Source organism: Oncorhynchus gorbuscha, linkage group LG08, assembly GCF_021184085.1.
Source record: "Oncorhynchus gorbuscha isolate QuinsamMale2020 ecotype Even-year linkage group LG08, OgorEven_v1.0, whole genome shotgun sequence".
NCBI classification, from domain to species: Eukaryota; Metazoa; Chordata; class Actinopteri; order Salmoniformes; family Salmonidae; genus Oncorhynchus; species Oncorhynchus gorbuscha.
In genome coordinates this window covers 73652114-73721470 of record NC_060180.1, presented here as the reverse complement: position 1 = coordinate 73721470, position 69357 = coordinate 73652114, and the positions used below count along the sequence as shown (strand labels likewise).

General features: G+C 43.3%; 1 protein-coding gene across 2 annotated transcripts; it reads right to left on the bottom strand.

Annotated features, from left to right (window-relative positions):
• Nucleotides 1-17850: 17850 nt before the first annotated feature.
• LOC124042175 (alpha-amylase-like) lies at nt 17851-51702 on the bottom strand. 2 transcript variants are annotated; one of them, XM_046360574.1, is made up of 10 exons: nt 51684-51702; nt 46704-46882; nt 29321-29467; nt 27199-27396; nt 24246-24476; nt 23498-23631; nt 22664-22786; nt 21323-21523; nt 19255-19380; nt 17851-18092 (listed from the first exon to the last, which is right to left on the bottom strand). In XM_046360574.1, exons 2-10 carry the CDS (start codon nt 46872-46874, stop codon nt 17903-17905), a joined length of 1521 nt encoding a protein of 506 aa, XP_046216530.1. In that variant the 5' UTR covers nt 46875-46882; nt 51684-51702; the 3' UTR covers nt 17851-17902. The 2 variants fall into 2 exon arrangements, with proteins under 2 accessions (XP_046216530.1, XP_046216528.1); XM_046360572.1 differs by lacking the exon at nt 51684-51702 and having other exon boundaries at nt 46704-46990.
• Nucleotides 51703-69357: the final 17655 nt, after the last annotated feature.

Below are 69357 nucleotides of genomic sequence, written 5' to 3'. Positions count from 1 at the left end.
CACGAACCGGCTCAAAGCCCGTAACAAAGGGAGACAACGTGGAGATAAGGAGTAGCAAAATCTATATTTATTAAATAAGAATCTAAGTGTAATATACAATGGTGTGTGTAATCAGTAATCAGTAGTGTAAGTGAGTGTTTTGCATGCATGAATGTGATAATGCAGGGTGATGAAAGGTGCCAAAGCAAACAAACAAACAGCCACCAAGAACCACAACACAATCTACAACGGGTGTCTGCATGGAGAGAGTCTCCTCCATGAATGTGGAAGAGGTCTATTTATCCTGGGAGACACCTGGCCCAGGTGTTTCCCATGTAGCTGACGACCCTCTCAACTCCGCCCACCGGCATCCTAATAAGGAAACAAGAACAACGACAGAATACGGCAGACAGAGTGGGAGGGTCGTCACATTCCCCCCCATAAAACCGGGGACCAACAAGGACCCCGGAACAACATACCAGTCTCCCGCGTCCCAAATTGACACAGGCCTCTGCGTCCCAAATTGACACAGGCCTCTGCGTCCCAAATTGACACAGGCCTCTGCGTCCCAAATTGACACAGGCCTCTGCGTCCCAAATTGACACAGGCCTCTGCGTCCCAAATTGACACAGGCCTCTGCGTCCCAAATTGACACAGGCCTCTGCGTCCCAAATTGACACAGCCTCTGTGCCCCAAATTGATGAGGGTTTACGTGTTCACACTTACAATTTGCCCCAGCCAACCTCCTCCCCAGACCTCAGCAACCTTCGCACAGGAAGCAACATTTAAGAGGAAAGAAACAAGACCAGGAGGGAGCAGACAGGACAGAGAGAACATGACAATACGAAACAATGGTCAGTCACGTAAACATTAGGAACAGGGCGCACGAGAGAGCGCATCAGCAATCACGTTTTCAGTCCCCCGGATGTGCCTCACATCGAGATGGAATGATTGTAAAAATAAACACCATCGCATTATCCTCTGGTTTGGACACATCATGGACCTCAAAAAAGTGAGGGGGTTATGGTCGGTGTAGACCACAATAGGTACTACCCTGCAATATACAATCGTCAGGACCAGGAACATCTTCCTCCTCATGCACAGGTCTAGCACGACAAGAACCCAAGGAAACAACGGTATCAGCCAAAAGAACAGGTTTACCGTCCTCTGTAGAATCCCACTGTTCAGTCTCAGAGGAACGTGCATAATAGGGTTTTAACAGATTTACATGGCACAGCTGGTGTGCTTTCCTCCGTTCTGGAGTGGCAACTAGATAATTTTGCTCAGTGTACTGGCGCACCACTGTATATGGACCTTGAAATTTGGCTTGAAAAGGAGAACCAACAATTGGCAGCAGAGCAAGAACCTGGTCACCTGGACTAAAGTGACGAGGCTCAGTTCGGCGATCAAATATGCCCTTCATCCTCTCCTGTGAAGATGATAACTTCTCTTTAGCCATTTCACCAGCGGCATACAGCCGTCGCCGGAAATCACACACATACGAACACAGGGACTGAGGAGGCTCGGGAGACTTCCAGTCATCCTGGAGAACAGATAAAAGTCCACGCACCCTATGTCCAAACACAAGGTCATTTGGACTGAAACCTGTGCTCTCCTGTGAAACTTCCCTAGCGGCTAACAGTAACCAAGGCAACCCCTCCTCCCAATCCTTATCCATCTCAGTACAATAAGCTCTCAACAAAGACTTAAGTGTTTGATGGAAACGTTCCAGTGCTCCTTGACTTTGCGCGTGATAGGCGCTAGACACATTGTGTTTAATATGGAGCTGTTGAAGAACCTGACCAAACAGATTAGAGGTAAAATTAGATCCTTGATCACTCTGAATGACCTTAGGGATTCCAAACAATGAGAGAAACTGAGTCAAAGCTTTTAACACCGATTTAGTCGTGATAGATCGGAGAGGATAGGCAGCAGGAAACCTAGTGGTCTGACACATCACAGTGAACAGGTAACTGCTACCCTTTTTAGAACGAGGCAGAGGACCCACACAGTCAATAATCAGATACTCAAAAGGTTGGCTGAGTACAGGAATAGGAAACAATGGTACTGGTTTAATAGCTTGATTAGGCTTACCAGTTAATTGACAGGTGTGACAAGTTTTGATAAAATCAGAAACATCCCTCTTTAATCTAGGCCAAAAGAAATGTCTTAATATGCGATTGTAGGTTTTCCTCACCCCCATATGTCCAGCAACGTCGCTGTGAGAAGTTTCCAACACCAACTCACGAAGCTTAACTGGTACAACAACTTGACTAATTGCCTCCCCAGAAAAACACTATCATGAGACACCCACTTTCTCATCAGGACATCCTCTTGGAGGAAATAGCCATGGGCGACATCTCCCAACTGTTCTATAGGCACAATTTGATCACGCAACTCTTCCAACGTGGGGTCATCCCGTTGAGCATTGATTAGATCTGAGCGGTTTACAGATAACGGGATAACAGGGAAGACAGTGACATACTTTGTATTATTATCATTAGTCGGCGCAGTGACTAGTTCGCCACGGCTCATAGAACGTGTCACTGCACACGCAGAGAACACCTCTGGGAAACTCTGTACACTCTCATCAGGAATCCCAACAAATGACGGCTTAGTGGAAACCACTAGAGATGGAAACACGACTGGCCTTACACGCTCACCTGCCAAGTTATTCCCAAGGATAACGTCGATACCCTCAATAGGCAACGAAGGACGCACCCCCACAACAACTTCACCCTTCACCAGCCCACAATCCAACATCAGTTTATGCAATGGAACTGACAGAGTGTTCAAACCTATTCCCTAATTAGAACACTATTCCCTGAATCAGTCTCAGCAGAAAAGGGTAACACAGACTCCAACACAAATGATTCAGAGGCACCTGTGTCTCTCAGGATCTTCACTGGCACTAAGTCTTTACTTCCTAACATAGACACAAAACCTTCTGTAATGAAAGGTAAATAGTCTGGATCAATATGGACTTTCACATTCTCCTGGGCCTGAGGAAATGAGTCAAGAATGAACTGATGTGGAACAGGTGCAGCTAACGCAGCAGACTTAGATTTAGCGTAAGCACCCTTTGACCTGAGAAGTGGACATTCGTTTTTCCAATGACCTGAACCTTGACAGTAGTGACACTCCTGCCCAAAGTCAGCCTTACCATGGGAGTCAGGTTCAACCCTAGTTGAATAGAACTCTGCCCGAGAACCAAAGTATCTCGGTGAGCGAAGCCCAAATCTATCCGAATGCCCCCACTCTTTCCGAATACGGGGTTTTGCAAAGACACTTTTGTGAGTCAACACATACTCGTCCGCCAAAACCGCAGCTTCAGCAACATTCTTTACTTTCTGTTCATTAATATAAGTGGCAATACGATCAGGAATTGTGTCCTTAAATTGCTCTAACATAATCAGATCACACAGCCCTTGGAAAGTCACAACTGCAGAGGCGGAACACCAGCGATTAAACTGTAAAGATAACTGTCGCGCAAACTCAACATGAGTCTGGTTATCGTCCCTTTTTAAAGTTCTAAATCGTTGGCGGTAAGCCTCAGGGACCAATTCATAAATCTGTAACACAGCTGTTTTAACTTTATCATAACTGGCACTGTCGTGTACACTAAGAGCTGAATATGCTTCCTGCGCTTTACCAGTCAGCACACACTGCAACATTAAAGTGCGGTCAGAATCAGGCCAACTCCTAGCGTCAGCAACCCGCTCAAACAACGAAAAGAATGTCTCGGGGTCCCTTTCATTAAACCGAGGCAATAACCGCAAGTTCCCAACAATATCAAATGTCTCTGGGGCATGACCAAAAGCGGAACTACCCCTAGGTAAATCTGGGTCACCTTCCCAAAACAAACTCTCCCCTGAGATCTTTCCTTCCCTAACCAACTCTATACGTTCTTGTTGCAACTTGATTTTAGCACGCTCCATATCTTGTTTAAATGCCAATTCCTTTTCATATTTCACACGATCATGCTCTAGCTTCTCACGATCATGCTCTAGCTTCTCACGATCATGCTCTAGCTGTAACAAAAGCAGTTCTTTCTGCTGTTCAAAAAGAAGGCTACTAGGACTAACCGATGGAATGGCCATTGTAACGTTATGGGGAGACAACAAATCCTCAGCAGAGGCTGGCCCGGTGGTAACTTCAAGAATACCACTCTCCATCAGATTGGCTTTCAATATCAACCTAATAGAATTCTTTAGACGTTTATCACTAATCTCAACCTTGTAGTGTTCCGCGACCTTCAACAGCTGTTCTTTAGTACCTAAATCTAACAATTCCTCTGATGGAGAGCGAATGAACTTATCTACATAAGACGCCATAATCACACAAATTTTTTTTTATCGCTTTTCCCTTCTGCTGAGCACACCAGAACACAACCCGAGAATTGACAATCACCCTGAGCACCACAGAAGAGAGATGAGATATGGAGCTTCCCAAAACCTACAATAACTCAACCCTAGTCTTCGTGCAGATTTGCGGTGGGAATTTACGCACTGTAGCCCGCTGGCAAGGAAATAGAACTCCCCAGCATGCTGGCAAATTCCACCAAGCCACGGATGTGCCCCCGAGACAACTGCTCAGTCCACAGACACCACACAAAAATAACAAACATTAACCATGCCCAACATATTCCAAAAAATGAAACACGTCGCTAAACCTATCAGGGGAAAAAGGCTATAGCTCCGGGTAGCAAGTTCCACTACCCTACCCAAATCTCCCACCGAGGTACACAGCAGATTACTCACTTCAGACTGACGTCCCAACAGAAAGTAAAACAAGAGTTCAGGCTAGGCAGGGCCTGGAAACTAACCATTATACTCTCTCCAACACAGCACACAAACCAAACAACAAAGGCAACCAATACTGGGCCGATCACACTCAAACACAATATTCAATCCAAACACGTACCTCCACGGTCTCCCAAACCAATAGTTCAAAGATCCCGGATGAGCCCCCACTTGTCACGAACCGGCTCAAAGCCCGTAACAAAGGGAGACAACGTGGAGATAAGGAGTAGCAAAATCTATATTTATTAAATAAGAATCTAAGTGTAATATACAATGGTGTGTGTAATCAGTAATCAGTAGTGTAAGTGAGTGTTTTGCATGCATGAATGTGATAATGCAGGGTGATGAAAGGTGCCAAAGCAAACAAACAAACAGCCACCAAGAACCACAACACAATCTACAACGGGTGTCTGCATGGAGAGAGTCTCCTCCATGAATGTGGAAGAGGTCTATTTATCCTGGGAGACACCTGGCCCAGGTGTTTCCCATGTAGCTGACGACCCTCTCAACTCCGCCCACCGGCATCCTAATAAGGAAACAAGAACAACGACAGAATACGGCAGACAGAGTGGGAGGGTCGTCACAGAGGTGAGTGATCTCTGTTCTGATATCCAGAAGGTCTTTGTCTAATCCGAGGTGAGTGATCGCTGTCCTGATATCCAGAAGCTCTTTGTCTAATCCGAGGTGAGTGATCTCTGTCCTGAAATCCAGAAGCTATTTTCTACCATAAGATACGGTTGCAGAAACATTATGTACAAAATAAGTTACAAATAACATGAAAAAAACCCCACATAATAGCACAATTGGTTGGGCGCCATTTCTTCCGGCGCTATTTTAGGTCTAGCAATCAAACCAACTATCCTGGCTTTATAAGATGCTCTACCAACTAAGCCCCAGAGGAAGTTCACACGCTGATCAAACCAACTATCCTGGCTTTATAAGATGCTCTACCAACTAAGCCCCAGAGGAAGTTCACACGCTGATCAAACCAACTATCCTGGCTTTATAAGATGCTCTACCAACTAAGCCCGAGAGGAAGTTCACACGCTGATCAAACCAACTATCCTGGCTTTATAAGATGCTCTACCAACTAAGCCCCAGAGGAAGTTCACACGCTGATCAAACCAACTATCATGGCTTTATAAGATGCTCTACCAACTAAGCCCCAGAGGAAGTTCACACGCTGATCAAACCAACTATCCTGGCTTTATAAGATGCTCTACCAACTAAGCCCCAGAGGAAGTTCACATGCTGATCAAACCAACTATCATGGCTTTATAAGATGCTCTACCAACTAAGCCCCAGAGGAAGTTCACACGCTGATCAAACCAACTATCCTGGCTTTATAAGATGCTCTACCAACTAAGCCCCAGAGGAAGTTCACATGCTGATCAAACCAACTATCATGGCTTTATAAGATGCTCTACCAACTAAGCCCCAGAGGAAGTTCACACGCTGATCAAACCAACTGAAAGTCATTGCACCTAAATTCAGATTAATCAAAAAAAATAATGTCTACATTTTGATAAAAAGAAAAATATTTCATCTTATTGACTTAATCAAGGACCTTCACTCTAACTGTAGTGTTTCTTTTATAGAAGAGAGTGAAGAGAGAGAGAAGAGAGTGAAGAGAGAGAGAAGAGAGTGAAGAAGAGAGAGAATAGAGTGAAGAGAGAGTGAAGAGAGAGAGAAGAGAGTGAAGAAGAGAGAGAATAGAGTGAAGAGAGAGAAGAGAGTGAAGAGAGAGAGAAGAGAGTGAAGAGAGAGTGAAGAGAGAGAAGAGAGAGAGAGATTTACCATAAAGCAAAGCTCTCCCTATCCTGCTGACTACTGTGAAAGAGGATCATCAAATTGACTCCGTGGGTAAATGTACTGTTAACTTTCCAGCCGCTAAAAGCAATGTGGCATTCTTTATGTACTGCTAAGTCATTTTAACCCATTCAGTACAAAGCAACCACAGTATATTATATTACTGTACAGTAAGTATCCATGTCTCTATTTTTTACATTTTAAAGGTTAAATCAAATTGCGAATCTCACTGAAAAAATTGGCTGGACTTTTCCTTGGTTATTTTGAGCAGAAATATTCTCTATTCCCACCTCAACAGAAATCTCACCCTAACCCAGTGGAACTCCCTTCTACTACTCACCCTAACCCAGTGGAACTCCCTTCTACTACTCACCCTAACCCAGTGGAACTCCCTTCTACTACTCACCCTAACCCAGTGGAACTCCCTTCTACTCCTCACCCTAACCCAGTGGAACTCCCTTCTACTACTCACCCTAACCCAGTGGAATTCCCTTCTACTACTCACCCTAACCCAGTGGAACTCCCTTCTACTCCTCACCCTAACCCAGTGGAACTCCCTTCTACTACTCACCCTAACCCAGTGGAACTCCCTTCTACTACTCACCCTAACCCAGTGGAACTCCCTTCTACTACTCACCCTAACCCAGTGGAACTCCCTTCTACTCCTCACCCTAACCCAGTGGAACTCCCTTCTACTACTCACCTTAACCCAATGGAACTCCCTTCTACTACTCACCCTAACCCAATGGAACTCCCTTCTACTCCTCACCCTAACCCAGTGGAACACTCCCATCAACTCCTCACCCTAACCCAGTGGAACTCCCTTCTACTCCTCACCTAACCCAGTGGAACTCCCTTATACTCACCCTAACCCAGGGGAACTCCCTTATACTCCTCACCCTAACCCAGTGGAACTCCCTTCTACTACTCACCCTAACCCAGTGGAACTCCCTTCTACTCCTCACCCTAACCCAGTGGAACTCCCTTCTACTCCTCACCCTAACCCAGTGGAACTCCCTTCTACTACCCACCCTAACCCAGTGGAACTCCCTTCTACTACTCACCCTAACCCAGTGGAACTCCCTTCTACTACTCACCCTAACCCAGTGGAACTCCCTTCTACTACTCACCCTAACCCAGTGGAACTCCCTTCTACTCCTCACCCTAACCCAGTGGAACTCCCTTCTACTCCTCACCCTAACCCAGTGGAACTCCCTTCTACTACTCACCCTAACCCAGTGGAACTCCTTTCTACTACTCACCCTAACCCAGTGGAACTCCCTTCTACTACTCACCCTAACCCAGTGGAATTCCCTTCTACTCCTCACCCTAACCCAGTGGAACTCCCTTCTACTACTCACCCTAACCCAGTGGAACTCCCTTCTACTACTCACCCTAACCCAGTGGAACTCCCTTCTACTACTCACCCTAACCCAGTGGAACTCCCTTCTACTCCTCACCCTAACCCAGTGGAACTCCCTTCTACTACTCACCCTAACCCAGTGGAACTCCCTTCTACTACTCACCCTAACCCAGTGGAACTCCCTTCTACTACTCACCCTAACCCAGTGGAACTCCCTTCTACTACTCACCCTAACCCAGTGGAACTCCCTTCTACTACTCACCCTAACCCAGTGGAACTCCCTTCTACTACTCACCCTAACCCAGTGGAACTCCCTTCTACTACTCACCCTAACCCAGTGGAACTCCCTTCTACTCCTCACCCTAACCCAGTGGAACTCCCTTCTACTACTCACCCTAACCCAGTGGAACTCCCTTCTACTACTCACCCTAACCCAGTGGAACTCCCTTCTACTACTCACCCTAACCCAGTGGAACTCCCTTCTACTACTCACCCTAACCCAGTGGAACTCCCTTCTACTACTCACCCTAACCCAGTGGAACTCCCTTCTACTACTCACCCTAACCCAGTGGAACTCCCTTCTACTACTCACCCTAACCCAGTGGAACTCCCTTCTACTACTCACCCTAACCCAGTGGAACTCCCTTCTACTCCTCACCCTAACCCAGTGGAACTCCCTTCTACTACTCACCCTAACCCAGTGGAACTCCCTTCTACTACTCACCCTAACCCAGTGGAACTCCCTTATACTCACCCTAACCCAGTGGAACTCCCTTCTACTCCTCACCCTAACCCAGTGGAACTCCCTTATACTCACCCTAACCCAGTGGAACTCCGTTCTACTCCTCACCCTAACCCAGTGGAACTCCCTTATACTCACCCTAACACAGTGGAACTCCGTTCTACTCCTCACCCTAACCCAGTGGAACTCCGTTCTACTCCTCACCCTAACCCAGTGGAACTCCCTTCTACTACTCACCCTAACCCAGTGGAACTCCCTTCTACTACTCACCCTAACCCAGTGGAACTCCCTTATACTCACCCTAACCCAGTGGAACTCCGTTCTACTCGATCCTGGTCCCTCCCCCCTCCTCTCTGCATGGGTTGGGGTTGTGTGTGTTGTGCTTCATATTATTTCTACATGTGTGTTTGGAAATGTCTGAATGTGAGCATGTGTCTGTGAGCATGTGTCTGTGAGCATGTGTCTGTGAGCATGTGTCTGTGAGCATGTGTCTGTGAGCATGTGTCTGTGAGCATATGTCTGTGAGCATGTGTCTGTGAGCATATGTCTGTGAGCATGTGTCTGTGAGCATATGTCTGTGAGCATGTGTCTGTGAGCATGTGTCTGTGAGCATGTGTCTGTGAGCATATGTCTGTGAGCATGTGTCTGTGAGCATATGTCTGTGAGCATGTGTCTGTGAGCATATGTCTGTGAGCATGTGTCTGTGAGTATGTGTCTGTGAGCATGTGTCTGTGAGCATATTTTTGTGAGCATGTGTCTGTGATAATATGTCTGTGAGCATGTGTCTGTGAGTATGTGAGTGTGTGTGTGAGTGATTAAGTGAATGTGTCGCTGTGTGGGCTTTGAGAGTGACAGAGAGAGAAGGAGAGAAAGAATGAGATGAAGGGAGAGGGAAATAGAAACTGGGTGCAGCAAGTCTGTCTTTCTGCCATTGAGGTTGAGACTGTGTGTATGCATGTTTTAAGAATGTATATGTCTCTGACTGTCTTTCCGCCTGTGAGTGTGCACGGTACATGCACACGTGTGACTGAGTGTGACTGAGTGAGTGTGTGAGTGTGAGTGAGTTTTTGTGTGTGAGTGTGAGTGTGAGTGAGTGTTCGAGTGGGTGTGTTTGTGTGTTTGAGTGTGTGTGTGTGAGTGAGTGAGTGAGTGTGAGTGAGTGAGTGAGTGTGTGTGAGTGAGTGAGTGAGTGAGTGAGTGAGTGAGTGAGTGAGTGAGTTTGTGTTGGTGTGTCAGAGTGTGTGTGTCAGAGTGTATGTGTGTGTGTCAGTGTGTGTGTGTGTGTGTGTCAGAGAGTGTCTGTGTGTGTGTGTCAGAGTATGTGTGTGTGTGTGTGTGTGTGTGTGTGTGTGTGTGTGTGTGTGTGTGTGTGTGTGTGTGTGTGTGTGTGTGTGTGTGTGTGTGTGTGTGTGTGTGTGTGTGTGTGTGTGTGTGTGTGTGTGTGTGTGTGTGTGTGTGTGAGAGAGAGAGTGTGTGTGTGTGTGTGTGTGTGTGTCAGACTGTGTGTGTGTGTCAGAGAGTGTGTGTGTGTCAGAGTGTGTGTGTGTGTGTGTGTGTGTTGGTGTGTCAGAGTGTGTGTGTCAGAGAGTGTGTGTGAGTCAGAGTGTGTCAGACCCGCTCTGAGACGGCGGTTCTCTCCCTGAGGACTTCTGTTGCTGCTGCTGTTTTTCTTTGCAGTGAGATGGAAAGTATTTTATTTTCTCCACATCTGCACAGCACATCATCATCATCATCGCGGAGAGGAGGATTCCCGGCTGAAACGTTCCTCTGGAAAGAACGACCGCCACAATGCATTTCACTCATTACAGCCTAAACAATACAAACATACCATTTCATTTACTTACTAACAGCGGAAAATATATAACTTTACATTTTCATTTATGGTGATTATGTTATCACTCATTTGGTAATAACCTGATACATTCTTTGTGATCAACTGATTAATTTATAACTTATTTATATTATGTAAATACATTTATACACATACAAATAATTATATATCCATTATATATCCATTAAAAATGGTGAAGTCTGAGTTCTGTTAGATTACTAACTATATTTACAACTCCTACAACATCTGAGTTCTGTTAGATTACTAATTATATTTCAACTCCATCTGTGTTCTGTGTAATCATTTGCATAGCTGAGGTGATGTGGACTGGGCTTGCTCTATGACTGATTTATGTGCTGAGGTATGTCTGACATCAAACTAACACCATGTCCACAACATGATCTGGCTGGTAACAGACAGGGCTGTGGTGTGGGAGGAGTGGATAAACCTACTCATTCATCTTTCTCTTTCCCTCCTCTGTCTCTGTCTCTATTTCTTTCCTTTCCTCTTCTCTCTCTCCCATCTCTCTCTCTCTCTTTCTAACCCCTTCTCTCTCTCTCTATCTCTCCCATCTCTCTCTTTCCCCCCCTTCTCTCTCTCCCATATTCTCTCTCCCTTATCTCTCTCTCCCACATTTATCTTTTTCTCTCCACTTCTCTCTCCCCCTACTTTCTCTCCATTCTCTCTCTCTCCCATCTCTCTCTTTCTCCCCCTTCTCTCTCTCCCATCTCTCTCTCTCCCTTCTCTCTCTCCCTTCTTTCTCCATTCTCTCTCTCCCATCTCTCTCTTTCCCCCTGTCTCTCTCTTCTCCCTTCTCCCTTCTCTCCCTCTCCCCATTTCTCTCTCTCTCCCCTTCTCTCTCTCCCATCTCTCTCTCCCCCTTCTCTCTCTCTCCCCCATTTCTCTCTCTCTCCCCTTCTCTCTCCCCAACTCTCTCTTCCCCCTTTTCTCTCTCTCCCATCTCTCTCTTTCTCCCCCTTTCTCTCTCTCCCATCTCTCTCTCTCTCTTTCTAACCCCTTCTCTATCTATCTCTCCCATCTCCCTCTTCCCCCCTTCTCTCTCACCCATCTCTCTCTCCCCCTTCTCTCTCTCCCTTCTTTCTCCATTCTCTCTCTCCCATCTCTCTCTTCCCCCTTTTTTCTCTCTCTCCCTTCTCTCTCTCCCCAATTTCTCTCTTTCCCATCTCTCTCTCCCCCATCTCTCTCTCCCCTCTCTCTCTCCCCCTTCTCTCTCCCATCTCTCTCTCCCCTTCTCTCTCTCTCCCCCATTTCTCTTTTTCTCTCCTTCTTCTCTCTCCCTTCTCTCTCTCCCATGTCTCTCTCCCATCTCTCTCTTTCCCCCCTTTCTCTCTCTCCCATCTCTCTCGTCCCCCTCTTCTCTCTCCCATCTTTCTCTTCCCCCTGTCTCGCTCTCCCATCTCTCTCTCTCACATCTCTCTCTCCCCCTTCTCTCTCTCACATCTCACTCCCATCTCTCTCTTCCCCCTGTCTCTCTCTCACATCTCTCTCTCCCCCCCTTCTCTCTCTCACATCTCACTCCCATCTCTCTCTTTCTTCCCCTTCTCTCTCTCCCATGTCTCTTACCCTCCTTTCTCTTTCTCCCCCTTCTCTCTCTCCCATCTCTCTCTTTCTCCCCCTTCTCTCTCTCCCATCTCTCTCTTTCTCGCCCTTCTCTCTCTCCCATCTCTCTCTTTCTCCCCCTTCTCTCTCTCCCATGTCTCTTACCCTCCTTTCTCCATCTCTCTCTCATTTCTCCTTCTTTCTCATTTCCTCAACTTTTTTACTCCTTCCACCAGCCCCTTCCTTCCTCATTTCCTCTCTCTCTCCTTCGATATCTTTTCTTTCTCTCTCCTTCCATCTCTATGACTGATTTATGTGCTGAGATATGTCTGACATCACACTAACACCATGTCCACAAGATGGTTTGGCTGGTAACAGACAGGGCTGTGGTGTGGGAGGAGAGGATAAACCGACTCATTCATCTTTCTCTTTCCCTCTTCTGTCTCTTGTATCTTTTTTTCCGTTTCCTCTTCCCCCTTTCTCCCTCTCTCATCTATCTCTTTCTCACTCCTTCTCTCTCATCTATCTCTCTCTTTATCCCTCTCATCTCTCTCTCCCGTCTCTCCCTTTCTCTCCTCTTCTCTCTCTCCCGTCTCTCTCTTCCCCTCCTCTCTCAACTCTCTCTCCTCCCATCTCTCTCTTTCCCCCCGTCTCGCTCATCTCTCTCTCCCATCTCTCTCTTTCTCCCCCTTCTCTCTCTCCCATCTCTCTCTTCCTCCCCCTTCTTTCTCTCTCATCTCTCTCCTATATCTCTTTTTCTCCCCCTTCTCTCTCCCCCATCTCTCTCTTCCTCCCCCTTCTTTCTCTCTCATCTCTCTCCTATATCTCTTTTTCTCCCCCTTCTATCTCCCATCTCTCTCTTTCTCCGCCCTTTTCTCTCTTTGTGAAATTATTTACCTTCAACTCGCAATCTGTGGATTCTATTAGATTAGATAGATTCAACTTGTTTGTTTAACAACACAGCATAGTTGAAAGATATATGGTGCACAGAAATCTGAAAATGGTGGCCAGCAGAGATGGGATGGGAGGTGGGATGGGCTGAGGGAAACTGATGTGGAACTGGAGACAAGTGGGAGTAGAGTTTCTAGGTTTCTAGATAGAAGGGAATCAAAGATAAAAGTTTTAAAAATAAAATAGAAAAAAAACATTGAAAGATGGGAGGGGATGTGCTTGTATGCGTGTACACACACACGCACACACACACACACACACACACACACACACACACACACACACACACACACACACACACACACACACACACACACACACACACACACACACACACACACACACACACACACACACACACACACACACACACACACAGTTCACATCCAGTCAGCTGTTGTGATTTTCTGTTTTCCTTGATGTCTTTTTGTTTGTGAATTGTTGTGTTCTGTTTTCTCTCTTTGTTCATTTGGTTGGTTGTTTGGCGAATTCGTTAGGGTGGCTTGCAGAGGGGGTGGGTGGGGAGATGTTTGGTTTTCGGAGGGGGACTGTGTGGGGTTTCTCAGATGGTTTAGGGGCAGCTCTCGGGAACTGTTGATCTTGGCAGTTGGTAGCTTGGCCCCTCTGGGCGATAGGTCGCTGATCCGGCTTGGTGGGAGATGTGTTTGACGTGCCCCTGGGCAGGGTGCTTGACCCTGGCTGTTCCTGTGGGTCTCTCTGGATGGGAGTGTCTGCTAGATGACTGAATGTGATGTAAATGTTGAACGGCTTCCCTACAGGTAGATTGTATGTTTTAATATTCAATTAAAAAATACATTGAATAAATAAATATCCCAAAAGTGTTAAACAAATAATAAACTTTTGTAATATTTTGATTTGTTTAACAAAAAAAGTATTTAGTCAGCCACCAGTTGTGCAAGTTCTCCCATTTAAAAAGATGAGAGGCCTGTAATTTTCATCATAGGTCCACTTCAAAATGACAAACATAATAATCCAGAAAATCACACTGTAGGATTTCTTCTGAATTTATTTGCAAATTATGGTGGAAAATAAGTATTTGGTCAATAACCAAAGTTTATCTCAATACTTTGTTAAATAACATTTTTTTACGATCCAGGATCAGGAAAGTCCTGGAGAAATGTGATGAGTCTCTGATATCCAACAGTTTCTACCGGCTGTCGGTAATAATACAAAGAACATTCTGGGCTAATAATGTAAGAAATAACACACACTTAAAAAATACTAAATTTGCTTTAGAGCTAGAAGCAGAGCTGCTGCGTCTCTCTGTCGGTGCCAACTGTTCTGATTATTGTTTGTTTGACCATTCTGGTCATTTATGAACATTTTAACATCTTGGCCATGTTCTGTTATAATCTCCACCCGGCACAGCCAGAAGAGGACTGGCCGCCCGTCATAGCCTGGTTCCTCTCTAGGTTTCTTCCTAGGTTTTGGCCTTTCTATGGAGTTTCTCCTAGCCACTGTGCTTCTACACCTGCATTGCTTGCTGTTTGTGGTTTTAGGCTGGGTTTTTGTACAGCACTTTGAGATATCAGCTGATTTAAGATGGGCTTTATAAATACATTTGATATGATTTGATTTGATTCTGGGAAAACACTAAACAAACAACAACACAAATAATTATCTATCCAAAACGGAGATGTGTGTACCACTTCTCCAGTCTTTTCTATGACAAAGAATAAACAGCAAAAATATATACATAAACATTTGTACATTGTTACAGCACTGTATATATACATAATATGGCATTTGTAATATCTTTAATGTTTTGGAACTTCTGTTAGTGGAATGTTTACTGTTCATTTTTATTGTTTATTTCACTATCTACATCACTTGCTTTGGCAGTGTTAACATATGTTTCCCATGCCAATAAAGCCCCTTGAATTGAATTGAATTGAATTGAGAGAGAGAGAGAGAGAGAGAGAGAGAGAGAGAGAGAGAGAGAGAGAGAGAGAGAGAGAGAGAGAGAGAGAGAGAGAGAGAGACGGACGGACGAATGGAAACTCTTTAAAGGGAACCACAGAGACAGGAGGCTGACTAGTGACTAGAAACACTGCTGTTGGACAATAAAGGAGTCTCTTTCAAAGAATGAGTATCAATGCATGGTCCTCTCTACAGATACAGAGTTCATTAGGGGGACACTACTGTTCAGTCATTCTTTGAAAGATGGACTCAATGAGAATAATGCATAGATATTTTCTGACGAATGGATGCTGTACCATTTTACACCCATTGAGGGAGCTAGTGTTCTGTGGAAATATCTGCTGATGGGGATTCTGTCCATGTTTACCAATAAACTTGTAGTTTAAACTTATAGACTTGTAGTCCTCCAATAAATCTGTCCAATCAGAAACAGCGGCAGAACAAGACTATATGTACAGTTTGTTTCCTGTTTCCATGTTTAGTCCTACATTTTTGTATTGGCATCAAGCCAACATTTGTTTATACTGTACCAGTCAAGGGTTTTTCTTTATTTGAACTATTTTCACCATAGTAGAATAATAGTGAAGACATCAAACTATGAAATAACACATATGGAATCATGCAGTAACCAAAAAAGTGTTAAACATATCAGAATATATCTTATATTTGAGATTCTTCAAAGTAGCCACCCTTTGCCTTGATGACAGCTTTGCACACTCTTGGCATTCTCTCAACCAGCTTCATGAGGTAGTCACCTGGAAAACATTTCAATTAACAGGTGTGCCTTGTTACAAGTACATTTGTGGAATTTATTTTCTTCTTAATGCCTTTGAGCCAATCATTTGTGTTGTGACAAGGTAGGGATGGTGTACAGAAGAGTCGTGGCTTTAGTATCATTAAAGGTGAAGACTTATTTTATCAAATCAATTCTCTGTAATTATTATTATTACGTGATTCAACTAATCATGTAAATGTAATTAACTAGGAAGTCGGGGCACCACGGAAAATGTTCAGATTACAAAGTTATAATTTTCCGAATATAACTCTTCAGATACTTTAATATCTGATCAATTAGTCTTCTAATTAATGAATTAGAAATATAATTTGTCAATTAATTATTATTGTTGGTTATCCGCACGAACCCTTTATCTTTACTATAAATTATCCATACACCAATTGGCTCAAATATGTATTTACTAAGTAATTAAACAATTACAGAATATACAATGCATAATAACATTATACCATTCCTAGTTGACTAAACAGTTGGGTTATAACACGGTAGATTCAGAGAGAAGAGAAGGGGGTTTTGGGGAGGAGGGCTAAGGAACATTGGTCTCTATAGGACCCTTGGAAGCTATTCTCACATAAATACATATGCCACTAACGATCGCTCATTTGGAAAAGCATCGTATTTACGCGAAGCTGGCGATGTGAGGCTCTGGTTTGCCCTATCGTTTGAGATGGTTTGGGATGAGTTGGACCGCAGAGAGAAGGAAAAGCTGTCAACAAGTGCTCAGCATATGTGGGAACTCCTTCAAGACTGTTGGAAAAGCATTCCAGGTGAAGCTGATTGAGAGGATTCCAAGAGTGTGTAAAGCTGTCATCAAGGCAAAGGATGGCTTGTTTGTTTATCACTTTTTTGGTTACTACATGATTCCATATGTGTTATTTCTTTATTTTGATGTCTTCACTATTATTCTACAATGTAAAAAATTGTTAAAATAAAGAAAAACCCTTTAATGAGTAGGTGTGTCCAAACTTTTGACTTTTCTACTATATTCCCTTTTCATCCATGGGGGGTTTCTACTCAGCTAATATATGGAATTTCTTTCAGATGGTCATATCAAGGATCATTTAGCTATTTGATATAGAATATTTGGACCCCTTTAGGTAAAATAAATAATAATGTTTGTCCTATATGCCTCCTGCTGGGGAGTTGCTATTAAATTAATGTGTACAATTTATCACAGTAGAATCTCGGGAGAATCTCAGTAGAATCTCAGTGGAATCTCAGTAGAATCTCAGGAGAATCTCAGTAGAATCTCAGTGGAATCTCAGTGGAATCTCAGTAGAATCTCAGTAGAATCTCAGTAGAATCTCAGGGGAATCTCAGGGGAATCTCAGTGGAATCTCAGTGGAATCTCAGGAGAATCTCAGGAGAATCTCAGTAGAATCTCAGGAGAATCTCAGTGGAATCTCAGTAGAATCTCAGTAGAATCTCAGTAGAATCTCAGTAGAATCTCAGGGGAATCTCAGGGGAATCTCAGTGGAATCTCAGTGGAATCTCAGTAGAATCTCAGTAGAATCTCAGGAGAATCTCAGTAGAATCTCAGTAGAATCTCAGTAGAATCTCAGTAGAATCTCAGTTGAATCTCAGTTGAATCTCAGTAGAATCTCAGTAGAATCTCAGGAGAATCTCAGTAGAATCTCAGGAGAATCTCAGTAGAATCTCAGTGGAATCTCAGTGGAATCTCAGTTGAATCTCAGTTGAAGCAACAATAATTAGATTTTTAGTGTGACTTTGACAAGGGACACAATTCTTCTAGGCCTCATTTGACTGTACTTCGATCATTATAGTTAAGGCACACTATCTTGAGACATGCCTCTCTCAAGCACCAATACTATGTTAGCTTCTTAGTGTTGTACTAATAACCTAATGTCATTGTGACCATCCATTTGCCTAAGTCAACTTAGAAGTGTCAAAGTTAAGGTGTATAGCTTCAACTACTTATGTGTCTGTCTCAAATCAAGACCGTTAACCTGCTTCCCTATAAATTAGCAAGCATGTTAAAGGACATCTGCTGAGATAGATTCAGCATTGACCAATCCTTCACATAACAGCAAAAACAAAACCAAACCACCACAGAAGTTCAGTTTGCAGTAGATTTTATTGTTTGTTTATGTTTATAGTGTTTTATTTTTTACAGCTTGGAGTCGGCATGGATCGCCACCATGGGGTCCTCGTCGGTGTTGCTGATCTTGAAGTGGGCGCGACCATCGTCCCCGACCTTGATGGTCTTCCCCGTGCAGCGATCTCCGTCCCTCTGGCCAGAAATGACATCACAGTAGGCGCCGCCAGGCATGCCAGTGTTCAGAGTCACATCCAGGTGCCTGATTGGTTGAAACACAGGAAGTAGAGAGCTAAGAGTGAAGCTGATCTGAATTCAATCAATTAACCACTCAGTCAATCAATCAACCAACCAGTCAACTAATCAGTCAGTCAATCAATCAATCGATTGATCCCTCTGCCAGTAAACCCACCCACCAACAAACTTACCAACCAGTCAGCCAACAAATTAACCAAGGTGTTTATGCTGCAATAGTTTGTGTCGGGGGGCTAGGGTCAGTTTGTTATATCTGGAGTACTTCTCCTGTCCTATTCGGTGTCCTGTGTGAATCTAAGTGTGCGTTCTCTAATTCTCTCCTTCTTTCTTTCTCTCTCTCGGAGGACCTGAGCCCTCGGACCATGCCCCAGGACTACCTGACATGATGACTCCTTGCTGTCCCCAGTCCACCTGTCCATGCTGCTGCTCCAGTTTCAACTGTTCTGCCTTACTATTTGACCATGCTGGTCATTTATGAACATTTGAACATCTTGGCCATGTTCTGTTATAATCTCCACCCGGCACAGCCAGAAGAGGGCTGGCCACCCCACATATGCTCTCTCTAATTCTCTCTTTCTTTCTCTCTCTCGGAGGACCTGAGCCTTAGGACCGTGCCCCAGGACGACCTGACATGATGACTCCTTGCTGTCCCCAGTCCACCTGACTGTGCTGCTGCGCCAGTTTCAACTGTTCTGCCTTGTTATTATTCGACCATGCTGGTAATTTATGAACATTTGAACATCTTGGCCATGTTCTGTTATAATCTCCACCCGGCACAGCCAGAAGAGGACTGGCCACCCCACATAGCCTGGTTCCTCTCTAGGTTTCTTCCTAGGTTTTGGCCTTTCTAGGGAGTTTCTCCTAGCCACCGTGCTTCTACACCTGCATTGCTTGCTGTTTGGGGTTTTAGGCTGGGTTTCTGTACAGCACTTTGAGATATCAGCTGATGTACGAAGGGCTATATAAATACATTTGATTTGATTTGATTATAGACATTAAAAACCAAGGTGTTACAGTATAGACATTATTAACCAAGGTGTTACAGTATAGACATTATTAACCAAGGTGTTACAGTATAGACATTATTAACCAAGGTGTTACAGTATAGACATTATTAACCAAGGTGTTACAGTATAGACATTATTAACCAAGGTGTTACAGTATATTACCAGTCATCGTTGTTGAAGACAATGAAACCACGGTTACCGCGTCCAAAGGCCACCTGGTTGTCTCCATTATCCCACCAGTTGGAATGGGGCTGTCCGTTCACCACGTTACGGAATGTAGCCATGTTCCTACACAGACAGAAGACAAAGAGGGAATCTATTACCATGGTTATGTTATCTTCTGCAGAACAGCAACAACCAAAACTGTTCCTAGTAGCTACGGTCAGTGGAACGAACGGTGAATAAGATGTGTTGATTTATGATACATTACATGGTCAAAGGTATGTGGACACCCCTTTAAATTAGTGGCTTCGGCTATTTCAGCCCCGCCCGTTACTGACAGGCGTATTAAATCGAGCACACGGTCATGCATTCTCCATAGACAAACATTGGCAGCAGAATACTGAAGAGCTAAGTGTCTATCAACGTGGCGCTGTCATAATATGCCACCTTTCCAACAAGTCAGTTTGTAAAATTGAAATTCTACATCTACATAGGTATTTACACAGTAGTTTGTTGAAGCACCTTTAGCAGTGATTACAGCCTCGAGTCTTCTTGGGTATGACGCTACAAGCTGGACGGGAGCGTCACTGCGCAACTATTTTCAAGTTCTCCTATCACCACAGAGGAACTCTGGAGCTCTGTCAGAGTGACCATCAAGTTCTCCTATCACCACAGAGGAACTCTGGAGCTCTGTCAGAGTGACCATCAAGTTCTCCTATCTCCACAGAGGAACTCTGGAGCTCTGTCAGAGTGACCATCAAGTTCTCCTATCTCCACAGAGGAACTCTGGAGCTCTGTCAGAGTGACCATCAAGTTCTCCTATCTCCACAGAGGAACTCTGGAGCTCTGTCAGAGTGACCATCAAGTTCTCCTATCTCCACAGAGGAACTCTGGAGCTCTGTCAGAGTGACCATCAAGTTCTCCTATCTCCACAGAGGAACTCTGGAGCTCTGTCAGAGTGACCATCAAGTTCTCCTATCTCCACAGAGGAACTCTGGAGCTCTGTCAGAGTGACCATCAAGTACTCCTATCACCACAGAGGAACTCTGGAGCTCTGTCAGAGTGACCATCAAGTTCTCCTATCACCACAGAGGAACTCTGGAGCTCTGTCAGAGTGACCATCAAGTTCTCCTATCTCCACAGAGGAACTCTGGAGCTCTGTCAGAGTGACCATCAAGTTCCTTCTCCCCCGATTGCTAAGTTTGGCTGGGCAGCTCTAGGAAGAGTCTTGATAGTTGAAAACGTCGTCCGTTTAAGAATGATGGAGGCCACTGTGTACTTGGGAACCTTCAATATTGCAGAAATTGTTTGGTACCCTTCCCCGTATCAACACAATCCTGTCTCGGAGCTCTACAGACCATTCCTTTGACCTCATGACTTGGTTTTTGCTCTGACAATTTTTTTGTCAACTGTGGGACCTTATATAGACAGGTGTGTGCCTTTCCAAATCATGCCCAGTCAATTGAATTTACACACAGGTGGACTCCAATCAAGTTCTATAAACATCTCAAGGAGTATCGATGGAAACAGGATGCACCTGAGCTCAAAAAGGGTCTGAATACTTATGTAAATATGGTGTTTCTGATTTTGTTTCTAAAAACCTGTTTTCACTTTGTCATCGTGGGGTACTATGTGTAGATTGATGAGATATATATATATATTTTTTTTATATATATGCATTTTAGAATAATGCTATAAAGTAACAAAATGTGGGAAAAAAGTGAAGGGGTCTGAATACTTTCCCAATTACACAGTCAGCCCAATTCTGATCTTTTCACATATCACAAGCCGTCCTCCCTAAATGAATGTTTTTTTTAACTAGGCAAGTTAGTTAAGAACAAATTCTTATTTTCAATGACGGCCTAGCAACAGTGGGTTAACTGCCTTTTTCAGGAGCAGATTGACAGATTTTTTATTTTTTTTTACCTTGTCAGCTTGGGGATTTGAACCGGCTTCCTTTCGGTTAAATAGTCCAATGCTCTAACCACTAGACTAACCGCCTCCCCAATGTGCCACAAACATCCTGTGATGTACATCAATACCTGCCTTTGTTCGCTGTAGGACTTACGTAATCTGGCGCCACCTGTGCTCACACACCCATCCGTCTCCACAGGTGTCGTCGGCGTTTACATGGACATCCTTGGTGGATCCATCTTCGTGGCTGGGAGGGCCCTGCCAGTCATCAGCGCGGTTCCAGCGGAAGGAGGACATCACACGGGCCACTCCGTAGGGATGGGCAAGCATGTAGGCCACGGCCATCTTGTAAATCCTGCAGGTGAGTCAACAATCGATGAATCCTAAAATAATGGTTGTTTTCATAATTGTTATTTTTTCTGTTAATCATGAATTGATGTCATCGGGGGGGGGGGGGGGGGGGGTCGGTATGAAATATAGAAAAGGTAATTTTCCTGAAGATAAATTGTGTACTTCCTTCAGCTCTCATAAAATATGTTTACAGTAGTGGAAGAAGTTTAAAAGGAAGGAAGTACTGTATGTTATTAACATGAATACGTTTAAAAGGAAGGAAGTACTGTACGTTATTAACATGAATAAGTTTAAAAGGAAGGAAGTACTGTATGTTGTTAACATGAATAAGTTTAAAAGGAAGGATGTACTGTATGTTATTAACATGAAGAAGTTTAAAAGGAAGGAAGTACTGTATGTTATTAACATGAAGAAGTTTAAAAAGAAGGAAGTACTGTATGTTATTAACATGAATACGTTTAAAAGGAAGGAAGTACTGTACGTTATTAACATGAATAAGTTTAAAAGGAAGGAAGTACTGTATGTTGTTAACATGAATAAGTTTAAAAGGAAGGATGTACTGTATGTTATTAACATGAAGAAGTTTAAAAGGAAGGAAGTACTGTATGTTATTAACATGAAGAAGTTTAAAAAGAAGGAAGTACTGTATGTTATTAACATGAATACGTTTAAAAGGAAGGAAGTACTGTACGTTATTAACATGAAGAAGTTTAAAAAGAAGGAAGTACTGTATGTTATTAACATGAATAAGTTTAAAAGGAAGGAAGTACTGTATGTTGTTAACATGAATAAGTTTAAAAGGAAGGATGTACTGTATGTTATTAACATGAAGAAGTTTAAAAGGAAGGAAGTACTGTATGTTATTAACATGAAGAAGTTTAAAAGGAAGGAAGTACTGTATGTTATTAACATGAAGAAGTTTAAAAGGAAGGAAGTACTGTATGTTATTAACATGAAGAAGTTTAAAAGGAAGGAAGTACTGTATGTTATTAACATGAAGAAGTTTAAAAAGAAGGAAGTACTGTATGTTATTAACATGAAGAAGTTTAAAAAGAAGGAAGTACTGTATGTTGGTAAAATGGATATTGGCAAAGTTGCGTAGTGAAAGATTTGTATGTAAGAGAGAGGTGTAGTGAGAGGGTACCTGGCGTCCCAGAAGGTGAGTATGGCGTTTCCACCTCCTCCATGACCTCTCTGGTTGTCATGGTTATCAATAAACACAAGAGCATTGCTGTCGGGCATGAAGCCCCAGCCCTCACCCCAGTTCCTGGAATACACACATCGAAATGATTTAGGAAAATGACAAAGTTGACAAATTCACACACTTTGGCTACTTACAAAATACATCAACTGTATCTTTGAAATATTCACAAACACAATGTGATAAGTAATAATTTACTAATATATATATATATATATATATATATATATATATAAATAATATGTATATAATAATTATAAAAGTTTATATATATATATATAAATAATATGTATATAATAATTATAAAAGTTATATTATGAGTTTGTATTTAACAATGTATTAAATGAGTTTGTAACTTATGAGGAAATTAGTTAAAGTGCAACTCCACCTCATTTGACACCAGATTTACTGAAAAAAGCACATGTCAATAGGTGGCCCAGGTATCCTCATGACATGGCACAAGTGAATGGGGGGGGGGGGGGCTTTCCTCTTTAGCTATCTACTGCTCTTGTATTGTTCCTCAAGCAAAGGGGGGAGGCCGATGACATCACGTCAGACCATCAGACCAACTCTGAATGGACGACGTCTTTAAGTAGATTTATTTTCTTAAGTGCGTGGACATCACTGCGTTTATGCTTCAGATATTGTTTATCAACAGAAAAAAGTTCAGAAATAGCCGGAGTCCATCTTTAATGAGTTATTTTTTGTTGAATAAGAGCATCTGCTAAATTACTACAATGAAAATGTACAATGTTAACTCATGTAATCATATCTTACTTGGTGTAAGACAGCTTTTCGCCGTTCCACTTGCGGAAGACGTTTCCGATTTTGGCTCCATATTTGAACTCCGTGACTCTGCCTAAGGGGAAGTACTCTGAGGTCTGGATGGCCTCGCCACCCATGTCGATAACCTAAACGGAATCAATAAAGAAAACATTTAGCACTGATGAAGATATACATTTACAAATGGAGATGCCAAGACTGAGGAAGAGGATGGTAGATGGTACGTCTACATGTCATGGAACACAAACTGATTGGATGCAGTCCTATATAGACGTTCTTCCGATGCTCAAAGCAATTATATTGTGTGTTGGGGGGGTGAGTAGTATACTTTTATAGTATATAAACCATATTGTGTGTTGGGGGGGAGTAGTATAGTTTTATAGTGTATAAATGATATTTATATTTTATAGTATAAACATTATATTTGTATTTTATAGTATATAAATTATATTTATATTTTATAGTATATACATTATATTTATATTTTATAGTATATACATTATATTTATATTTTATAGTATATACATTATATTTATATTTTATAGTATAAACATTATATTTATATTTTATAGTATATACATTATATTGATATTTTATAGTATATACATTATATTGATATTTTATAGTATATACATTATATTGATATTTTATAGTATATACATTATATTGATATTTTATAGTATATACATTATATTGATATTTTATAGTATATTAGTAGAAAAACAAGGAGTTACATAATTACCTCCTGGAACAGGAAGGGTCTGGATCCCCCGTTGAACCAGCGGGTGTTGAGGTTGTGCAGACTTCCGTAGATGACAGCAAGGTCGCCGGGCCACATGTGTTTACTGGCGTCCACTCTGAACCCGGCCACTCCCATGTCGATCAGCTTGTTCATGTAGTCGGCCACCTTTTCTCTGACATAGTTCTTCTCCAGGGCGAGATCCAGCAGACTCACCAGACGACAATCACGTACCTGGGGATGGAGCAAAACCTTACGTAAGCTGATTATCGTCATTTGTCCGTTACCAAACTTGAAAGAGTGACAGTGTGAAAGTATCACAATAACTCAAATTGCATTGTATCACACAAGTAAAACAGCAAACTTTAATCAATTTAGACTTGAATAAAACGTTTGTTTCCCAATGTTAAAGACTACTCCTCTAGTTTGTCTTAATGAAGACCACTATTCAGCATCTCCACAAAAAGAGAAACATTATTTTGTGAAATTGCGTAAAAATTGCCTGACCTCCAGCTAGCAAGGTGTCTGAGAGCTAGGACCGCACCAAGGGTTAACATAATGTGTGTTGTCTCTTCGTGTGCAGGGCAAATAAATAAAATAATTCAACTAGCAGACCTTCAGTTGTGGCAGCGTCCTAGTGAAAAGTACACAACGCAGAACCACGCTACAAACTGTAAAAAAATAAATAATACGATCTGCAATAATAATTGAGTACTACTGTACTACTGAGTCATACCTGGTTGATATCAATAATAATTGAGTACTACTGTACTACTGAGTCATACCTGGTTGATATCAATAATAATTGAGTACTACTGTACTACTGAGTCATACCTGGTTGATATCAATAATAATTGAGTACTACTGTACTACTGAGTCATACCTGGTTGATATCAATAATAATTGAGTACTACTGTACTACTGAGTCATACCTGGTTGATATCAATAATAATTGAGTACTACTGTACTACTGAGTCATACCTGGTTGATATCAATAATAATTGAGTACTACTGTACTACTGAGTCATACCTAGTTGATATCAATAATAATTGAGTACTACTGTACTACTGAGTCATACCTGGTTGATATCAATAATAATTTAGTGTGTACTGAGTCATACCTGGTTGATATCAATAATAATTTAGTGTGTACTGAGTCATACCTGGTTGATATCAATAATAATTTAGTGTGCACTGAGTCATACCTGGTTGATATCAATAATAATTTAGTGTACTGAGTCATACCTGGTTGATATCAATAATAATTTAGTGTACTGAGTCATACCTGGTTGATATCAATAATAATTTAGTGTACTGAGTCATACCTGGTTGATATCTATAATAATTTAGTGTACTGAGTCATACCTGGTTGATATCAATAATAATTTAGTGTGCTGAGTCATACCTGGTTGATATCATTGTAATTTAGTGTACTGAGTCATACCTGGTTGATATCAATAATAATTTAGTGTGTACTGTACTACTGAGTCATACCTGGTTGATATCATTGTAATTTAGTGTACTGAGTCATACCTGGTTGATATCAATAATAATTTAGTGTACTGAGTCATACCTGGTTGATATCAATAATAATTTAGTGTACTGAGTCATACCTGGTTGATATCATTGTAATTTAGTGTACTGAGTCATACCTGGTTGATATCAATAATAATTTAGTGTACTGAGTCATACCTGGTTGATGTCATTGTAATTTAGTGTACTGAGTCATACCTGGTTGATATCATTGTAATTTAGTGTGTACTGAGTCATACCTGGTTGATATCATTGTAATTTAGTGTACTGAGTCATACCTGGTTGATATCAATAATAATTTAGTGTACTGAGTCATACCTGGTTGATATCAATAATAATTTAGTGTACTGAGTCATACCTGGTTGGTATCATTGTAATTTAGTGTACTGAGTCATACCTGGTTGATATCATTGTAATTTAGTGTACTGAGTCATACCTGGTTGATATCATTGTAATTTAGTGTACTGAGTCATACCTGGTTGATATCAATAATAATTTAGTGTACTGAGTCATATCTGGTTGATATCATTGTAATTTAGTGTACTGAGTCATACCTGGTTGATATCAGTGTAATTTAGTGTACTGAGTCATACCTGGTTGATATCATTGTAATTTAGTGTACTGAGTCATACCTGGTTGATATCATTGTAATTTAGTGTACTGAGTCATACCTGGTTGATGTCATTGTAATTTAGTGTACTGAGTCATACCTGGTTGATATCATTGTAATTTAGTGTGTACTGAGTCATACCTGGTTGATATCATTGTAATTTAGTGTACTGAGTCATACCTGGTTGATATCAATAATAATTTAGTGTACTGAGTCATACCTGGTTGATATCAATAATAATTTAGTGTACTGAGTCATACCTGGTTGGTATCATTGTAATTTAGTGTACTGAGTCATACCTGGTTGATATCATTGTAATTTAGTGTACTGAGTCATACCTGGTTGATATCATTGTAATTTAGTGTACTGAGTCATACCTGGTTGATATCAATAATAATTTAGTGTACTGAGTCATATCTGGTTGATATCATTGTAATTTAGTGTACTGAGTCATACCTGGTTGATATCAGTGTAATTTAGTGTACTGAGTCATACCTGGTTGATATCATTGTAATTTAGTGTACTGAGTCATACCTGGTTGATATCATTGTAATTTAGTGTACTGAGTCATACCTGGTTGATATCATTGTAATTTAGTGTACTGAGTCATACCTGGTTGATATCATTGTAATTTAGTGTACTGAGTCATACCTGGTTGATATCATTGTAATTTAGTGTACTGAGTCATACCTGGTTGATATCATTGTAATTTAGTGTGTACTGAGTCATACCTGGTTGATATCATTGTAATTTAGTGTGTACTGAGTCATACCTGGTTGATATCATTGTAATTTAGTGTGTACTGAGTCATACCTGGTTGATATCATTGTAATTCTCGATGTCTCCGCTGGCTGATTTGCACTTGCCTTCGTTGAAATCAAAGCGACTGAAGGGAATGGAAGGGAAGTCCATCTTTTTGGCACTGAAATAGGTTCCACAGGTAGAGTGGGTTCCCTCTCCGCCTCCAGCTCCACACATGTGGTTGATGACGGCATCAACGTAGATGTTAACCTGTGAATATTAGGAGAGAGGTTTTGGTGTCACAGAGAAAACTGAGCAGGACACAGATCTGGAGGAAGGATTTTAACTGTTGGTTCTGTCGGTTTGGTTTGTTGTTAGACCAACAGTTAAACTTGGTTCTGTTGGTTTGGTTTGTTGGTAGACCAACAGTTAAACTTGGTTCTGTTGGTTTGGTTTGTTGTTAGACCAACAGTTAAACTTGGTTCTGTCGGTTTGGTTAAGAGTTGTTAGACCAACAGTTAAACTTGGTTCTGTTGGTTTGGTTTGTTGTTAGACCAACAAGTTAAACTTGTTTCTGTTGGTTTGGTTTGTTATTAGACCCACAGTTAAACTTGGTTCTGTTGGTTTGGTTTGTTGTTAGACCCACAGTTAAACTTGGTTCTGTCGGTTTGGTTTGTTGTTAGACCCACAGTTAAACTTGGTTCTGTTGGTTTGGTTTGTTGTTAGACCCACAGTTAAACTTGGTTCTGTTGGTTTGGTTTGTTGTTAGACCCACAGTTAAACTTGGTTCTGTTGGTTTGGTTTGTTGTTAGACCCACAGTTAAACTTGGTTCTGTCGGTTTGGTTAAGAGTTGGTAGACCATCAGTTGAACTTGCTTCTGTCGGTTTGGTTAAGAGTTGTTAGACCAACAGTTAAACTTGGTTCTGTCGGTTTGGTTAAGAGTTGGTAGACCAACAGTTAAACTTGGTTCTGTCGGTTTGGTTAAGAGTTGTTAGACCATCAGTTAAACTTGGTTCTGTCGGTTTGGTTAAGAGTTGTTAGACCATCAGTTAAAATGGGTTCTGTTGGTTTGGTTAAGAGTTGTTAGACCAACAGTTAAACTTGGTTTGGTTAAGAGTTGGTAGACCATCAGTTAAACTTGGTTCTGTCGGTTTGGTTAAGAGTTGGTAGACCAACAAGTTAAACTTGGTTCTGTCGGTTTGGTTAAGAGTTGGTAGACCAACAAGTTAAACTTGGTTCTGTCGGTTTGGTTAAGAGTTGGTAGACCAACAAGTTAAACTTGGTTCTGTCGGTTTGGTTAAGAGTTGGTAGACCAACAGTTGAACTTGGTTCTGTCGGTTTGGTTAAGAGTTGGTAGACCATCAGTTAAACTTGGTTCTGTCGGTTTGGTTAAGAGTTGGTAGACCAACAGTTGAACTTGGTTTTGTCGGTTTGGTTAAGAGTTGTTAGACCAACAGTTGAACTTGGTTCTGTCGGTTTGGTTAAGAGTTGGTAGACCATCAGTTAAACTTGGTTCTGTCGGTTTGGTTAAGAGTTGGTAGACCAACAAGTTAAACTTGGTTCTGTCGGTTTGGTTAAGAGTTGGTAGACCAACAAGTTAAACTTGGTTCTGTCGGTTTGGTTAAGAGTTGGTAGACCAACAGTTGAACTTGGTTCTGTCGGTTTGGTTAAGAGTTGGTAGACCATCAGTTGAACTTGGTTCTGTCGGTTTGGTTAAGAGTTGGTAGACCATCAGTTAAACTTGGTTCTGTCGGTTTGGTTAAGAGTTGGTAGACCATCAGTTAAACTTGGTTCTGTCGGTTTGGTTAAGAGTTGGTAGACCAACAAGTTAAACTTGGTTCTGTCGGTTTGGTTAAGAGTTGGTAGACCAACAAGTTAAACTTGGTTCTGTCGGTTTGGTTAAGAGTTGGTAGACCAACAGTTGAACTTGGTTCTGTCGGTTTGGTTAAGAGTTGGTAGACCATCAGTTAAACTTGGTTCTGTCGGTTTGGTTAAGAGTTGCTAGACCATCAGTTAAACTTGGTTCTGTTGGGTTGGTAGTATGATGGTGATTTACATTTTTTTCTGTGTGTTTGTGGGAGCAGAGTAGGAGATCAAGTAGCCTACTTAACCTCTAGCAGTGGACTTCTAAGACAATATGAAGTTTGTCATGTTCATGATCACGCCTGTGTTTTTTATATTATTGTTGTTTACCCCAACGTTGTTGCATCTGGTAATCATGTCTCTGAGCTCGCTCTCATTTCCTGATCTGGAACACAGGTTGTAGCTGATTGGCTGGTACCGTTCCCACCATGGTCTCCAAGGGCTGGTCAACAAAATACTCTCAGTAGGAGGAGAGATCTAAGGGGAAGAGGGAACAGCATAGGTATATTTCTAACTCAAACATCACCTCAGGGCGGGGCAACCATGAAGTAGAATCAGTGGGTTAGCCAGTAATCTTTAAAAAACAACATTTAACATCGATATGTGGTTTTGGATATATCTATATACATAGATGAAAATGAAGATGTGCATTCCGTATCTGTTACTCTCTATATATCTGTATCTATTACTCTATATATACAGTATCTGTATTTATTGCACTATATATTTCTGTATTTATTACTCTCTCTCTCTCTCTCTACACACATATATATATATATCTGTATCTATTACTCTCTCTATATATATATCTGTATCTATTATTACTGTATATATATGTATCTTTTACTATTGCAACTGTAGTATGTGTCTTATTCTGGTGATCGATATTTTGCTGCCTGTTTGACATGCAAAAATAATCTCACTCCTTTGTCCATAATAATCTCATCCTGTAGACTGTATCTGCCATCTGTTGGGTAGAGAGCACATGCCAACACCAGTGGGCACATTTGCTATAAAACGCAACATTCTTTGTGACGAAACCATCTGTAGACATGAAAATGCGATGGAAACTCATTTAAATGTTATATATTTATTCGGTACAAATTACTTTTATGTGTCACGCACTTTTATCCGCAACAAGGCAATTTGACGGAAATACTTCTGTGGTGGGAAAATGCACATCTTGTTTTTTTTGTTGGATTTCTGAATATTTCGCACCAAAATCTGTCGCAAATTGGATGGAAATGTAGCTAGTGATACAACACTCATATGATCAATACTCATATGGGAAGAGTAAATGTAAGGTATTAGCCGTAAGAACAACAACCATGGTGAGTACAGTAGGATAAACCCTGGGGTAGGAGAACAACAACCATGGTGAGTACAGTAGGATAAACCCTGGGGTAGGAGAACAACAACCATGGTGAGTACAGTAGGATAAACCCTGGGGTAGGAGAACAACAACCATGGTGAGTACAGTAGGATAAACCCTGGGCCTGGAGAACAACAACCATGGTGAGTACAGTAGGATAAACCCTGGGGTAGGAGAACAACAACCATGGTGAGTACAGTAGGATAAACCCTGGGGTAGGAGAACAACAACCATGGTGAGTACAGTAGGATAAACCCTGGGGTAGGAGAACAACAACCATGGTGAGTACAGTAGGATAAACCCTGGGCCTGGAGAACAACAACCATGGTGAGTACAGTAGGATAAACCCTGGGCCTGGAGAACAACAACCATGGTGAGTACAGTAGGATAAACCCTGGGGTAGGAGAACAACAACCATGGTGAGGACAGTAGGATAAACCCTGGCCCTGGAGAACAACAACCATGGTGAGTACAGCAGGATAAACCCTGGGGTAGGAGAACAACAACCATGGTGAGTACAGTAGGATAAATCCTGGGGTAGGAGAACAACAACCATGGTGAGTACAGTAGGATAAACCCTGGGGTAGGAGAACAACAACCATGGTGAGTACAGTAGGATAAACCCTGGGGTAGGAGAACAACAACCATGGTGAGTACAGTAGGATAAACCCTGGGGTAGGAGAACAACTACCATGGTGAGTACAGTAGGATAAACCCTGGGGTAGGAGAACAACAACCATGGTGAGTACAGTAGGATAAACACTGGGGTAGGAGAACAACAACCATGGTGAGTACATTAGGATAAACCCTGGGCCTGGAGAACAACAACCATGGTGAGTACAGTAGGATAAACCCTGGGCCTGGAGAACAACAACCATGGTGAGTACAGCAGGATAAACCCTGGGCCTGGAGAACAACAACCATGGTGAGTACAACAGGATAAACCCTGGGGTAGGAGAACAACAACCATGGTGAGTACAGTAGGATAAACCCTGGGCCTGGAGAACAACAACCATGGTGAGTACAGCAGGATAAACCCTGGGGTAGGAGAACAACAACCATGGTGAGTACAGTAGGATAAACCCTGGGGTAGGAGAACAACAACCATGGTGAGTACAGTAGGATAAATCCTGGGCCTGGAGAACAACAACCATGGTGAGTACAGTAGAATAAACCCTGGGGTAGGAGAACAACAACCATGGTGAGTACAGTAGGATAAATGCTGGGCCTGGAGAACAACAACCATGGTGAGTACATTAGGATAAACTATGGGCCTGGAGAACAACAACCATGGTGAGTACAGTAGGATAAACCCTGGGCCTGGAGAACAACAACCATGGTGAGTACAGCAGGATAAACCCTGGGCCTGGAGAACAACAACCATGGTGAGTACAACAGGATAAACCCTGGGGTAGGAGAACAACAACCATGGTGAGTACAGTAGGATAAACCCTGGGCCTGGAGAACAACAACCATGGTGAGTACAGTAGGATAAACCCTGGGGTAGGAGAACAACAACCATGGTGAGTACAGTAGGATAAACCCTGGGCCTGGATAACAACAACCATGGTGAGTACAGTAGGATAAACCCTGGGCCTGGATAACAACAACCATGGTGAGTACAGTAGGATAAACCCTGGGCCTGGAGAACAACAACCATGGTGAGTACAGCAGGATAAACCCTGGGGTAGGAGAACAACAACCATGGTGAGTACAGCAGGATAAACCCTGGGCCTGGAGAACAACAACCATGGTGAGTACAGTAGGATAACCCCTGGGCCTGGAGAACAACAACCATGGTGAGTACAGCAGGATAAACCCTGGGGTAGGAGAACAACAACCATGGTGAGTACAGTAGGATAAACCCTGGGGTAGGAGAACAACAACCATGGTGAGTACAGTAGGATAAACCCTGGGGTAGGAGAACAACAACCATGGTGAGTACAGTAGGATAAACCCTGGGGTAGGAGAACAACAACCATGGTGAGTACAGTAGGATAAACCCTGGGGTAGGAGAACAACTACCATGGTGAGTACAGTAGGATAAACCCTGGGGTAGGAGAACAACAACCATGGTGAGTACAGTAGGATAAACACTGGGGTAGGAGAACAACAACCATGGTGAGTACATTAGGATAAACCCTGGGCCTGGAGAACAACAACTGCATGGTGAGTACAGTAGGATAAACCCTGGGCCTGGAGAACAACAACCATGGTGAGTACAGCAGGATAAACCCTGGGCCTGGAGAACAACAACCATGGTGAGTACAACAGGATAAACCCTGGGGTAGGAGAACAACAACCATGGTGAGTACAGTAGGATAAACCCTGGGCCTGGAGAACAACAACCATGGTGAGTACAGCAGGATAAACCCTGGGGTAGGAGAACAACAACCATGGTGAGTACAGTAGGATAAACCCTGGGGTAGGAGAACAACAACCATGGTGAGTACAGTAGGATAAATCCTGGGCCTGGAGAACAACAACCATGGTGAGTACAGTAGAATAAACCCTGGGGTAGGAGAACAACAACCATGGTGAGTACAGTAGGATAAATGCTGGGCCTGGAGAACAACAACCATGGTGAGTACATTAGGATAAACTATGGGCCTGGAGAACAACAACCATGGTGAGTACAGTAGGATAAACCCTGGGCCTGGAGAACAACAACCATGGTGAGTACAGCAGGATAAACCCTGGGCCTGGAGAACAACAACCATGGTGAGTACAACAGGATAAACCCTGGGGTAGGAGAACAACAACCATGGTGAGTACAGTAGGATAAACCCTGGGCCTGGAGAACAACAACCATGGTGAGTACAGTAGGATAAACCCTGGGGTAGGAGAACAACAACCATGGTGAGTACAGTAGGATAAACCCTGGGCCTGGATAACAACAACCATGGTGAGTACAGTAGGATAAACCCTGGGCCTGGATAACAACAACCATGGTGAGTACAGTAGGATAAACCCTGGGCCTGGAGAACAACAACCATGGTGAGTACAGCAGGATAAACCCTGGGGTAGGAGAACAACAACCATGGTGAGTACAGCAGGATAAACCCTGGGCCTGGAGAACAACAACCATGGTGAGTACAGTAGGATAACCCCTGGGCCTGGAGAACAACAACCATGGTGAGTACAGTAGGATAAACCCTGGGGTAGGAGAACAACAACCATGGTGAGTACAGTAGAATAAACCCTGGGGTAGGAGAACAACAACCACGGTGAGTACAGTAGGATAAATGCTGGGCCTGGAGAACAACAACCATGGTGAGTACAGTAGGATAAACCCTGGGGTAGGAGAACAACAACCATGGTGAGTACAGTAGGATAAATCCTGGGCCTGGAGAACAACAACCATGGTGAGTACAGTAGAATAAACCCTGGGGTAGGAGAACAACAACCATGGTGAGTACAGTAGGATAAATGCTGGGCCTGGAGAACAACAACCATGGTGAGTACATTAGGATAAACTATGGGCCTGGAGAACAACAACCATGGTGAGTACAGTAGGATAAACCCTGGGCCTGGAGAACAACAACCATGGTGAGTACAGCAGGATAAACCCTGGGCCTGGAGAACAACAACCATGGTGAGTACAACAGGATAAACCCTGGGGTAGGAGAACAACAACCATGGTGAGTACAGTAGGATAAACCCTGGGCCTGGAGAACAACAACCATGGTGAGTACAGTAGGATAAACCCTGGGGTAGGAGAACAACAACCATGGTGAGTACAGTAGGATAAACCCTGGGCCTGGATAACAACAACCATGGTGAGTACAGTAGGATAAACCCTGGGCCTGGATAACAACAACCATGGTGAGTACAGTAGGATAAACCCTGGGCCTGGAGAACAACAACCATGGTGAGTACAGCAGGATAAACCCTGGGGTAGGAGAACAACAACCATGGTGAGTACAGCAGGATAAACCCTGGGCCTGGAGAACAACAACCATGGTGAGTACAGTAGGATAACCCTGGGCCTGGAGAACAACAACCATGGTGAGTACAGCAGGATAAACCCTGGGGTAGGAGAACAACAACCATGGTGAGTACAGTAGGATAAACCCTGGGGTAGGAGAACAACAACCATGGTGAGTACAGTAGGATAAACCCTGGGGTAGGAGAACAACAACCATGGTGAGTACAGTAGGATAAACCCTGGGGTAGGAGAACAACTACCATGGTGAGTACAGTAGGATAAACCCTGGGGTAGGAGAACAACAACCATGGTGAGTACAGTAGGATAAACACTGGGGTAGGAGAACAACAACCATGGTGAGTACATTAGGATAAACCCTGGGCCTGGAGAACAACAACCATGGTGAGTACAGTAGGATAAACCCTGGGCCTGGAGAACAACAACCATGGTGAGTACAGCAGGATAAACCCTGGGCCTGGAGAACAACAACCATGGTGAGTACAACAGGATAAACCCTGGGGTAGGAGAACAACAACCATGGTGAGTACAGTAGGATAAACCCTGGGCCTGGAGAACAACAACCATGGTGAGTACAGCAGGATAAACCCTGGGGTAGGAGAACAACAACCATGGTGAGTACAGTAGGATAAACCCTGGGGTAGGAGAACAACAACCATGGTGAGTACAGTAGGATAAATCCTGGGCCTGGAGAACAACAACCATGGTGAGTACAGTAGAATAAACCCTGGGGTAGGAGAACAACAACCATGGTGAGTACAGTAGGATAAATGCTAGGCCTGGAGAACAACAACCATGGTGAGTACAGTAGGATAAACCCTGGGCCTGGAGAACAACAACCATGGTGAGTACAGCAGGATAAACCCTGGGCCTGGAGAACAACAACCATGGTGAGTACAACAGGATAAACCCTGGGGTAGGAGAACAACAACCATGGTGAGTACAGTAGGATAAACCCTGGGCCTGGAGAACAACAACCATGGTGAGTACAGTAGGATAAACCCTGGGGTAGGAGAACAACAACCATGGTGAGTACAGTAGGATAAACCCTGGGCCTGGATAACAACAACCATGGTGAGTACAGTAGGATAAACCCTGGGCCTGGATAACAACAACCATGGTGAGTACAGTAGGATAAACCCTGGGCCTGGAGAACAACAACCATGGTGAGTACAGCAGGATAAACCCTGGGGTAGGAGAACAACAACCATGGTGAGTACAGCAGGATAAACCCTGGGCCTGGAGAACAACAACCATGGTGAGTACAGTAGGATAACCCCTGGGCCTGGAGAACAACAACCATGGTGAGTACAGTAGGATAAACCCTGGGGTAGGAGAACAACAACCATGGTGAGTACAGTAGAATAAACCCTGGGATAGGAGAACAACAACCATGGTGAGTACAGTAGGATAAATGCTGGGCCTGGAGAACAACAACCATGGTGAGTACAGTAGGATAAACCCTGGGGTAGGAGAACAACAACCATGGTGAGTACAGTAGGATAAACCCTGGGGTAGGAGAACAACTACCATGGTGAGTACAGTAGGATAAACCCTGGGGTAGGAGAACAACAACCATGGTGAGTACAGTAGGATAAACACTGGGGTAGGAGAACAACAACCATGGTGAGTACATTAGGATAAACCCTGGGCCTGGAGAACAACAACCATGGTGAGTACAGTAGGATAAACCCTGGGCCTGGAGAACAACAACCATGGTGAGTACAGCAGGATAAACCCTGGGCCTGGAGAACAACAACCATGGTGAGTACAACAGGATAAACCCTGGGGTAGGAGAACAACAACCATGGTGAGTACAGTAGGATAAACCCTGGGCCTGGAGAACAACAACCATGGTGAGTACAGCAGGATAAACCCTGGGGTAGGAGAACAACAACCATGGTGAGTACAGTAGGATAAACCCTGGGGTAGGAGAACAACAACCATGGTGAGTACAGTAGGATAAATCCTGGGCCTGGAGAACAACAACCATGGTGAGTACAGTAGAATAAACCCTGGGGTAGGAGAACAACAACCATGGTGAGTACAGTAGGATAAATGCTAGGCCTGGAGAACAACAACCATGGTGAGTACAGTAGGATAAACCCTGGGCCTGGAGAACAACAACCATGGTGAGTACAGCAGGATAAACCCTGGGCCTGGAGAACAACAACCATGGTGAGTACAACAGGATAAACCCTGGGGTAGGAGAACAACAACCATGGTGAGTACAGTAGGATAAACCCTGGGCCTGGAGAACAACAACCATGGTGAGTACAGTAGGATAAACCCTGGGGTAGGAGAACAACAACCATGGTGAGTACAGTAGGATAAACCCTGGGCCTGGATAACAACAACCATGGTGAGTACAGTAGGATAAACCCTGGGCCTGGATAACAACAACCATGGTGAGTACAGTAGGATAAACCCTGGGCCTGGAGAACAACAACCATGGTGAGTACAGCAGGATAAACCCTGGGGTAGGAGAACAACAACCATGGTGAGTACAGCAGGATAAACCCTGGGCCTGGAGAACAACAACCATGGTGAGTACAGTAGGATAACCCCTGGGCCTGGAGAACAACAACCATGGTGAGTACAGTAGGATAAACCCTGGGGTAGGAGAACAACAACCATGGTGAGTACAGTAGAATAAACCCTGGGATAGGAGAACAACAACCACGGTGAGTACAGTAGGATAAATGCTGGGCCTGGAGAACAACAACCATGGTGAGTACAGTAGGATAAACCCTGGGGTAGGAGAACAACAACCATGGTGAGTACAGTAGGATAAACCCTGGGGTAGGAGAACAACAACCATGGTGAGTACAGTAGGATAAACGCTGGGCCTGGAGAACAACAACCATGGTGAGTACAGTAGGATAAACCCTGGGGTAGGAGAACAACAACCATGGTGAGTACAGTAGGATAAACCCTGGGGTAGGAGAACAACAACCATGGTGAGTACAGTAGGATAAACACTGGGGTAGGAGAACAACAACCATGGTGAGTACATTAGGATAAACCCTGGGGTAGGAGAACAACAACCATGGTGAGTACAGTAGGATAAAGTACAGTAGGATAAACCCTGGGGTAGGAGAACAACAACCATGGTGAGTACAGTAGGATAAACCTGGGGTAGGAGAACAACAACCATGGTGAGTACATTAGGATAAACCCTGGGGTGGAGAACAACAACCATGGTGAGTACAGTAGGATAAACCCTGGGCTGGAGAACAACAACCATGGTGAGTACAGTAGAATAAACCCTGGGGTAGGAGAACAACAACCATGGTGAGTACAGTAGGATAAACCCTGGGCCTGGAGAACAACAACCATAATGAGTACAGTAGGATAAACCCTGGGGTAGGAGAACAACAACCATGGTGAGTACAGTAGGATAAACCCTGGGGTAGGAGAACAACAACCATGGTGAGTACAGTAGGATAAACCCTGGGCCTGGAGAACAACAACCATGGTGAGTACAGCAGGATAAACCCTGGGGTGGAGATCAACAACCATGGTGAGTACAGTAGGATAAACCCTGGGTAGGAGAACAACAACCATGGTGAGTACAGTAGGATAAACCCTGGGGTAGGAGAACAACAACCATGGTGAGTACATTAGGATAAACCCTGGGCCTGGAGAACAACAACCATGGTGAGTACAGTAGGATAAACCCTGGGCCTGGAGAACAACAACCATGGTGAGTACAGTAGGATAAACCCTGGGGTAGGAGAACAACAACCATGGTGATACAGTAAGATAAACCCTGGGCCTGGAGAATGACAACCATGGTGAGTACATTAGGATAAACCCTGGGCCTGGAGAACAACAACCATGGTGAGTACAGTAGGATAAACCCTGGGGTAGGAGAACAACAACCATGGTGAGTACAGTAGGATAAACCCTGGGCCTGGAGAACAACAACCATGGTGAGTAGAGTAGGATAAACTATGGGCCTGGAGAACAACAACCATGGTGAGTACAGTAGGATAAACCCTGGGGTAGGAGAACAACAACCATGGTGAGTACAGTAGGATAAACCCTGGGCCTGGAGAACAACAACCATGGTGAGTACATTAGGATAAACTATGGGCCTGGAGAACAACAACCATGGTGAGTACAGTAGGATAAACCCTGGGCCTGGAGAACAACAACCATGGTGAGTACAGCAGGATAAACCCTGGGCCTGGAGAACAACAACCATGGTGAGTACAACAGGATAAACCCTGGGGTAGGAGAACAACAACCATGGTGAGTACAGTAGGATAAACCCTGGGCCTGGAGAACAACAACCATGGTGAGTACAGTAGGATAAACCCTGGGGTAGGAGAACAACAACCATGGTGAGTACAGTAGGATAAACCCTGGGCCTGGATAACAACAACCATGGTGAGTACAGTAGGATAAACCCTGGGCCTGGATAACAACAACCATGGTGAGTACAGTAGGATAAACCCTGGGCCTGGAGAACAACAACCATGGTGAGTACAGCAGGATAAACCCTGGGGTAGGAGAACAACAACCATGGTGAGTACAGTAGGATAAACCCTGGGCCTGGAGAACAACAACCATGGTGAGTACAGTAGGATAAACCCTGGGCCTGGAGAACAACAACCATGGTGAGTACAGTAGGATAAACCCTGGGGTAGGAGAACAACAACCATGGTGAGTACAGTAGAATAAACCCTGGGGTAGGAGAACAACAACCATGGTGAGTACAGTAGGATAAATGCTGGGCCTGGAGAACAACAACCATGGTGAGTACAGTAGGATAAACCCTGGGGTAGGAGAACAACAACCATGGTGAGTACAGTAGGATAAACCCTGGGGTAGGAGAACAACAACCATGGTGAGTACAGTAGGATAAACGCTGGGCCTGGAGAACAACAACCATGGTGAGTACAGTAGGATAAACCCTGGGCCTGGAGAACAACAACCATGGTGAGTACAGTAGGATAAACCCTGGGGTAGGAGAACAACAACCATGGTGAGTACAGTAGGATAAACCCTGGGCCTAGGAGAACAACAACCATGGTGAGTACAGTAGGATAAACCCTGGGTAGGAGAACAACAACCATGGTGAGTACAGTAGGATAAACCCTGGGCCTGGAGAACAACAACCATGGTGAGTACAGCAGGATAAACCCTGGGGTAGGAGAACAACAACCATGGTGAGTACAGTAGGATAAATGCTGGGCCTGGAGAACATCAACCATGGTGAGTACAGTAGGATAAACCCTGGGGTAGGAGAACAACAACCATGGTGAGTACAGTAGGATAAACCCTGGGGTAGGAGAACAACAACCATGGTGAGTACAGTAGGATAAACGCTGGGCCTGGAGAACAACAACCATGGTGAGTACAGTAGGATAAACCCTGGGGTAGGAGAACAACAACCATGGTGAGTACAGTAGGATAAACCCTGGGGTAGGAGAACAACAAACATGGTGAGTACAGTAGGATAAACCCTGGGGTAGGAGTACAACAAACATGGTGAGTACAGTAGGATAAACCCTGGGGTAGGAGAACAACAACCATGGTGAGTACAGTAGGATAAACCCTGGGGTAGGAGAACAACAACCATGGTGAGTACAGTAGGATAAACCCTGGGGTAGGAGAACAACAACCATGGTGAGTACAGCAGGATAAACCCTGGGCCTGGAGAACAACAACCATGGTGAGTACAGTAGGATAAACCCTGGGGTAGGAGAACAACAACCATGGTGAGTACAGTAGAATAAACCCTGGGGTAGGAGAACAACAACCATGGTGAGTACAGTAGGATAAATGCTGGGCCTGGAGAACAACAACCATAATGAGTACAGTAGGATAAACCCTGGGGTAGGAGAACAACAACCATGGTGAGTACAGTAGGATAAACCCTGGGGTAGGAGAACAACAACCATGGTGAGTACAGTAGGATAAACCCTGGGGTAGGAGAACAACAACCATGGTGAGTACATTAGGATAAACCCTGGGCCTGGATAACAACAACCATGGTGAGTACAGTAGGATAAACCCTGGGCCTGGAGAACAACAACCATGGTGAGTACAGTAGGATAAACCCTGGGGTAGGAGAACAACAACCATGGTGAATACAGTAAGATAAACCCTGGGCCTGGAGAATGACAACCATGGTGAGTAGAGTAGGATAAACCCTGGGCCTGGAGAACAACAACCATGGTGAGTACAGTAGGATAAACCCTGGGGTAGGAGAACAACAACCATGGTGAGTACAGTAGGATAAACCCTGGGCCTGGAGAACAACAACCATGGTGAGTAGAGTAGGATAAACTATGGGCCTGGAGAACAACAACCATGGTGAGTACAGTAGGATAAACCCTGGGGTAGGAGAACAACAACCATGGTGAGTACAGTAGGATAAACCCTTGGCCTGGAGAACAACAACCATGGTGAGTACAGTAGGATAAACCCTGGGGTAGGAGAACAACAACCATGGTGAGTACAGTAGGATAAACCCTGGGGTAGGAGAACAACAACCATGGTGAGTACAGTAGGATAAACCCTGGGCCTGGAGAACAACAACCATCGTGAGTACAGTAGGATAAACCCTGGGGTAGGAGAACAACAACCATGGTGAGTACAGTAGGATAACCCTGGGCCTGGAGAACAACAACCATGGTGAGTACATTAGGATAAACCCTGGGGTAGGAGAACAACAACCATGGTGAGTACAGTAGGATAAACCCTGGGGTAGGAGAACAACAACCATGGTGAGTACAGCAGGATAAACCCTGGGGTAGGCGGACAACAACCATGGTGAGTACAGTAGGATAAACCCTGGGGTAGGAGAACAACAACCATGGTGAGTACAGTAGGATAAACCCTGGGCCTGGAGAACAACAACCATGGTGAGTACAGCAGGATAAACCCTGGGGGAGGATAACAACAACCATGGTGAGTACAGTAGGATAAACCCTGGGGTAGGAGAACAACAACCATGGTGAGTACAGCAGGATAAACCCTGGGGTAGGAGAACAACAACCATGGTGAGTACAGCAGGATAAACCCTGGGGGAGGATAACAACAACCATGGTGAGTACAGTAGGATAAACCCTGGGGTAGGAGAACAACAACCATGGTGAGTACAGCAGGATAAACCCTGGGGTAGGAGAACAACAACCATGGTGAGTACAGTAGGATAAACCCTGGGGTAGGAGAACAACAACCATGGTGAGTACATTAGGATAAACCCTGGGCCTGGATAACAACAACCATGGTGAGTACACTAGGATAAACCCTGGGGTAGGAGAACAAAAACCATGGTGAGTACAGTAGGATAAACCCTGGGGTAGGAGAACAACAACCATGGTGAGTACAGTAGGATAAACCCTGGGGTAGGAGAACAACAACCATGGTGAGTACAGTAGGATAAACCCTGGGCCTGGAGAACAACAACCATGGTGAGTACAGTAGGATAAACCCTGGGGTAGGAGAACAACAACCATGGTGAATACAGTAAGATAAACCCTGGGCCTGGAGAACAACAACCATGGTGAGTAGAGTAGGATAAACCCTGGGCCTGGAGAACAACAACCATGGTGAGTACAGTAGGATAAACCCTGGGGTAGGAGAACAACAACCATGGTGAGTACAGTAGGATAAACCCTGGGGTAGGAGAACAACAACCATGGTGAGTACAGCAGGATAAACCCTGGGGTAGGAGAACACCAACCATGGTGAGTACAGCAGGATAAACCCTGGGGGAGGATAACAACAACCTTGGTGAGTACAGTAGAATAAACCCTGGGGTAGGAGAACAACAACCACGGTGAGTACAGTAGGATAAATGCTGGGCCTGGAGAACAACAACCATGGTGAGTACAGTAGGATAAACCCTGGGGTAGGAGAACAACAACCATGGTGAGTACAGTAGGATAAACCCTGGGGTAGGAGAACAACAACCATGGTGAGTACAGTAGGATAAACGCTGGGCCTGGAGAACAACAACCATGGTGAGTACAGTAGGATAAACCCTGGGGTAGGAGTACAACAAACATGGTGAGTACAGTAGGATAAACCCTGGGGTAGGAGAACAACAACCATGGTGAGTACAGTAGGATAAACCCTGGGGTAGGAGAACAACAACCATGGTGAGTACAGCAGGATAAACCCTGGGGTAGGAGAACAACAACCATGGTGAGTACAGTAGGATAAACCCTGGGCCTGGAGAACAACAACCATGGTGAGTACAGTAAGATAACCCCTGGGCCTGGAGAACAACAACCATGGTGAGTACAGTAGGATAAACCCTGGGGTTGGAGAACAACAACCATGGTGAGTACAGTAGAATAAACCCTGGGGTAGGAGAACAACAACCATGGTGAGTACAGTAGGATAAATGCTGGGCCTGGAGAACATCAACCATGGTGAGTACAGTAGGATAAACCCTGGGGTAGGAGAACAACAACCATGGTGAGTACAGTAGGATAAACCCTGGGGTAGGAGAACAACAACCATGGTGAGTACAGTAGGATAAACCCTGGGGTAGGAGAACAACAACCATGGTGAGTACAGTAGGATAAACGCTGGGCCTGGAGAACAACAACCATGGTGAGTACAGTAGGATAAACCCTGGGGTAGGAGAACAACAACCATGGTGAGTACAGTAGGATAAACCCTGGGGTAGGAGTACAACAAACATGGTGAGTACAGTAGGATAAACCCTGGGGTAGGAGTACAACAAACATGGTGAGTACAGTAGGATAAACCCTGGGGTAGGAGAACAACAACCATGGTGAGTACAGTAGGATAAACCCTGGGGTAGGAGAACAACAACCATGGTGAGTACAGTAGGATAAACCCTGGGGTAGGAGAACAACAACCATGGTGAGTACAGCAGGATAAACCCTGGGGTAGGAGAACAACAACCATGGTGAGTACAGTAGGATAAACCCTGGGGTAGGAGAACAACAACCATGGTGAGTACAGTAGGATAAACCCTGGGGTAGGAGAACAACAACCATGGTGAGTACAGTAGGATAAACACTGGGGTAGGAGAACAACAACCATGGTGAGTACATTAGGATAAACCCTGGGGTAGGAGAACAACAACCATGGTGAGTACAGTAGGATAACCCCTGGGCCTGGAGAACAACAACCATGGTGAGTACAGTAGGATAAACCCTGGGGTAGGAGAACAACAACCATGGTGAGTACAGTAGAATAAACCCTGGGGTAGGAGAACAACAACCATGGTGAGTACAGTAGGATAAATGCTGGGCCTGGAGAACAACAACCATAATGAGTACAGTAGGATAAACCCTGGGGTAGGAGAACAACAACCATGGTGAGTACAGTAGGATAAACCCTGGGGTAGGAGAACAACAACCATGGTGAGTACAGTAGGATAAACCCTGGGCCTGGAGAACAACAACCATGGTGAGTACAGCAGGATAAACCCTGGGGTAGGAGATCAACAACCATTGTGAGTACAGTAGGATAAACCCTGGGGTAGGAGAACAACAACCATGGTGAGTACAGTAGGATAAACCCTGGGGTAGGAGAACAACAACCATGGTGAGTACATTAGGATAAACCCTGGGCCTGGATAACAACAACCATGGTGAGTACAGTAGGATAAACCCTGGGCCTGGAGAACAACAACCATGGTGAGTACAGTAGGATGAACCCTGGGGTAGGAGAACAACAACCATGGTGAATACAGTAAGATAAACCCTGGGCCTGGAGAATGACAACCATGGTGAGTAGAGTAGGATAAACCCTGGGCCTGGAGAACAACAACCATGGTGAGTACAGTAGGATAAACCCTGGGGTAGGAGAACAACAACCATGGTGAGTACAGTAGGATAAACCCTGGGCCTGGAGAACAACAACCATGGTGAGTAGAGTAGGATAAACTATGGGCCTGGAGAACAACAACCATGGTGAGTACAGTAGGATAAACCCTGGGGTAGGAGAACAACAACCATGGTGAGTACAGTAGGATAAACCCTTGGCCTGGAGAACAACAACCATGGTGAGTACAGTAGGATAAACCCTGGGGTAGGAGAACAACAACCATGGTGAGTACAGTAGGATAAACCCTGGGGTAGGAGAACAACAACCATGGTGAGTACAGTAGGATAAACCCTGGGCCTGGAGAACAACAACCATCGTGAGTACAGTAGGATAAACCCTGGGGTAGGAGAACAACAACCATGGTGAGTACAGTAGGATAACCCTGGGCCTGGAGAACAACAACCATGGTGAGTACATTAGGATAAACCCTGGGGTAGGAGAACAACAACCATGGTGAGTACAGTAGGATAAACCCTGGGGTAGGAGAACAACAACCATGGTGAGTACAGCAGGATAAACCCTGGGGTAGGCGAACAACAACCATGGTGAGTACAGTAGGATAAACCCTGGGGTAGGAGAACAACAACCATGGTGAGTACAGTAGGATAAACCCTGGGCCTGGAGAACAACAACCATGGTGAGTACAGCAGGATAAACCCTGGGGAGGATAACAACAACCATGGTGAGTACAGTAGGATAAACCCTGGGGTAGGAGAACAACAACCATGGTGAGTACAGCAGGATAAACCCTGGGGTAGGAGAACAACAACCATGGTGAGTACAGCAGGATAAACCCTGGGGGAGGATAACAACAACCATGGTGAGTACAGTAGGATAAACCCTGGGGTAGGAGAACAACAACCATGGTGAGTACAGCAGGATAAACCCTGGGGTAGGAGAACAACAACCATGGTGAGTACAGTAGGATAAACCCTGGGGTAGGAGAACAACAACCATGGTGAGTACATTAGGATAAACCCTGGGCCTGGATAACAACAACCATGGTGAGTACACTAGGATAAACCCTGGGGTAGGAGAACAAAAACCATGGTGAGTACAGTAGGATAAACCCTGGGGTAGGAGAACAACAACCATGGTGAGTACAGTAGGATAAACCCTGGGGTAGGAGAACAACAACCATGGTGAGTACAGTAGGATAAACCCTGGGCCTGGAGAACAACAACCATGGTGAGTACAGTAGGATAAACCCTGGGGTAGGAGAACAACAACCATGGTGAATACAGTAAGATAAACCCTGGGCCTGGAGAACAACAACCATGGTGAGTAGAGTAGGATAAACCCTGGGCCTGGAGAACAACAACCATGGTGAGTACAGTAGGATAAACCCTGGGGTAGGAGAACAACAACCATGGTGAGTACAGTAGGATAAACCCTGGGGTAGGAGAACAACAACCATGGTGAGTACAGCAGGATAAACCCTGGGGTAGGAGAACACCAACCATGGTGAGTACAGCAGGATAAACCCTGGGGGAGGATAACAACAACCATGGTGAGTACAGTAGGATAAACCCTGGGGTAGGAGAACAACAACCATGGTGAGTACAGCAGGATAAACCCTGGGGTAGGAGAACAACAACCATGGTGAGTACAGTAGGATAAACCCTGGGGTAGGAGAACAACAACCATGGTGAGTACAGTAGGATAAACCCTGGGCATGGATAACAACAACCATGGTGAGTACACTAGGATAAACCCTGGGGTAGGAGAACAACAACCATGGTGAGTACAGTAGGATAAACCCTGGGCCTGGAGAACAACAACCATGGTGAGTACAGTAGGATAAACCCTGGGGTAGGAGAACAACAACCATGGTGAATACAGTAAGATAAACCCTGGGGTAGGAGAACAGCAACCATGGTGAGTACAGTAGGATAAACCCTGGGGTAGGAGAACAACAACCATGGTGAGTATATTAGGATAAACCCTGGGCCTGGAGAACAACAACCATGGTGAGTAGAGTAGGATAAACCCTGGGCCTGGAGAACAACAACCATGGTGAGTACAGTAGGATAAACCCTGGGGTAGGAGAACAACAACCATGGTGAGTACAGTAGGATAAACCCTGGGGTAGGAGACAACAACCATGGTGAGTACAGTAGGATAAACCCTGGGCCTGGAGAACAACAACCATGGTGAGTAGAGTAGGATAAACTATGGGCCTGGAGAACAACAACCATGGTGAGTACAGTAGGATAAACCCTGGGGTAGGAGAACAACAACCATGGTGAGTACAGTAGGATAAACCCTGGGGTAGGAGAACAACAACCATGGTGAGTACAGTAGGATAAACCCTGGGCCTGGAGAACAACAACCATGGTGAGTACAGTAGGATAAACCCTGGGGTAGGAGAACAACAACCATGGTGAGTACAGCAGGATAAACCCTGGGGTAGGAGAACAACAACCATGGTGAGTACAGTAGGATAAACCTTGGGGTAGGAGAACAACAACCATGGTGAGTATATTAGTATATACCCTGGGGATGGAGTTTTTCTTGACCAGTTGACCTAAACAATAAAAACTACTCCATTCTCCAACAGTACATACCTGAACTCCAGCGTATCCTTTGGGAGCCAGGAACCTCTCACACTCAGCCGCGATGTCGTTCCACTTCCACTCAAACAGGTGGACGATGGCCTGCCTGCCGTGCTTGGCATGGGGGTTGTTGAAAGCCTGGCTCAGCCCCAGCAGGGCCAACAGAACTAGATACCTCATCATGTCTATCCCTGGTCGAGATATAAAAAAAAGAATCAGACGACAAACTGGAGAGTTGACACCAGGTATATATACAGAGTGTAGACGTCTGACCATTCACGCTATGGCCAATGATAGGGCATATTATGTTTCTGTAAAGATTCCACATGTCTTTATCTACAATGTCAAGGGCAGTGTAAAAGCAGGTGTGTGGTGTCAAGTCTTACTCACGATTGAAGTAACCTACAGAGTTTTCTTTCCACAAATAGAAGAGTGAAAAATACCCCTGGCATACGGAGATCTACTTTACCTGAATTACATTCTAAGAAAAAAGGGTTCTTTGCTGAGGGATAGGGTTCTACCAAGAACTGGTTTGATCTGAAGAACACTTTTTGGAAGACAAGGCTTATTTGTAAGGCAAAGGGTTCTACATAGAACCTTTAACATTCTTAGAACTATTTCTGGAAGAAAGGGTTCTTTGATAATTCGTTGGAAGGCAAGAAGGGTTCTACATAGAACCTTTAACATTCTTAGAACTATTTCTGGAAGAAAGGGTTATTTGATAATTTGTTGGAAGGCAATAAGGGTTCTACATAGAACCATATATCATATATTGCAGGGAGATTCTCAGAATTGTTTGTTTCACAGTAATATGTGTGTTTTTGCATGTACATTGATTTGTTTATTAATTTTATGCTACACAAAGAAAAATAACATTGTTTTCTAAACTAATCCAATCTGTTAGTAGTTAGATTTCTTGTACCCATTACTGAGATGGTTGACCCAGTTTAGATGATTGAGCTAGGGTCAGAAGTCAATCTTTTCTACTCTTGCTGTCATTCTGAACGAAGATTGCAGGTAAATTAACAATTACACTTGTTGGATATCCTAAATTCTGTCTGGATTCCAATAGGATATACGCGTCACTTTGCAAGCCAATATAATGTGACTTTCAGGCCTTTTGTTGCCTGTAACTCCACCCTGTTAGGGTATAACTAGGTTCTCTCAAAGAAAGGCCTTAATGATATATGTAATGTATTGTCATAAATAATTAGATTGGGAAAGGCTGGTGGAACAGTTCAATGAATACCCCTCCAAAGATAAAAAGGATCGTTGATGGTTCTAGGAATAACCTTTAGATGATAACGTGGTTCTTAGTAGAACCATTCACAGATGGTTCTAGGAATAACCTTTAGATGTTAATGTGGTTCTTAGTAGAACCCTTCACAGATGGTTCTAGGAATAACCTTTAGATGTTAACGTGGTTCTTAGTAGAACCCTTCACAGATGGTTCTAGGAATAACCTTTAGATGTTAACGTGGTTCTTAGTAGAACCCTTCACAGATGGTTCTAGGAATAACTAGATGATAACATGGTTCTTAGTAGAACCCTTCATAGATGGTTCTAGGAATAACCTTTAGATGTTAACGTGGTTGTTAGTAGAACCCTTCACAGATGGTTCTAGGAATAACCTTTAGATGATAACATGGTTCTTAGTAGAACCCTTCATAGATGGTTCTAGGAATAACCTTTAGATGATAACGTGGCTCTTGGTAGAACCTGTCATGACGTGGGCCTTTCTGGGTGTAGATCATGGCTGCCCCCCCCCCCCTCTCTCACTCTCTCTCCTAAACCAGGTTTAGTACCTCAGGTCATAAATGCAGGGTAGAAACTGCCATGCAGTATGGAGGTAGAGAGCCTAGAAAGAACAATGGAAGACCACAAACTCCTAATTAATTAAAGTCCTAATTAAACAGCGTTCCTGCTTTTGGGAATGTGTGAATGGTCTGTGGACGCTTAAGGGACAGTTATGATGAGTGTGTTTCATTTGGTGACCTCATGAAGGACAGGAAACACACATAACTATATCTCTTAAAGTGTACATTTCCCAGCTGTCAGGTTTACATCTAAATATTGTGAAACATATGTGATTAAACCTGAAACTATTTTTGAAAAGATGTAATGTGATGTTAATTAATTCTTGTAGGATAGGGGACACTTGCGTCCCACTTGGCCAAAAGCTAGGTAAAATGCAGCGAGGCAAATTAAATTAAAATTATATAAAAATCTAACTTTCATTGAATCACACATGTAAGATACTGAATTAAAGCTACACTCGTTGTGAATCCAGCCAACATGTCAGATTTGAAAAAGGCTTTTCTGCGAAAGCATAAGAAGCTATTATAGTAGCATATTTCAACCCTGCAGGCGCTACACAAAACGCAGAAATAAAATATAAAACATGCATTACCTTTGACGAGCTTCTTTTGTTGGCATTCCAATATGTCCCATAAACATCATAAATGGTCATTTTGTTAGATTAATTTCGTCCATACATATCCAAAATGTCAATTTATTTGGCGCTCTTGATCCAGAAAAAAACAGCTTCCAATTTGCGCAACGTCACTACAAAATATTTCAAAAGTCACCTGTAAACTTTGCAAAAACATTTCAAACTGCTTTTGTAATACAACTTTAGGTGTTTTAAAACATTAATAAACGATCAAATTGAAGACTGGTCTATCGGTTTTCAATACAGGACGACAACAAACCAACACCACTTTTCAAATCTTGCGCAACTCTTAACAGTGTTACCCAATTCCAATATTGCCGTACTTCTTCATTGCACAAAGGAATAACCTCAACCAAATTTCAAAGACTGGTGACATCCAGTGGAAGCTGTAGGAACTGAAAACAAGCTCCTAAGAAAAATCGTTTCCCAGTGACATCTCACTGAAAAGAGAGATACCTCAACAAAAAAAATCTGAACTGTTAGTCCTCAAAGTTTTGCCTGTTACTTAAGTTCTGTTATAACTCACAGACATGATTCAAACAGTTTTAGAAACTTCAGAGTGTTTTATATCCAAATCTATGAATAATATGCATATCTTATATTCTTGGCATGAGTAGCAGGAAGTTGAAATTGGGCACGCTATTTATCCAAAAGTGAAAATGCTGCCCCCTATCATTTAGAGGTTTTAACCTTCTAAATTAAAGTATGGGTTTTTCATATAAAGTTAACCAAATCAATGGTCAAGCCAACGCGAGCATAGACATTACGTCGGCTTCATGGAACCTCCCTTTTCTACTGAAATGGATAAAACCCACTGCTGATGAAATTCCCACCAGACCACACAAGCTATGGTTGCAAATTGTTGAATTTCTAAGACCAAAACATGCCGGGTGAAGCTGGTGTGTGCAGTGGTTTAAACTACAACTCTACCAAAGGACAAGACGATACCACGTGGAGCATTGGCAACACGGATGGAAATGGTTCAACTCTGAGACTATCATTCACTACAGAATAAGATCAAATCTTAGATCTATAATTACTAGTCTGCAGCTAGAAATGACATAAGTCTAGAACGAGAATACAGACAACCGCCGAAGCATCTGTCTATGAGAACATTTCTGAATGGAACTTTGAAGTACCCATTCTAACCACCTACAACCACAAAAGACTTAAATGAAAGTTAACCAGAGACTCAGATGAACCCTACCGGACGATCGAGATTCCAACAGAGAAGACAACAACGACATACAGGTGTAAATATATATACATTGCAATTATTCTCTAATGAGCGGCTGTTCATGTGCAAAGGATTAACATTTAAATGTATATAATTATAGACTGTGTCTAGTGTATCCATTTGTCTCTTCCCACTCTTTCCCATTCCTTTTATTTTATTTATTATTATTTATATTATTATTATTATTATTATTTATATTATTATTATTATTATTATTATTTATTATTATTTATATTATTTATATTTATTTTTATTTTTTACCAAGTTGTCATACCAAGCATTTCGCTACACTCGCATTAACATCTGCTAACCATGTGTATGTGACAAATATAATTTGATTTGAAATTTAATTTGATATCGACTTAGTCCACCAGGGACTTTTCTTTGTATCACGAAGCAACCCAATGTACTAATTGTGTGTGGTTTCATGTTTTTCTGTGATTTGATTAGTTAGTAAATAAAAAATTAAGCCAATTTGTATTTCGCTGATTCATAATTTATGTTCGTGCAGATGACCAAGAATTTAACAACGTTTTGGAATGAGACTATCAACGTAATAATAATACATTAATGAGACTAATCGATCAGATATTAAAATATCTGAAGAGTTATATTCGGAAAATTATAACTCTGTAAGACAACATTTTCCATGGTGCCCCGACTTCCTAGTTAATTAAGTTGACCATTATTAGTTTAATCACGTAATAACGTAATCACTTAATAACAATTACACATTGAGAATTGATTTGATAAAATAACAATAAAATAACAACATGTAATGACAGCAAATACACGACAAACCCTTCATAGACGGTTCTAGGAAGAACCTTTAAATGATAACATGGTTCTTGGTTGAACCCTTCTAGGCAGAACCATATTACAGGGAGTTATTTGAAGAACCCTACATAGAGGGTTCTAGATATAAACCCTCAACAAAAAGACAAAATATGCGACAATACTACACTGTGTTTCAAGTAGCAAAAAAAACAGTAGTAATTGATGATGGTTGTAAGAGATTTTGTGTGATTTGTATTCATAGCAGGGACACAGATGCCTTTTCTACACTCTTAGAAAAAAACTAAAAAAAGGGTTCTTCGGCTGTCCCCTTTTAGGTTCTACATGGAACCCAAAATAGTTATACCCAGAACCAGAACCAAAAAGGGTTCTTCAAAGGGTTCTCTTATGGGGACAGCCAAAGGATACTTTTAGGTTTTACATAGCACCTAGAGTTAAGGTCATGAAAGCTATGTTAAATATTCTTACAAAAAAAGGAAACACTGAGTCATTTCAGCTGCAACCTTACCTTGTGTATAGCTCTGTATCTCTGAACCGAGATATATTGTAATATTTGCTAAATAGCCAGTGAATGGTGCAACAGTTTGTCAGAGCTAGCATTTGTTTTGCCACTATAAAATCAATAGCTGAACTGGATATCTGAGATTGCAACATTTGATCTAGTGGAAGGAACATCTCACTGTCAATATAATACAAAATAAAAAACAACATCTAACATGTACAGCGATTATAAACTACAAGTGTATAGATAAATGTACCTATAGATCATAGAGATGTTATAGACAGACATATTAATTTTGTGTTCATAGTGTTTAGGATGTATTGATTTAGAATGGCTTGAAATAGTCATCTGCCGTGTGTGTGTGTGTGTGTGTGTGTGTGTGTGTGTGTGTGTGTGTGTGTGTGTGTGTGTGTGTGTGTGTGTGTGTGTGTGTGTGTGTGTGTGTGTGTGTGTGTGTGTGTGTGTGTGTGTGTGTGTGTGTGTGTGTGTGTGTGTACTGGTTTTCCAACCAACAACACTATACTCGAGATGACATGCCAATTCTGATAGAAATGAGAAATGTCAGGGGGCTCAACCCAACAGTGAAGTTCACCATGACTTTGTGTTCATGTTTTTCGTGACATACAACTACAGTAGTTGGTCGTGCTTATATAACCAGGGCTTAGGTTCTCTCTGACTGACCTTGACATGTTTTTTATCAGGTTCAGAGAAATATACAGTAACTGGAGTGTAGCTTTATCAGGAGTATATAAATAGCTTACAGTAAAAACAAATAAAAAAATAAACTTCTCTTTTTGTGTACAATTCATAAAACACCATAAACTAAAATCATAGTATTTTTGTTTGAATATCAAATAAATAGTGTATAAAGATGATTATTTTACCTTTATTTAACTAGGCAAGTCAGTTAAGAAAACAATTCTTAATTTCAATGACAGCCTAGTGGGTTAAACTGCCTTGTTCAGGGATAGAATGACACATTTGGGGGAATTTGGGGATTCGATCTTGCAACCTTTCGGTTACCAGACCAACGCTCTAACCACTAGGCTACGCTGCCGCCCCATGGACAGTACGTGGATAGAATATGTCGTATATCTGTAAAATACGTGGATAGAATATGTAGTATATTTGAACAGGATGGCCTTGACCAGAATACAGTATATACATATGAAGAGGATAAAACAGTATGTAAACATGACTAAAGTGGTTAAAGGTTAGTCACATTGACCTGAAGTTCAGGGTAGGGTACTGGGTGCGGGCCAGTTAGTGGTGTCTGGTTAACAGTCTGATGGCCTTGAGATAGAAACGGTTTTTCAGTCTCTCTGTCCCAGCTTTAATGCACCTGTACCGACCTCACCTTCTGGATGATAGCGGGGTGAACAGGCTGTGGCTCGGGGTGGCTGTTGTCCTTGATGATCTTTATGGCCTTCCTGTGAAATCGGGTGCTGTAGGTGTACCGCAGTTTCTCAATTAGATCGAGGTCTGAGCTTTGACTAGGCCATTCCCAGACTTTTAAATTGTTTCCCCTAAACCACTCGAGTATTGCTTTAGCAGTATGCTTCGGGTCATTGTCCTGCTGGAAGGTCTGACCAGAGTACCTTCTTCCATATGTTTGGGGAGTCTCCCACATGCCTTTTGGCAAACATCTTTGTTTATTTTATTCTGGCCACTCTTCTGTAAAGCCCAGCTCTGTGGAGGGTACAGCTTAAAATGGTCCTATAGACAAATCTCTCCGCTGTGGAGCTTTGCAGCTCCTTCAGGGTTATCTTTGGTCTCTTTTTTGCCTCTCTGATTAATGCCCTCTTTGCCTGGTCTGTGAGTTTTGGTCTCGTGGCAGGTTTGTTGTGGTGTCATTTTATTCTTTCTATTTTTTATTAATGGATTTAATGGTGCTCCGTGGGATGTTCAAAGTTTCAGATATTTTTTATAATCCAACCCTGATCTGTACTTCTCCACAACTTTGTCCCTGACCTGTTTGGCGAGCTCCTTGGTCTTCATGGTGCCGCTTGCTTGGTGGTGCCCCTTGCTTAGTGGTGTTGCAGACTCTGGGGCCTTTCAGAACAGGTGTATTTATACTGAGATCATTTGACCGATCATGTGACACTTAGATTACACACAGGTGGACTTTATTTAACTAATTATGTGACTTCTGAAGGTGATTGGTTGCACCAGATCTTATTTAGGGGCTGCATAGCAAAGGGGGTGAATACATATACACACACCACTTCTCAGTTTATCATTTTTTATTATTGTTTTAAACAGGTTATTTTTTTCATTTCACTTCACCAATTTGGACTATTTTGTAGATGTCCATTATATGAAATCCAAATAAAAATCTATTTAAATTACAGGTTGTAATGCAACAAAATAGGAAAAACGAGGGCACTGTGCAAGGCACTGTACTTGTGCTACCTTCTGTACATTGAGTCAGGAGTAGGATATTTGTTATTTGGCCATTGGTTAGTTGTACTGAAAGGACTTCTGATTGGTCAACCACAGGCTCGGCTGGGGGGGCTATAAATGGCATCCTGTTCCTTTGTTCAGTGTAGAAAAGCTGAGGACAAGGGAGACTGAACATATTCCTCCCAGCATAAGATCTTGATTTGTCCTTCTCTAATAAACATATTTTTCTCCCCCTGATTTGCTTTGGAGTTTGTGTTATTGAAGAATAACATCAATTCCTAACAAAGCATTGTTGAAGAGGCTATTTTCCTGTCACCTCTCCGGCCTGTAGTCCGTCTCGTCGTTGTCGGTAATCAGGCTTACCACTGTTGTGTCGTCTGCAAACTTGATGATTGAGATGGAGACGTGCATGGCCACACAGTCATGGGTGAACAGGGAGTACAGGAGGGGGCTGAGCATGCACCCTTGTGGGGCCCCTGTGTTGAGAATTAGCATAGTTGAGGTGTGGTTGCCTACCTTCACCTGGGGGCAGCCAGGCAGCCAGGCAGTTAATGATGCAGTTAATGATGCCCTTGGAGGGTACTATGGTGTTGAAGGCTGAGCTGCAGTCAATGAACAGCATTCTTACGTAGATATTACTCTTGTCCAAATGGTATAGAAGCAACACAAACATTAGCACAGGAACACACACACACACAGGATAACATACGCACTATACATACACATGAATGAGGTACTGTAGATAGGTGGTAGTGGTGGAGTAGGGGCCTGAGGGTAGCAGCAGGTAATAGGGATCCATAATAAATACAAATACAAACAGGGCAGTGTGCAGTGCGATGGCGATCATCCACGGATCTATTAGGGCGGAATGCAATGATCCTTAACTAGCCTCTCAAAGCACTTCGTGATGACAGAAGTGAGTGCTACGGTGCGATACTAATTTAGTTAAATCCAGTTAACTTCGTTGTCTTGGGTACAGGAGCAATGGTGGACATCTTGAAGCACGTGGGGATAGGGAGAGATTGAATATGTCAGCAAATACTCCAGCCAGGAAGTTTCAGCGCATGCTCTGAGGATGCGGGCCGGTAGCCATGCGAGGGTTAACGTGAAGGCAATTGTTTCCATTCAAGTCTGATCTGTTTGAATAGACTAAAATGAGCACCTTTGTATGCGTATTTTCTGTCATGGTACCTCCATCCTGATACCTCCATCCTGATACCTCCATCCTGGTACCTCCATCATGATACCTCCATCCTGATACCTCCATCCTGGTACCTCCATCATGATACCTCCATCCTGATACCTCCATCATGATACCTCCATCCTGATACCTCCATCATGATACCTCCATCATGATACCTCCATCATGATACCTCCATCATGATACCTCCATCATGGTACCTCCATCCTGATACCTCCATCATGATACCTCCATCATGATACCTCCATCATGGTACCTCCATCATGGTACCTCCATCCTGATACCTCCATCATGGTACCTCCATCCTGATACCTCCATCCTGATACCTCCATCATGGTACCTCCATCCTGATACCTCCATCCTGATACCTCCATCATGGTACCTCCATCCTGATACCTCCATGATACCTCCATCCTGATACCTCCATCCTGATACCTCCATCATGATACCTCCATCCTGATACCTCCATCCTGGTACCTCCATCATGATACCTCCATCCTGGTACCTCCATCCTGATACCTCCATCATGATACCTCCATCCTGATACCTCCATCCTGATACCTCCATCATGGTACCTCCATCCTGATACCTCCATCCTGGTACCTCCATCCTGATACCTCCATCATGGTACCTCCATCATGGTACCTCCATCCTGATACCTCCATCCTGATACCTCCATGATACCTCCATCCTGATACCTCCATCCTGATACCTCCATCATGGTACCTACATCATGTTACCTCCATCCTGATACCTCCATCCTGATACCTCCATCCTGGTACCTCCATCATGATAACTCCATCCTGGTACTGATGCCTCCATCCTGATACCTCCATCCTGATACCTCCATCCTGATACCTCCATCCCGGTACCTCCATCCTGATACCTCCATCATGGTACCTCCATCCTGATACCTCCATCATGGTACCTCCATCCTGATACCTCCATCATGGTACCTCCATCCTGATACCTCCATCCTGGTACCTCCATCCTGATACCTCCATCCTGATACCTCCATCCTGATACCTCCATCATGATACCTCCATCCTGATACCTCCATCATGGTACCTCCATCCTGATACCTCCATCCTGGTACCTCCATCATGATAACTCCATCCTGGTACTGATGCCTCCATCCTGATACCTCCATCCTGATACCTCCATCATGATACCTCCATCCTGGTACCTCCATCATGGTACCTCCATCATGGTACCTCCATCCTGATACCTCCATCCTGGTACCTCCATCATGATAACTCCATCCTGGTACTGATGCCTCCATCCTGATACCTCCATACTGATACCTCCATCCTGATACCTCCATCCTGATACCTCCATCATGGTACCTAATAATAATAATAATATATGTACCATTTAGCAGTTTTTATCAAAGCACTTACAGTCATGTGTGCATACATTCTACCATGGGCGGTCCCGGGATTGGTACTCTGGATTCGTTACAAGCGCCATGCTTACCAACTGAGCTACAGAAGGACCACACCTCCATCCTGATACCTCCATCATGGTACCTCCATCCTGATACCTCCATCCTGATACCTCCATCCTGATACCTCCATCATGGTACCTACATCATGGTACCTCCATCCTGATACCTCCTGATACCTCCATCCTGATACCTCCATCCTGGTACTTCCATCATGATAACTCCATCCTGGTACTGATGCCTCCATCCTGATACCTCCATCCTGATACCTCCATCATGGTACCTCCATCATGGTACCTCCATCCTGATACCTCCATCATGATACCTCCATCCTGATACCTCCATCATGGTACCTCCATCCTTATACCTCCATCCTGATACCTCCATCCTGATACCTCCATCCTGATACCTCCATCCTGGTACCTCCATCCTGATACCTCCATCATGGTACCTCCATCATGGTACCTCCATCCTGATACCTCCATCATGGTACCTCCATCCTTATACCTCCACCCTTATACCTCCATCCTGGTACCTCCATCCTGATACCTCCATCCCGGTACCTGCATCCTGATACCTCCATCATGGTACCTCCATCCTGATACCTCCATCATGGTACATCCATCCTGATACCTCCATCATGGTACCTCCATCCTGATACCTCCATCATGGTACCTCCATCCTGATACCTCCATCCTGGTACCTCCATCCTGATACCTCCATCCTCATACCTCCATCCTGATACCTCCATCATGGTACCTCCATCCTGATACCTCCATCCTGATACCTCCATCCTGGTACCTCCACCTTGATACCTCCATCATGGTACACACTGTACGTTCCCACAACTTTCAAAGAACCAAATGTGCTAGCTGGGTGTATACGTGACAGAAATGTATTCAATTGCAAATCACTAGCCTGGAACAGTGAAGCACAGAGGTTATATAGTTAGTTTCCCTCCTGTAGTTTTGAAAACTGGTATTTGCTAAAGGCACTTGCCTTGATTATACAGTTCTATCACTTCACTTATTCATGCATCAAACCCCTCCTAAATGCCCAGAGGCAGTAGGCTACTATGTATAACTGGCTAGTCGCTATTACTACTTTTGTTTTGTAATCATGGCACCCTATTCCCTATGTAGTGCACTACTTTTTACCAGTGGGGTAGGGTGTATTAGGGGGTAGTGTGTCATTTGGGATTCATGTAAGAGAAAAATGTTATTTCAACCCACCCTTGTCTGGACCACAGTTCCACTCTGTAGAGGTGAACCACGGTCGCAGCAGCAGGTGTCTGACAGACAGACAGACCAGACAGGGGCCTCAGAGTGCACTGAACTATCCTCTACCTGTCTACCCGTGTATTCTTCCATTGTTTACTGTGTAGACCATTCTTCCCCTGTGATCCACCGGGAACAGCTCTTTGCCATCACCGAGAGGCCACTTCCGTTTCACCTGAGTGCCGTGTTGGCATCCTCCATTAGGGCATCGGAGGGGGCACAGGGGGAAAGACAGTCCACCCCTCTTCCTCCCTACCCCTCTCCCTTTCACTCCTAACTCTCTCCCTCCCCTATCCCCACCTAACTCTCTCCCTCCCCTATCCCCACCTACAGTCTATCTTACCCCCTCCTCTTGCTCCCTCTCTCCCCTACTTCTCCCTCCCTTCCTCCCTCCCTCTATCCACCAACTCTCTGCCCAACTACAGTCCTCCACTGTCCTCCTTCCCCCCTCGCACTCTCTCTTCCCTCCTCTCCTCTTCCTCCCTATCTCCCCACCCACTGAGTGGCCCGGCAGAGGCCCTGGGGTCTGGGACATGGACTAGCCACCAGAGTGCCAGCCAGCCAGAAACAACAAAAGGTGAGGTGAGACAGCTAGAGGTGACACCTGCCTGCCTGCCTGCCGGAACATTCCGCACTCTCTCTTCCTGCTCTCTGTTGTCTTGGTAACCCCAGCCCTGAGCAACACACTAAAACACTTTGGGGAGAAAAGAAAGGAATAACAATGGTGAGGAGAAGCAGAAGGAGAAGGAGAAGGAGAAGGAAAAGGAGAAGGAGGAGGAGAAGGAGGAGGGAGAAGGAGGAAGGAGAAGAAGAGAAGGAGAAGAAGGAGAAGAAGGAGAAGGAGAGGAGAAGGGGAGAAGGAGAAAGAAGGAGAAGGAGAAGGAGAAGGAGAAGGAGAAGGAGAAGGAGAAGGAGGAGAAGGGTGAGAAGGAGAAGGGGGAGAAGGAGAAGGGTGAGAAGGAGAAGGGGGAGAAGGAAAAGGAGAAGGATGAGGAGAATGAGGAGAAGAATGAGGAGAAGGAGGAGAAGGAGAAGGAGAAGGAGAAGGAGGAGAAGGAGAAGGAGAAGGAGAATGAGAAGGGGGAGAAGGAGAAGAAGGAGAAGGAGAAGGAGAAGGAGGAGAAGGAGAAGGAGCAGGAGAAGGAGAAGGAGAAGGGGGAGAAGGAGAAGAAGGAGAAGGAGAAGGAGAAGAAGGAGGAGAAGGAGCAGGAGAAGGAGAAGGAGGAGAAGGAGAAGGGGGAGAAGGAGAAGGAGAAGAAGAAGGAGAAGAAGAAGGAGAAGGAGAAGGAGAAGGAGGAGAAGGCGGAATGCACACCAGATGCTGGACCCTCTTGAACTGTGATTGAGTCATTTCAAAGTTGTTTTTATGTCGTTTGTATGTCAGAGAAGGACTGCAAGATACACTATATTTACAAAAATATGTGGACAGCCCTTCAAATGAGTGGGTTCGGCTATTTCAACCACACCCATTGCTGACAGGTGTATAATATTGATCACACAAGAATGCAACCTCCATAGACAAACATTGTCAGTAGAATTGCCTTACTGACGAGCTCAGTGACTTTCAATGTGGCACCGTCATAGGATGCCACCTTTCCAACAAGTTCATAAAATATATGCCCTCATTGTAACCCTAACCCTAAACCTAACCATTAACCCATACCCCTAACCTAAACCCTAAACCCAGCTCCTTAACCTAACCACTAACCCATTACCCTAACCCTAATGTTAACTCTCATTGTAAACCTAACCCTAAACCTAACCCCTTAGCCCTTACCCTAACCCTAATGTTAACTCTCATTGTAACCCTAACCCTAAACCTAACCATTAACCCATACCCCTAACCTAAACCCGAAACCCAGCTCCTTAACCTAACCACTACCCCATTACCCTAACCCTAATCTTAGCACTCATTGTAACCCTAAACCTAACCCCTTAGCCCTTACCCTAACCCTAATGTTAACCCTCGTTGTAACCCTAACCCTAATGTTAGCCCTCATTGTAACCCTAACCCTAATGTTAACCCTCATTGTAACCCTAACCCTAAACATGTTAGCCCCATTGTTCTACCCTAACCCTAATGTTAACCCTCATTGTAACCCTAAACTAACCCCTTAGCCCTAACCCTAACCCTAATGTTAGCCCTCATTGTAACCCTAACCCTAAACATAACCCCTTAGCCCTAACCCTAACCCTAATGTTAGCCCTCATTGTAACCCTAACCCTAAACATAACCCTTAGCCCTAACCCTAACCCTAATGTTAGCCCTCATTGTAACCCTAACCCTAAACATAACCCCTTAGCCCTAACCCTAACCCTAATGTTAGCCCTCATTGTAACCCTAACCCTAAATGTTAAGCCCCATTGTAAGCCCTAACCCTAACCCTAATGTTAGCCCTCATTGTAACCATAACCCTAATGTTAGCCCTCATTGTAACCCTAACCCTAAAACTATACCCCTTAGCCCTAACCCTAACCCTAATGTTACCTCATTGTAACCCTAACCCTAATGTTAGCCCTCATTGTAACCCTAACCCTAAACATAACCCCTTAGCCCTAACCCTAACCCTAATGTTAGCCCTCATTGTAACCTAACCCTAAACCTAACCCCTTAGCCCCTAACCCTAACCCTAATGTTAACCCTCATTGTAACCTTAACCCTAAACCTCTTAGCCCTAACCCTAACCCTAATGTTAACCCTCATTGTAACCCTAACCCTAAACCTAACCCCTTAGCCCTAACCCTAATGTTAACCCTCATTCTAACCCTAAACCTAACCACTAAGCCAGAAGGGAGAATGTTTCTTTTTTTATCTCTACTTTTGGGGATTTTAGTTCTCTACAAGGATAGAAAAAACTATCAATCAACCCCCCTCCCTAAACACACACGTAGGTCATCCTTACTGATGCTTTGTGACACAGCTGTCAACAGTGCCCCCCATCCATGTCCAGGCACTGTTCACCAACCAATGAGCACCTGTCTGTCACTTTACCTACGGAGAAGGTCAGTCAAGAACTCAGGAATAGGATATATAGAGTGTATCTCATTGATTCAACAAGACTGTGTTAGTCCACAGAGCTAGAGCCTATGCATTAGAGTGGGTGGCTAACAATACAGTAGACCCTTGTCAAGTCAAGACTGCTCACTGCAGCTTTCAGTTTTAGAAAAATCCTGTCAATTCCGTTTCTTGTCACACGGGGGCAGTGTTGAAACAGTAAAACCCTGATAGGTGATTTTAATTGGAGGTTGGGGGTAGTGGCTTTCCTGAAACAATCTTGAAGGTTTGGGTTGCTTACCTTTTAAATACAATCCTTTACGGCTGTCCAACATTTTAAATCAGTATTGTAACTTTAGGATTACCTGTGTTTCGGTTTATAAACTGAGGGATTGTGCCGGAGAAATGTAACCATTCTCAAATGTATAGACAGAGTTACAGATGCAAGAATGACAATCCACGTAATAACAATGATAGTTTTAACCATGTTTTGAGGCTATATACTGTTTGAAAAAAAATATTTACTTTAACATTTTAAAGTTTAATTAACATTGGAGAAAAACAAGTTTATTTTCTGGGTTCTGATGGGGTCACTGAAAGTTGAACTAAGCTCATTTACAAGATATATTGTTCAAGAATCAATGGGTACATATCCATAGTTTATACGTGTAAAAAAATGGAATGTCTTGAGAAAACTGTCACAACGTTGTTGTTTTTCAGAAAGGTGAATTTAACAGTAATTATCCAGTAAAATGTTGTTTTTCTTTCATTCTGAACTTCATGTCAGATTTTAACATGGTTCTGAAGTGTGTTCTAATTAGCCCAGTGTTTTAAAATGGTCAGCTGTAGTGTATTCTTATTAGCCCTCGTGTTTTAACATGGTCTTTCATTCTGTTCATATTAGCCCTCATGTTTTAACATGGTCAGCTGTAGTGTGTTCTATATTAGCCCTTGTGTTTTAACATGGTCAGCTGTAGTGTGTTCTATATTAGCCCTCGTGTTTTAACATGGTCAGCTGTAGTGTGTTCTGCGTTAGCCCTCGTGTTTTAACATGGTCATCTGTAATGTATTCTATATTAGCCCTCGTGTTTTAACATGGTCATCTGTAGTGTATTCTATATTAGCCCTCGTGTTTTAACATGGTCAGCTGTAGTGTGTTCTGCGTTAGCCCTTGTGTTTTAACATGGTCAGCTGTAGTGTATTCTATATTAGCCCTCGTGTTTTAACATGGTCAGCTGTAGTGTGTTCTATATTAGCCCTTGTGTTTTAACATGGTCAGCTGTAATGTATTCTATATTAGCCCTCGTGTTTTAACATGGTCAGCTGTAGTGTGTTCTATATTAGCCCTCGTGTTTTAACATGGTCAGCTGTAGTGTGTTCTATATTAGCCCTCGTGTTTTAACATGGTCAGCTGTAGTGTATTCTATATTAGCCCTCGTGTTTTAACATGGTCAGCTGTAGTGTGTTCTATATTAGCCCTCGTGTTTTAACATGGTCAGCTGTAGTGTGTTCTGCGTTAGCCCTCGTGTTTTAACATGGTCAGGTGTAGTGTGTTCTATATTAGCCCTCGTGTTTTAACATGGTCAGCTGTAGTGTATTCTATATTAGCCCTCGTGTTTTAACATGGTCAGCTGTAGTGTGTTCTGCGTTAGCCCTTGTGTTTTAACATGGTCAGCTGTAGTGTGTTCTGCGTTAGCCCTCGTGTTTTAACATGGTCAGCTGTAGTGTGTTCTATATTAGCCCTCGTGTTTTAACATGGTCAGCTGTAGTGTATTCTATATTAGCCCTCGTGTTTTAACATGGTCAGCTGTAGTGTGTTCTATATTAGCCCTCATGTTTTAACATGGTCAGCTGTAGTGTATTCTATATTAGCCCTCGTGTTTTAACATGGTCAGCTGTAGTGTGTTCTGCGTTAGCCCTCGTGTTTTAACATGGTCAGCTGTAGTGTGTTCTATATTAGCCCTCGTGTTTTAACATGGTCAGCTGTAGTGTGTTCTATATTAGCCCTCGTGTTTTAACATGGTCAGCTGTAGTGTATTCTATATTAGCCCTCATGTTTTAACATGGTCAGCTGTAGTGTGTTCTATATTAGCCCTCGTGTTTTAACATGGTCAGCTGTAGTGTATTCTATATTAGCCCTCGTGTTTTAACATGGTCAGCTGTAGTGTATTCTATATTAGCCCTCGTGTTTTAACATGGTCAGCTGTAGTGTATTCTATATTAGCCCTCATGTTTTAACATGGTCAGCTGTAGTGTGTTCTATATTAGCCCTCGTGTTTTAACATGGTCAGCTGTAGTGTGTTCTATATTAGCCCTCGTGTTTTAACATGGTCAGCTGTAGTGTATTCTATATTAGCCCTCGTGTTTTAACATGGTCAGCTGTAGTGTATTCTATATTAGCCCTCATGTTTTAACATGGTCAGCTGTAGTGTGTTCTATATTAGCCCTCGTGTTTTAACATGGTCAGCTGTAGTGTGTTCTATATTAGCCCTCGTGTTTTAACATGGTCAGCTGTAGTGTATTCTATATTAGCCCCGTGTTTTAACATGGTCAGCTGTAGTGTGTTCTATATTAGCCCTCATGTTTTAACATGGTCAGCTGTAGTGTGTTCTATATTAGCCCTCGTGTTTTAACATGGTCAGCTGTAGTGTGTTCTCAGCGTTCTATATTAGCCCTCGTGTTTTATCATGGTCAGCTGTACTGTGTTCTATATTAGCCCTCATGTTTTAACATGGTCAGCTGTAGTGTGTTCTATATTAGCCCTGTTTTAACATGGTCAGCTGTAGTGTGTTCTATATTAGCCCTCATGTTTTAACATGGTCAGCTGTAGTGTGTTCTATATTAGCCCTCGTGTTTTAACATGGTCCTGTAGTGTGTTTTAACATGGTCAGCTGTAGTGTATTCTATATTAGCCCTCGTGTTTTAACATGGTCAGCTGTAGTGTATTCTATATTAGCCCTCGTGTTTTAACATGGTCAGCTGTAGTGTATTCTATATTAGCCCTCGTGTTTTAACATGGTCAGCTGTAGTGTGTTCTATATTAGCCCTCATGTTTTAACATGGTCAGCTGTAGTGTGTTCTATATTAGCCCTCATGTTTTAACATGGTCAGCTGTAGTGTGTTCTATATTAGCCCTCGTGTTTTAACATGGTCAGCTGTACTGTGTTCTATATTAGCCCTCATGTTTTAACATGGTCAGCTGTACTGTGTTCTATATTAGCCCTCGTGTTTTAACATGGTCAGGTGTAGTGTGTTCTACGTTAGCACTTTACTTCTTGAGTGGCATCACTGATTAGACCTTTGGTCTGGACTGGTGTGGTCTACCTTTGGTCTGATTTGGCCTGGGGCGATCTGGTCTGCTTTCGTCTGGTCTGGTCTGCTTTCGTCTTGTCTGGTCTGCTTATGGTCTCAGAAAAAGCTCTGACTAAGGTTGAAGGGATGAAAGACACGTTTGCGGTGGTGTTTCTAGCTTCCGGCAAATGCTAGCGTATCAAAGATGTCATCTATTCCTCTCTGATGCTAAGTGCCTGGCCAAGTCTGTACTACAGTAATGTAAAATACCTACTAGCATATCAAAGATGTCATCTTTTCCTCTCTGATGCTAAGTGCTAGGCCAAGTCTGTATCTTTTCCTCTCTGACAGTAGCTTGCAAATGTAGCGCATCAAAGATGTCATCTATTCCTCTCTGATGCCAATGCCACTATCTGTAAAATACTAGTCTGTTTTATACAGTAATGTAAAATACCTACTAGCATATCAAAGATGTCATCTATTCCTCTCTGATGCTAAGTGCTAGGCCAAGTCTGTACTACAGTAATGTAAAATACATTTCAGTAGATATCTGGGATGTCGTGTGAAATGTTTTCACTGTATTTTATTTTATTTTCTGTTGTCTAAATTACATTCTCATTCTGGAAGTTTCCAGTACGCCTAGAAGACAGCTTGTGCAGTAACTATGCCTTAGATAGGGTCTAGACCTTGCAAAGCCAAAGAGAGGATTATTTGCTTATTTTTAGTATATGTATATTGAATATTGTACATTTGTCTAAAGGGGTTAAGATTCTATCGATTGTTGTTTTGGGGGAAACGGAACACCGAATATGTTACGTAAAACATTACTTCAAAATGATAAGATAATAGCTGTGTGAAATGTACTGTAAGTGAAGCTGCAAGGTTGCTAAGCAACCGAGGAGGGCCTGCTTGTCACTTTCCCATGAAGCAGACCTGGGGGTTGTGAGGTGTCATCATACAACCCTATACTCTATTTAGTACTATAATAAACGCATGGCCTGCTTAAGTCATCTGTCATAGATTCCTGCAGGGTGTGTGTGTCTATGCATTGAGAGAGTAGTCAACTTGTGACTATAGAATACAATACATATGTAATGTGGTTGTATACTGCAGAATACTAAAGTAAATACTACAGCATTATCCACCAAACAACAATGTATTAAATACTACAGTAATGTCCGCAAAAACACTACAGCCCACAAAACACTACACGTTTTAACTATAGTAAATGTGGTCAGTGAAATGCTGAATACAACAGGCGTAGTAGACCTTACAGTGAAATGCTGAATACAACAGGTCTAGTAGACCTTACAGTAAAATGCTGGATACAACAGGTGTAGTAGACCTCACACTGAAATGCTGAATACAACAGGTGTAGTAGACCTTACAGTGAAATGCTGAATACAACAGGTGTCGTAGACCTTACAGTGAAATGCTGAATACAACAGGTGTAGTAGACCTCACACTGAAATGCTGAATACAACAGGTGTAGTGGACCTTACAGTGAAATGCTGAATACAACAGGTGTAGTAGACCTTACAGTGAAATGCTGAATACAACAGGTGTAGGTAGACCTCACAGTGAAATGCTGTATACAACAGGTGTAGTAGACCTTACAGTGAAATGCTGAATACAACAGGTGTAGTAGACCTTACAGTGAAATGCTGAATACAACAGGTGTAGTAGACCTTACAGTGAAATGCTGAATACAACAGGTGTAGTAGAACTTACAGTGAAATAATGAATACAACAGGTGTATTAGACCTTACAGTGAAATGCTGAATACAACAGGTGTAGGTAGACCTAAACCCTTAAACCAACAAAAGCAGTTTAAAGAAAAATAAGAGTTAACAAAATATTTACTAAATAAACTGAAGTGGGGACGATGTCATCAATGTACGTATTGATGAAGCCGGTGGTTGATGTGGGGTCAAACTCCTCAATGGGTCAATCTCCTCAATGCTCACAAAGCACCCAGATCTACACCCGTGTCTCTCCGTCTTTTCTTCATGCGAATGGATGGGGATTTGGGACTGGTCTGCGAGCAACAGTATATCCTTCCTCCAGTAGGTTTCCTCATGAAGATTTTAGTATACTGTAGTACTTACTGTAGTATTTTTTTGCAGACTGTAATTTACTGTAGTATTTTTTTGCAGACTGTAATATACTGTAGTATTTTTTTGCAGACTGTAATATACTGTAGTATTTACTGTAGTGATTTTGTTTTATTATCTGTGACCTGGAAGTGGAGGCTTTCCCCTTGAGGAAACCTACTGGAGAAATACTAAAAGTATTCGGTCAAACCTTATTTGGATAGTCCAGATCGATAAGCAACTGCTTGCTAAGGTTACAGTTAGGGTTAGGTTCAAAGGTTAGGGTAAGGGTTAAGGTTAGGGTAAGGGTTAAGGTTAGGGCTAGTGACTCCATGTGGTGGGTCGGACGCCTGCAGGCTGACCTCAGTCGTCAGTTGAATGGTGTTTCCTTGGATCGGTGTCCCTAAACCGGGACAGTTGTTGTATACAACAGACAATTCCGGGACAAAGACATGTCTTATATGTAACTATTAGTGTAGCTATTAGAGCAAAATAAAATACCAGGCTATTGTTTGAGGATAGTGCACAACAACACAACAAAACACTTTTATCATGGCAACTGGTTTGATGCATTCACCTCAGAAGGTAAAAAACTGGACTTACATTCGGTAATATTGAGTGTCCCAGAAATTAAATGTAGCATAGTTTTGTTTGATAAAATCATTTTTTATATTCAAATGTAGGAACTGGGTTCTACAGTTTGACCCAACTGCTGTCTCTGCCTCTCTCTCTCTCTCTCTCTCTCTCTCTCTCTCTCTCTCTCTCTCTCTCTCTCTCTCTCTCTCTCTCTGTCTCTCTGTCTCTCTGTCCCTGTCCCTGTCTCTATGCATTACCCTACATTAATTCACATTTCCTCAAATTTCAGTGTTTCCTTTCAAATGGTATCAATAATATGCATATCCTTGCTTCAGGTCCTGGCCACAGGCAATTAGATTTGGGTATGTCATTTCATGTGAAAATTAAAATAAAGGGTCTCATCCCTTAAGTGGGCGAGTGTTAAGGAGTGCGGTTTGGCGCATCACGTTTCGGGGGACGCATGACTCGATATTCGCCTCTCCTGAGCCCATTGGGTAGTTGCAGCGATGAGACAAGATCGGTATTGAAATTGGGAGATAAAAGGGGGTTCAATTAAAAAAAAATAGGATAAGGGTTAAGGTAAGGGTTAAGTTTAGGATAAGGGTTAAGGTAAGGGTTAAGTTTAGGATAAGGGTTAAGGTAAGGGTTAAGTTTAGGATAAGGGTTAAGGTAAGGGTTAAGTTTAGGATAAAGGTTAAGGTAAGGGTTAAGTTTAGGATAAGGGTTAAGGTAAGGGTTAGGGTAAGGGTTAAGTTTAGGATAAGGGTTAAGGTAAGGGTTAGGGTAAAGGTTAAGTTTAGGATAAGGGTTAAGGTTAGGGCTAAGGGTAAGGGTTAAGTTTAGGATAAGGGTTAAGGTTAGGGCTAAGTTTAGATGAAATGTTACTCATAGTCTGTAGAATATCTACAGATGTACTATCCAAATAAAGTGTTCCATAGTATTCTAATGTATACTACAGTTTACTTCAGAATTCTATAGTAAGTATTTATAATGTAATATAATATGACTGTTTAATTTGAGTGTTGTTTCAGCCTGTGGGAAATATAAACAACGGATTTGAATTAGCTAACTGCGAGGTTATATTTACTTTTTATTATCACGAGGTTGTAATGGTGTCTGAAATGGAGCCAGTATTGGCCTTCAACTGTCTGTGTGTTTACTGTCAGAAATATGTGCATCCGAAATATACAAACAAATATATATCTTTTTTTAGGACTTTATGTGCAATGACTTCCACATCCTCCAACGTATCCTTCCCATCTCTTGGTTATTTCTCGTTATGGCTGTAAACATTCCTGTTGTCGACCAATGATATTGTCTTGAACCCTGCCTCTCTGTCCATTCCTCTGTATCCCGTTTGAACAGGTGTTCTGTTTGGATGAGTGTGTGTTAACTACAGACCTGTACAGACCCCAGCACAAGCTGAGATGACATTGAAACTAAGCGGTGCAGAGTCAGCCATGATAGATGATCTGAATCAGATGTTTGTTCAGCACTAGACAGGCTGACTGACTGACTGGCTGGCTGGCTGGCTGACAGGCTGACTGAGTGAGTGACTGGTTGGCTGGCTCGAGAGCTTACAGACCTGGCCCTGTGGAGAAAGATGAGATGAGAGGGGGACCAGATGTGGACATTAATTTTGCAGTATGCCCCCAGCCTCCACATACCCTGTTTGTGTGTGTGTGTCCGGGTGTTTGTGTAGAGTGTAGACTGTGTGTGTGTGTCGACTGTGTGTGTGGACTGTGTGTGTGTGTGTGTGTCAACTGTGTGTGTGTGTGTGTGTGTATAAGCCACCCCCTCCTCCGCCCCTCCCTCCCATTACCTTGCGTGCAGCACATTACCTCAACTAACTAACACCTCCCATAATTAATGTGGTGGAAGGAATGCCCATCAAGGATCTTTCTGCACAGTGGCGTCTCTCAAGGTCAGAGAAGGAGTCTGTCTGGCTGACTGACACACTTCTGGTCACACTGCAGGGTCTGGCTGTGAGAGAGTTGATTTTTGTAGACTTGTAGACTTGTGGAAGCACAAGCATTTCGCTACACTCTCATCTCTGCTAACCATGTGTACGTGTGACCAATAACATTTGATTTGATTTGATTTGAACTGCTTTGTCAGTTAAGGGGCTTGTAAGTAAAATACCTGTTTTATTCGGCCCATGACGTCTCCTTGATTTGACCTCTCTCACTGAGGGAAAACAGGTACGTCCCAAAAGGTACCCGATTCCCTATTTAGTGCACTACATTTGACCAGGGACCACATCTGGAGCAAATGTAGTGCACCATATAGGGAATAGAGTTCATTTGGGACGTAGACATTGTGCGATTAACATTATGAGTGTGTTGTTGTTGTTGTTTTTTCCTGACCAGCAAATAAATAAATAAATATTTTATTTTTTTA

What these genes read in the sequence shown, in the direction of transcription:
- LOC124042175 (XM_046360572.1), bottom strand. Translation starts at nt 46,967, where the DNA reads ATGGTCAGACGTCTACACTCTGTATATATACCTGGTGTCAACTCTCCA. An exon ending in GAAAAGCTGTCTTACACCAA is followed by an intron (nt 22,787 to 23,497) that starts GTAAGATATGAT and finishes TGTGTATTCCAG; the next exon opens with GAACTGGGGTGAGGGCTGGG. An exon ending in CTCACCTTCTGGGACGCCAG is followed by an intron (nt 21,524 to 22,663) that starts GTACCCTCTCAC and finishes ACTCACCTGCAG; the next exon opens with GATTTACAAGATGGCCGTGG.